The sequence below is a fragment of the Triticum dicoccoides genome, chromosome 5B, assembly GCF_002162155.2.
Source record: "Triticum dicoccoides isolate Atlit2015 ecotype Zavitan chromosome 5B, WEW_v2.0, whole genome shotgun sequence".
NCBI classification, from domain to species: domain Eukaryota; kingdom Viridiplantae; phylum Streptophyta; class Magnoliopsida; order Poales; family Poaceae; genus Triticum; species Triticum dicoccoides.
The window spans coordinates 450961786-451025738 of NC_041389.1; the positions used below are offsets into that span (position 1 = coordinate 450961786).

The 63953-nt window shown below is 48.6% G+C and overlaps 1 protein-coding gene across 1 annotated transcript; it reads left to right on the plus strand.

Annotated features, from left to right (window-relative positions):
* Nucleotides 1-52424: 52424 nt before the first annotated feature.
* LOC119309703 lies at nucleotides 52425-60402 on the plus strand. Its single transcript, XM_037585653.1, has 6 exons — nucleotides 52425-53732; nucleotides 53822-53944; nucleotides 54096-54188; nucleotides 54287-54337; nucleotides 54604-54683; nucleotides 59997-60402. The coding sequence occupies exons 1-6, from the start codon at nucleotides 52425-52427 to the stop codon at nucleotides 60400-60402; spliced, it is 2061 nt and encodes a 686-aa protein (XP_037441550.1).
* The last annotated feature ends 3551 nt before the right edge of the window (nucleotides 60403-63953 follow it).

Sequence of the window (63953 nt, forward strand, 5' to 3'; positions counted from 1 at the left end):
GTTCCAAGCGGCCCTCATGTCCTTGTAGAAGGCAGATGGAGAGAAATTCTTCTCGGTATGCACCCTCGCAAGGGCCAACCACCGGACACTTTCCTTGATCACCGGATCATCCTCATTGATTTCCACGTCATTGAACTCTTCCTCATTGAGATCTAGCTGATCGAAAAACTCTTCCAGATTAGGGTTAGCGGTTGCCGAGGCGTCACCGCTCGTGGACGAGATGGCATCATCTGGGGAGGCCATCGGAGACAAGCTGAGCCCGCTCGACGGAGCCGGCTGGAGCGCGGATGGTTGGAATACGGACTCGGGGCGATTAGATCGCCGCCGAGGAGAGAAACCCTAGTCGCAGGAGCCTAGGGGAAAAAACTCGCCCATTTACATGTGGATTTACATTTGTATGGAACATGCATATAATGTAGCTTGAACACTCTGTAATTTTTTTTCATAATCAGCGAGGATTACCATAACGATATTCGGGTAGCAATTCTTTTAGGTTCATGTATTGTAGAATATGTGTCATGCCCATCTACTTCTAGAGAAATTTACTTCCACCTTCTCTTCTCTTAATACTCAGTCCAAATCATCAGCTTAGCCTCCAACATTGCTGCGTACAGATGAATTGCTGCCATGCCTTGGATCTCCGGGACGTGTGGCGACGGCCTTTGTGTGTGCCGATGGACTTACGGGTTTTTTATTTGTTTGCATACAGCCGTGTTGTATGGGTGTGCCCTTCTCAGATTGGGCGTACGTATTCCTGCTGGGAATCAAGTCAATCGGAAATCAATCAGCCAAGCTGTACTGTTTTTTTTTTCTTCCTTTTGCAGGGAGCCGTATTGTACACCATTTAGGTCTCTCTTTTTTGGATGAGTTCTTGGGTTGGGTCTTCATGTACGTGTGTTATTGTTTCTTGCACGTTGATTCAAACATCTATCTATGTTTGTAAAGTATATGAAAAAAAACTTTTATGCTGGTAAATCTCCGTTGTATATTTTTCTTAACTTTAGAGTGATAAATCTTCACTGTTCGTTTTCTATCGTTTTAATAATATAATATATGGGGCCATTTTGATTTGTTTTTTTACTTATATATCTTTTTATATTTAGGTTTAATACATAAGTTCTTGCATTGTTTGTGCACTAAAATTTCATGGTGTGTAGTTTATTATTATTGTGTATTGAACACATCTGTATGTGTTCTCGAAAAGAAAAAGGAAACACTTATGTCCATGTTTTTTGTGATGTTATTAAATTTTCGAATATCTACATCTATTCTTTTCTTTTAAATATCTTCATCTCTTATTTTCAATTGCGTACCCACATTTTTTTTCTTAGCTCTCCTTCCACTACATGGTCCTAAACCATGATAGAAATACGAAATTATATGCCAAAATAGACCCCCATGCACGTAGCTAATGAGGAAAAAAAAACGTTGTTGTTTGTTGCCTTTTTGAATGTCAGCATGGCATCATCATGCGTAATTACCATGCATGGAGTGGATTTGCTGATGCGTACAAATTAGGAAATCCTAGATAAAAAAGGCAACGATTATTTTGTTTGGACTCTAACTCATCTTTTTTTTTTCTTAAGAAAATCTGACTCGTCTCTATGCATGTTTGCCTCCGTGGTCATGCAGTGTCATGCATGACTTTTATCCTGGTTTGACTCGTCCGAATCAACATGTCTTTCCTATTTAGTTTCTTTTACACCTTTCCTATTGTAATCCTTGTCTCGGTAGAGATCAATCCTGCCTTTGCGTTTGCGTATATTATGCATATATGCGTCCAACGTGACAACATAAAAGTCCAATATGGCTGGTATATATATTTTTACGTGTTATGTAAGGAACTTTAAATCTCAGCCGTTATTTTCCTAATCAAACGGCGTGTGGACGAACGTGATGGCTTGTTTGACTCTTGTTTTAAGTATATAATAGATTTGATTAGATGAACTTAATTATCATGAACTTAGTTTAAAATCTTTGCAAAAATATGTCTTGTAGATCAAATGGCCAACGCTCATGTCAACATGAACTTCAACGCGTTCCTAGAGAAAACCAAGCTGAAAGATGATGGCAGCAACTATTCGGACTGGGTCCGGAACCTGAGGATCATCCTCATAACTGCCAAGAAAGCGTATGTCCTAGAAGGACCGCTAGGTGAAGCACCCATCCCAGAGAACCAAGACGTTATGAACGCTTGGCAGTCACGTGCTGATGATTACTGTCGGATTTAGGGTTCCGGCAGACCCTTGGGGTTCGAACACTGGGGTGAGCGCGGAGGATTCGCCTTCTACCTACCTGTTCCTCGCCGAATCGCTAGGGTCTAAACTACCAAAGGATCAACACAAGAGTCACAAGATTTATACTGGTTCAGGCCACCATTGTGGTGTAATACCCTACTCCAGTGTGTGGTGTGGTGGATTGCCTCTTGGGCTGATGATGAACAATACAAGGAAGAACAGCCTCGCGAGGGTCTGTTCTTGTGGTCTCTCTCTTTGTGCCGTCCGAATGGATCGATCGATCTCTCTCCTTTCCTGTGGGTGGCTAGTCCTATTTATAGGCGGAGGCCCTGGGCCTCTTCCCAAATATTGAGCGGGAAGGGCGCCAACAATTGGCCAATTTGAAGGGGAACATCTAGTACACTTATCCTGACTAAAGTTGGTCCTCGCCTGTCAAAGGCTCTGGTGGTGACGCCGACTTGGGCTCCACGGTGACCTCCATCCTGCCGTTGGACCGGTCTTGGTCTTGCTGTACCGAAATGGATGCCTTTGCTTGATGCTCTCGCCTGCTCTTGCTCCCCTTGCACCAAAGAGGAAAGAAGGACACTGCGCGGGCTGGCGCCCTTGGTCGTCATGGCTTGCATCATGGGCACCTTGCGAGGTACCCCGCCTTGAACTCTCCGCCTCCTCGTGAGCCAGCCTGACGAGGCCGTGCCTGAGGAAGCTCCTTGTCGTTCGCCCCGCGAGGCTTGGCCCATCGCGAGGGTCTTGAGCTTGTGCTGATGAAGATGGGCCGCGCTGGCCCCCCTTGAGCCATGCCGCTGGCCGCAGGCAGGCAAGTCTGGGGACCCCCATTCCCAGAACGCCGACAGTAGCCCCCAGGCCCACGGCGCGCCCGGACTTGGCCGTGCAGAGAGGCGAAAGGGCAAGCCCGAAGCGTCGCAGGCCCTAACAGCCTGCGGCCTTGGGCGCCGCGTGGCGGTTGATTGGACGTGGGCGCCTCCACTTCCCCACGACGCCTCGGCAACCGCACGGATTCAACAAGTCCCTGCACGCGAAACGAGTCATAATTACCTGCGGTCGCGGAGGCCGACGGTTGGCCTCCTCCGTCTATAAGTACGGTTTGCCGCGCTGGGTGCTTCCCTGAAGATGACGGCCACAGCCGGGGACCCTGCCCCGGCGAGGATGGAGAGGGCAGCGAGCGCGCGGCTGGTGGCGCCCAGGATTCCTCAAGCTTCTCTGGTTCCTCTTCGGGTAGTGACACTTCCAGCGGCGGCCGCGGTCTGCCTCCACGCCGTCGTGCCTGCTTGGAGGGCGGTAGCGGGTCCGCCCACCATCGCACCCTGGTGAAGCGCGAGAGGGAGTCTGCCTGAGCTCCGGAGGCAGCTCGGGCCCGGCGCCTGGCGAGCTTTGCCTGATTTGTTCCCCCTTCTCCTTTCTTCCTGCGCAAAAAGACAGCTATGTGGGGGCCCCGTGGGGGCGTGTTTGCGTTACCGTTGTTAATCATCGTACTGTTTCCGTTATTTTGGTGTTGTTCCTCCCTTCCGTACGCCCGTGCATAGGTAATCCCCAGCCTTAGCCGTGGGGCGACCGACCCAGGCCTATATTCGTGTCGCGGTGCCCATGAGGCACGAACTGGAGGGGTGCTCCTGTAGCGGACCCGGGTTGCGAGGCCCTGACCGAAAGGACCGAAACACTCGCGAGGGCGCTCGGCCGCCCCCTTGCGAGACCTTATGCAAGAGAAATCGAGGCCGGAGGGCGAAAAGACGAAGAGCCATAAGTCAAAAGACGGCAACAGTTTCCATAAAACTTCAAATGAGAATGAACCAGCCAACTGCAGAAAGCAAATGAAAAAGTCGCGTCCGGCACCTAGTCTAGTCTTCGACGTCTTCTCACCAGCGCGGAGCTAAGTGCTGCCACTGAGCGTGGGAGGGAGCCCCAGGGCCTGAGGCCGGCGCTCCTGAGACTCCGGGGCGTGTACAGCCCCACTCATTATTACGTGAGAGTGTCACGGGCGGCGAGCTTCACAGGCGTTGGCCTTCTTCACAGGCTCCGGGCCTTTCTTCGGGGAAGCAAGCTTCACGGGCATTGGCCCTCTTCACAGGCTCTGGGCCTTCTCCAAAACGCGGCGGCTTCACAGGCATTCGCCTTCTTCATAGGCTCTGGGCCTTTTCCAAAAAGATGATCTTCACAGGCATTCGCCTTCTTCACAGGCTCTGGGCCTTTTCCAAAAAGATGATCTTCACAGGCATTCACCTTCTTCATAGGCTCTGGGCCTTTTCCAAAAAGATGGTCTTCACCGGCATTCGCCTTCTTCACAAGCTCTGGGCCTTTTCCAAAAATATGATCTTCACAGGCATTCGCCTTCTTCATAGGCTCTGGGCCTTTTCCAAAAAGATGATCTTAACAGGCATTCACCTTCTTCACAGGCTCTGGGCCCTTTCAGGGGTAAAACCACCGGAGGTGCTGGATGTTCCACGCATTCTGCACTGGCACCCCCTCCTGAGTCTCCAAGCGCGCGGAGCCGGGCCTGGAAACATGAATAACCTTGAACGGGCCCTCCCACATGGGAGAGAGCTTATGAAGTCCCTCCCTGGAGAGAACCCGTCTGAGCACGAGGTCCCCTACCTCAAGAGGCCTGGGGCGGATGTTTCGGCAGTGGTATCGCCGCAGTGCTTGCTGATATCTTGCCGCTCGTAGCGCGACTTCTCGGCGACGCTCCTCCCCCTGCACGAGGTCCATCGCCCGCATGGCGTCCTGCTACGCTTCGTCAAACGCCAGGACCCGCGCGGACCGACGTCTGACCTCGTGAGGGAGGACCGCTTCGGCTCCATAGACCAAGAAGAAAGGGGTCTCTCCGGTTGGCTTGGTCGCGGTCGTGCGGATGGACCACAGCACGGATTAAAGCTCGTCGTACCAGCCCCTGCTGCAAGCCTCCAGCTTCTTCTTGAACGTTCTAGTCTTGAGGCCCCTCAGGACCTCCGCGTTGGCCCGCTCGGCCTGGCCGTTGCTTTGGGGGTGCGCCACTGAAGCGTAGCATATCTGCGTTCCAAGGTTAGCACAGTATGTTTTGAAGAGGTTGCTGGTGAACTGCGAACCGTTGTCGGTGATAATGCGGTTCGGCACCCCGAACCGGCTCACGATGCCCTTGATGAACTTGATCGCTGAGCCCGCGGGGATGGTGCGGACGGCTTCCACTTCGACCAACTTGGTGAACTTGTCCACGGCGACGTAGAGGTAGCGATAGCCCCCTGGCGCCCGAGAAAACGGGCCCAGGATATCAAGCCCCCAGACTGCGAATGGCCACGTGAGGGGTATGGTCTGCAGACTTCCCGCCGGCTGATGGATCTGTTTTGCATGGAATTGACAGGCTTCGCAAGCCTTTTCCAGCTCGATGGCGTCACTGAGCGCAGTAGGCCAGTAGAAGCCGTTGCGGAATGCCTTTCCCACGAGGGTTCGTGAGGATGAATGGTGCCCACAATCTCCACCGTGTATGTCTGCCAGCAGCTCTTTCCCTTGTTCCCTGGAGATGCAACGTAGGGATACATCATTTGGTCACCTCCGGTAGAGTTCCCCATCCTTGATGCAGTATGATGTGGCCTGCCGCGCCACGCGCTCCGCTTCCTCCTCTTTCTCTGGCAAGATCCCTTGTGTCAGATAGCTCCGGAGCTCCGTGACCCAGCATTCCTCCTGAGGCTCCACTGTCAAGAGCAAACGCGCTCCCGAGGCTGGCCCGCAGATCGGGGCTCCCGAGGCTGGCGGCTTGGGGAGCTCCTCTCAAGGCTGCACCGCGCTTGACAGTGACGGCGCGGCCGAGGGCTTGAAGAGCCGCTCCTCGAAGACGCCAGGCTCCTGAGGCAGCCGCCTGGACGCTCGTTTGGCGATGTCGTCGGCCTCCTGATTGGTGCCACGCGGCACGTGCTGTAACTCCAGCCCCCAGAACTGCTTCTCCATCCTGCGGACCTCCGCAAGGTAGGCTTCCATGTGCTCATCCCTTGGCTCGTATACTTTGTTGGAGAAGTTGACGAGAAGTTGTGAATCACCTTTGATGGTAAGGCGCTTTACTCCGAGGGCGGCCGCGGCCTTCAGGCCCACTATCAGGCCTTCATATTCTGCTATATTGTTGGAGACCTTTTCTCCGTGTTGGAAACAGAGATGCACGGCGTAGTAGAGCTTGTCTTGGGTAGGAGACATAAGTACCGCACCAGCCCCCGCGCCGTGCCTGGAGAACGCCCCGTCGAAGTACATGACCCAGCCGTCCGGCACCTCACTTCCCGGGGAGAGGGACCGATCCTCACCAGCCTTTAAGCCCGGCGCCTTTGTCCATTCTGCCATGAAATCTGCCAAGGCGGCCCGCTTGATGACTCGGGTCGTGCTGAATTCGAGCTGAAATGCTTGCAGCTCAATGTTCCACTCGGCGACCCTTCCGGCTGAGTTAGGGCTCCGAAGCACTCTTTCCAAGGGGTATGCTGAGACAACCTTGATCGGGTGACCCTGGAAGTAGTGCCGCAGCTTGCGCGAGGCCACCAGCAGCGCGAGGAGGAGCTTCTGTGGCATGGGGTACCGTGCCCTCGCATCCCGCAACACCGTGCTGACGAAGTACACCGGGTGCTCGACGAGGCTTGGAGCGTCGGCGCTGGCGGCGCCCTCCGGAGGCCATGGCGCTTGTTGAGGTGGTGAGGCCTCCGGAAGCGGCTTGCTTGGGGGAAGGGCCTCTCCCGCTCCCAGTGTGTTCCCCTGCGGCAGCTGATTTTCCCCAGTCGTGGTAGTGATCTTTGCGAGTCGCTTTTGGTCCTGTTTTGCCTTGGCGTGGGCGGTTGCCACAGCTTTGGTCCGATGCTCCTCCCTAACCGCCACCAGGGCCGTGCTTGCTGAGTAGGGAGTGGCGGCGAGGTGGAGTACCAAGGACTCTTGTGGGCGTGGGGCCACCATCACCGGTGGGTTGGTCAGGTATCTCTTGAGGTCTTGGAATGCCTTGTCGGCCTCTTCAGTCCATTGAAAGGGCCCCTTTTTCTTCATCAGCTGGAAGAAAGGCAGCGCTCGCTCCCCTAACCTGGAGATGAAGCGCCCCAGCGCGGTCACGCGCCCCAGCGCGGTCACGCGCCCAGTGAGTTTCTGCATCTCTCTAAGCGTCTTTGGCGGGCTCATGTCCTCGACCGCCTTGACCTTTTCTGGGTTGGCCTCGATGCCTCGGTGGGATACGAGGAAACCCAAGAGCTTGCCCGAGGGGACTCCAAACACACACTTCTCCGGGTTGAGCCTCAGGCTCACTGCGTTGAGGCTTGCAAAGGTTTCCTCCAGGTCTTGTATCAGGGTCTTGGCCTCGCGAGACTTTACCACAATGCCGTCGACGTAGGCCTCCACGTACTTTCCGAGCTGCGGGCCCAAGGTGATGTGCATGAGCCGCTGAAAGGTTTCTCCCGCGTTGCGCGGTCCGAAGGGCATGCATGTATAGCAGTACACCCCACATGGGGTCAGGAAGGCCGTCTTCTCCACGTCTTCCACCGCCATCTTGATCTGGTGATACCCGGAGAAGGCCTCCAAGAAGCATAGCAGGTCACACTCAGCGGTGGAATCGACGATCTGATCGATGCGCGGGAGCGGGAACGTATCTTGCGGGAATGCTTTGTTGAGGTTGGTGAAGTCGACACACATGCGTTCCTTCCCTCCCTTCTTTGGCACAACCACAGGGTTGGCCAACCAATCTGGATATCGGACCTCACGAATGACCCCCGTGGCCTCTAGCTTGCGGATCTCCTGGACGAAGAAGGCCTGCTTTTCAGTGACTACCGCCTTGCTTTTTTGCTTCACGGGGCGCACGTTGGGTACACGTTGAGGTGGTGCTCGATCACGCCCCGTGGGATCCCTGCCAGCTGATCGGGCTCCCAAGCGAACACCTTCTTGTTTGCACGCAAGAACTTGACCAGGGCTTCCTCCTGCTCGGGCCCGAGGTGGGCGCCTATGGTGAAGGTGGCGCTGGTGGACCCATCCTCATCGATGGGTATATGCTTGGTCTCCGCCTTGTCTTGGGTGAACAATTGTTTCTTCTTGGCTAGCGCAGCCCCCTTGGGCTCTGGGGCCCCCGCATTAGCGGGCTGCGCTGACGCCGCCATCTTGAAGGCGAGCTGGAGCGCTCGCAGCGCGTCCCCGGTGTCCCCAGGCACGGTGAGGACTCCGCTGCTCCCAGGCATCTTCATGAGGTTGTATGCCGGGTGAGTCGCGGCCATGAATTGGGCCAGCGCTAGGTAGCCGAGGATGGCATTGTAGGGGAGGCCAATGAGGGCGATGCTGAAATCGACCAGCTCCGTGCGGAAGTTGTCGTAGGTGCCGAAAGTTACCGGGAGCCGGATTTGTACCAAGGAGTTGGAAGACCTGCCCCCGACGCCCACGAAGGGCCGGCTGGGCTGCAACCGCTCCCGGGGTATGCGGAGGAGGTTGAAGGTCTCGACTGAGAGCACGTTGAGGCCCGCGCCACCGTCGATGAGGGTCCTGGTGACAGCCACCTGGCAGATGGTGGGGGTGCACAGCATGGGGAGCGCACCCGAACAGGCCGAGTTGGCGGGGTGGTCCTCCGAGCTGAAGGCTAGCCGGGCCTGTGGCTCCAACGGGTCCCGGGGAGTCCCCTGCCACGCGGAGGCGGCGCCGACCCGGCGGATGAATGGCTTGACATGGTGACTGGAGGGGGCGCCTGCGAGCCGCCCAGGAGGGCCGCGACGACCGGGGGGGCTGGCGCGGCGCTATGGGCGAGGAAGAGGTCGCGTGGCTTTTCCCAAGAGGCCACGGAGGGATGCAGGGGCGATACCCGCTGCCCGTTCCTCGACGAGCCGGTGGTGGTGTTGACGGCAGGCGACGGGGAACGGCGAGGGCGTCCGCCAACGGGAGCCGTCTGGGCGACTCGAGCGGCGAGAGCAGCCCGACAAGCGTCATACATGGATGCGATGGTCGAGGAGAGCAGGGCGACGGGAGACGAATTCCGGCTCACCCCTACCTGGCGCGCCAAATGTTGTATTTAGGGTTCCGGCAGACCCTTGAGGTTCGAACACTGGGGTGAGCGAGGAGGATTCGCCTTCTACCTACCTGTTCCTCGCCGAATCGCTAGGGTCTAAACTACCAAAGGATCAACGCAAGAGTCACAAGATTTATACTGGTTCAGGACACCATTGTGGTGTAATACCCTACTCCAGTGTGTGGTGTGGTGGATTGCCTCTTGGGCTGATGATGAACAATACAAGGAAGAACAGCCTCGCGAGGGTCTGTTCTTGTGGTCTCTCTCTTTGTGCCGTCCGAATGGATTGATCGATCTCTCTCCTTTCCTGTGGGTGGCTAGTCCTATTTATAGGCGGAGGCCCTGGGCCTCTTCCCAAATATTGAGCGGGAAGGGCGCCAACAATTGGCCAATTTGAAGGGGAACATCTAGTACACTTATCCTGACTAAAGTTGATCCTCGCCTGTCAAAGGCTCTGGTGGTGACGCCAACTTGGGCTCCACGGTGACCTCCATCCTGCCGTTGGACTGGTCTTGGTCTTGCTGTACCGAAATGGATGCCTTTGCTTGATGCTCTCGCCTGCGCTTGCTCCCCTTGCACCAAAGAGGAAAGAAGGACACTGCATGGGCTGGCGCCCGGCTGGCGCCCTTCGTCGTCATGGCTTGCGTCATGGGCACCTCGCGAGGTACCCCGCCTTGAACTCTCCGCCTCCTCCTGAGCCAGCCTGACGAGGCCGTGCCTGAGGAAGCTCCTTGTCGTTTGCCCCGCGAGGCTTGGCCCCTCGCGAGGGTCTTGAGCTTGTGCTGATGAAGATGGGCCGCGCTGCCCCCCCCTTGAGCCACACCGCTGGCCACTGGCAGGCAAGTCTGGGGACCCCCATTCCCAGAACACCGACAATTACTCCCTCGTTCAGTGCGGCATGCTTTACAGCTTAGAACTGGGGCTCCAAAAGCGTTCTGAGCAACACGGAGCATATGAGATGTTCGAGGAGCTGAAAATGGTTTTCCAAGCTCATGCCCGGGTCGAGAGATATGAAGTCTCCGACAAGTTCTATAGTTGTAAGATGGAGGAAAATAGTTCTGTCAGTGAGCACATACTCAAAATGTCTGGGTTGCACAACCGCCTGTCCCAGCTGGACATTAACCTCCCGGACGAGGCGGTCATTGACAGAATCTTTTAGTCGCTCCCACCGAGCTACAAGAGCTTTGTGATGAACTACAATATGCAGGGGATGGTGAAAACTATTCCTGAAGTATTTTTAATGCTGAAGTCGGCAGAGGTAGAAATCAAGAAAGAACATCAAGTGTTGATGGTCAATAAAACAACCAAGTTCAAGAAGGGCAAGGGAAAGAAGAACTTCAAGAAGGACGGCAAAGATGTTGCCGCGCCCGGTAAGCCAATTGCCGGGAAGAAGTCAAGGAAAGGACCCAAGCCTGAGACTGAGTGCTTTTATTGCAAAGGGAAGGGTCACTGGAAGCGGAACTGCCCCAAATACTTAGCGGACAAGAAGGCCGGCAATACTAAAGGTATATTTGATATACATGTAATTGATGTGTACCTTACCAGTACTCGTAGTAACTCCGGGGTATTTGATACCGGTGCCGTTGCTCATATTTGTAACTCACAGCAGAAGCTACGGAATAAGCGGATACTGGCGAAGGACGAGGTGACAATGCGCGTCGGGAATGGTTCCAAGGTCGATGTGATCACCGTCGGCACACTACCTCTACATTTACCTACGGGATTAGTTTTAAACCTCAATAATTGTTATTTAGTGCCAAGTTTGAGCATGAACATTGTATCTGGATCTCGTTTAATGCGAGATGGCTACTCATTTAAATCCGAGAATAATGGTTGTTCTATTTATATGAGAGATATGTTTTATGGTCATGCCCCGATGGTCAATGGTTTATTCTTAATGAATCTCGAACGTAATGTTACACATATTCATAGTGTAAATACCAAAAGATGTAAAGTTGATAATGATAGTCCCACATACTTGTGGCACTGCCGCCTTGGTCGCATTGGTGTCAAGTGCATGAAGAAGCTCCATGCTGATGGACTTTTAGAGTCTCTCGATTATGAATCATTTGACACATGCGAACCATGCCTCATGGGCAAAATGACCAAGACTCCGTTCTCCGGAACAATGGAGTGAGCAACCAACTTATTGGAAATCATACATACCGATGTGTGCGGTCCAATGAGCGTTGAGGCTCGCGGAGGATATCGTTACGTTCTTACTCTCACTGATGACTTGAGTAGATATGGGTATGTCTACTCGATGAAACACAAGTTTGAGACCTTTGGAAAATTCAAGGAATTTTAGAGTGAAGTAGAGAATCAACGTGACGGAAAGATAAAATTCTTACGATCAGATCGTGGAGGAGAATATTTAAGTCACGAATTTGGTACGCACTTAAGAAAATGTGGAATCGTTTCACAGCTCACGTCGCCTAGAACAGCTCAGTGTAATGGTGTGTCCGAACGTCGTAATCGCACTCTATTGGATATGGTGCGATCTATGATGTCTCTTACCGATTTACCGCTATCATTTTGGGGATACGCTCTAGAGACAACTACATTCACTTTAAATAGGGCTCCGTCTAAATCCGTTGAGATGACACCGTATGAATTATGGTTTGGGAAGAAACCTAAGCTGTCGTTTCTAAAAGTTTGGGGATGCGATGCTTATGTCAAGAAACTTCAACCTGAAAAGCTTGAACCCAAGTCGGAAAAATGCGTCTTCATAGGATACCCTAAGGAAACCATTGGGTATACCTTCTTCCTTAGATCCGAAGGCAAGATCTTTGTTGCCAAGAACGAATCATTTTTGGAAAAAGAGTTTCTCTCGAAAGGAGTAAGAGGGAGGAAAGTAGAACTCGATGAAGTACTACCTCTCGAACCGGAAAGTAGTGCAGCTCAGGAAAATGTTCCTGTGGTGCCTACACCAACTGGAGAGGAAATTAATGATGATGATCAAGGTACTTCGGATCAAGTTGCTACTGAACTTCGTAGGTCCACAAGGACACGTTCCATACCAGAGTGGTATGGCAACCCTGTCCTGGAAATCATGTTGTTAGACAACGGTGAACCTTCGAACTATGAAGAAGCGATGGCGGGCCCAGATTCCAACAAATGGCTTGAAGCCATTCAATCCGAGATAGAATCCATGTATGAAAACAAAGTATGGACTTTGACAGACTTGCCCGATGATCGGCGAGCGATAGAAAACAAATGGATCTTTAAGAAGAAGACGGATGCGGATGGTAATGTTACCATCTATAAAGCTCGACTTGTCGCTAAGGGTTATCGACAAGTTCAAGGGGTTGACTACGATGAGACTTTCTCTCCCATAGCGAAGCTAAAGTCCGTCCGAATCATGTTAGCAATTACCGCATACTATGATTATGAGATATGGCATATGGACGTCAAAACGGCATTCCTTAACAGCTATCTTAAGGAAGAACTATATATGATGCAGCCGGAGGGTTTTGTCGATCCTAAGAATGCTAACAAGGTATGCAAGCTCTAGTGATCCATTTATGGGCTGGTGCAAGCATCTCGGAGTTGGAACATTCGCTTTGATGAGATGATCAAAGCATTTGGGTTTATGTAGACTTATGGAGAAGCCTGCGTTTACAAGAAAGTGAGTGGGAGCTCTGTAGCATTTCTCATATTATATGTAGATGACATACTTTTGATGGGAAATAATATAGAACTTTTGGACAACATTAAGGCCCACTTGAATAAGTGTTTTTAAATGAAGGACCTTGGAGAATCTGCTTACATATTAGGCATCAAGATCTATAGGGATAGATCAAGACGCCTCATAGGTCTTTCACAAAGCACATACCTTGATAAGATATTGAAGAAGTTCAAAATGGATCAGTCCAAGAAAGGGTTCTTGCCTATATTGCAAGGTGTGAGATTGAGCTCGGCTCAATGCCCGACCACGGCAAAAGATAAATAAGAGATGAGTGTCATCCCCTATGCCTCAGCCATAGGATCTATTATGTATGCCATGCTGTGTACCAGACCTGATGTAAACCTTGCCGTAAGTTTGGTAGGAAGGTACCAAAGTAATCCCGGCAAGGAACACTGGACAGCGGTCAAGAATATCCTGAAGTACCTGAAAAGGACAAAGGACATATTTCTCGTTTATGGAGGTGACGAAGAGCTCATCATAAAGGGTTACGTCGACGCTAGCTTCGACACAGATCTGGATGACTCTAAGTCACAAACCGGATACGTGTATATGTTGAATCATGGATCAGTAAGCTGGTGCAGTTGCAAGCAGAGCGTCGTGGCGGGATCTACATGTGAAGCGGAGTACATGGCAGCCTCAGAGGCAGCACATGAAGCAATATGGATGAAGGAGTTCATCACCGACCTCGGAGTCATACCCAATGCGTGGGGGCCAATCACTCTCTTCTGTGACAACACTGGAGCTATTGCCCTTGCCAAGGAGCCCAGGTTTCACAAGAAGACCAGGCACATCAAGCGTCGTTTCAACTCCATCCGTGAAAATGTTCAAGATGGAGACATAGATATTTGCAAAGTACATACGGATCAGAATGTCGCAGATCCATTGACTAAACCTCTTCCGCGAGCAAAACATGATCAACACCAGAACTCTATGGGTGTTTGATTCATCACAATGTAACTAGATTATTGACTCTAGTGCAAGTAGGAGACTGCTGGAAATATGCCCTAGAGGCAATAATAAAATGATTATTATTATATTTCCTTGTTCATGATAATTGTCTTTTGTTCATGCTATAATTGTATTATCCGGAAATCGTAATACACGTGTGAATACATAGACCACAATATGTCCCTAGTGAGCCTCTAGTTGACTAGCTCGTTGATCAACAGATAGTCATGGTTTCCTGACTATGGACATTGGATGTCATTGATAACGGGATCACATCATTAGGAGAATGATGTGATGGACAAGACCCAATCCTAAGCATAGCACAAGATCGTGTAGTTCGTTTTGCTAGAGCTTTTCCAATGTCAAGTATCTTTTCCTTAGACCATGAGATCGTGTAACTCCCGGATACCGTAGGAGTGCTTTGGGTGTACCAAATGTCACAACGTAACTAGGTGACTCTAAAGGTGCACTACAGGTATCCCCGAAAGTGTCTGTTGGGTTGACACGGATCGAGACTGGGATTTGTCACTCTATATAACAGAGAGGTATCTCTGGGCCCACTCGGTAATGCATCATCATAATGAGCTCAAAGTGACCAAGTGTCTGGTCACGGGATCATGCGTTACGATACGAGTAAAGTGAATTGTCGGTAATGAGATTGAACGAGGTATTGGGATACCGATGATTGAATCTCGGACAAGTAACATACCGATTGACAAAGGGAATTGTATACGGGGTTGCTTAAATCCTCGACATTGTGGTTCATCCGATGAGATCATCAAGGAGTATGTGGGAGACAACATGGGTATCCAGATCCCGCTATTGGTTATTGACCGGAGAGCCGTCTCGGTCATGTCTACATGTCTCCCGAACTCGTAGGGTCTACACACTTAAGGTTCGGTGGCGCTAGGGTTGTATGAATATGAGTATGTAGCAAACCGAAAGTTGTTTGGAGTCCCGGATGAGATCCCAGACGTCACGAGGAGTTCCGGAATGGTCCGGAGGTAAAGAATTATATATGGGAAGTCGAGTTTCGGCCATCGGGAAAGTACCGGGACCACCGGAAGGGTCCCGGGGGTCCACCGGGTGGGCCCACCTATCCCGGAGGGCCCCATGGGCTGAAGTGGGAGGGGAACCAGCCCCTGGTGGGCTGGTGCGCCCCCCATAGGCCCCCCTCTGCGCCTAGGGTTGGGAACCCTAGGGGAGGGGGCGCCTCCACTTGCCTTGGGGGGCACTCTACCCCCCTTGGCCGCCCCCCCTAAAGATCCCATCTCTAGGGCCGGCCCCCCCTGGGGGTCCCTATATAAAGAGGGGGGAGGGAGGGCAGCCGCACCTGAAGTCTTGGCGCCTCCCTCTCCCCTTGCTACACCTCCTCCTCCCGTAGTCGCTTGGCGAAGCCCTGCCGCAACCCTGCTGCATCCACCACCATGCCGTCGTGCTGCTGGATCTTCATCAACCTCTCCTTCCCCCTTGCTGGATCAAGAAGGAGGAGACGTCATACGCTCCGTACGTGAGTTGAACACGGAGGTGCTGTCCGTCCGGCACTTGGCCATTGGTGATTTGGATCTCGACGAGTACGACTCCCTCAACCCCGTTCTCTTGAACGCTTCCGCTTGCGATCTACAAAGGTATGTAGATGCACTACTATCACTCGTTGCTAGATAAACTCATAGATGGATCTTGGTGAAACCATAGGAAATTTTTTATTTTCTGCAACGTTCCCCAACAAAGCGCACGTAGGTGATGGAGGGGCTTTGGGTGGACCAGGCTGGTCAGGAGCGGGTGTGGCAGCTGTCCGCCTATCCCTACCGGACGCCCGGAAACGAGAGGATGCATCGACTCTCGTGACTAAAATCATACACTACACACCATCTCTCTGTAGGAGTAGATCGTTCTGTCGCTCTCTCTAACACACACATGCTATTAAACAGACACACACACACTCACACGCACACACAGGTTCATAGAATAGGAAAATCGTGCGAGTGCGAAGCCATAGGAAGTGAGATACAAATGGAGTACGTACAAGAAGAGAAGAGGTGACGAATATTCCACCTGGACTGAGGAGTAGTGCTCCCTCCATCTAGGTGTTAAGTCATCTTACAGAAATCAGATATTCCCAAAATGTTTAGGCGTCGTCCATTAACTTCGCATCTCAATCCCCTCCTGGCCTCATTGCTAGCGAGCATTGTTACTTAGGGAGCGTTTGGAAATCCTTATCAAGAACAGCTTATAGCATAGCCGGCAAGGTTAGGCATTTGGAACTGTTAAAATATGTTAGCTTTTGTGGGCCAGCTAGCCTGGGTGGGCTAGAAAAACCTTGCTAGCTCAGGAGAGCCAGATCGGCTCGCTTCCTACGGCAAACTTCGTGTAGTAGTAACATAGACATGTTACTAGTCCAAGTTACTCACCACTATGACCAGCCTAAGCAATGTAACCAATCGCTCCTTACTCTGCCTTGTTATCTCCCCCGGAAACTCAATGCATGGAGCGCAACTATGCGTTGATCAGTCAAGAAATCAAAGTCAGCTTGCAGGCGAGTTAATACATAGCCCTGCATGGTAGCTAAAACGGCATCTCTTAGTTATTTGGATTAATTGTTGTGTTTAGAGACAAAAACCAGGGCTTTGATTGGAGGAATGACCGGTCAAGTTTCTCCTGCTCCTCCAATCTACTTGCACCTTGGTCCTGTTGCACCTTCTAACATGACTTATTACACCTAGACGGAGGGACTAGTACGAGATACGGTGGCACACTGACTTAGGTCGAATACAAGTTCCCAAAATTGTGTGCATGTTATAATAAGGATTCACTTAAAATAGTACGTGAGCGAACAGAGGGATCAATTGGACAGTGTTCCCAAGAAGTAGCGAGATATGTGAGGTAAGATATACCACTGGCGCTTTTAATTTTTCTTATTAATTTGTTTGTTTCACCCTCTGACTGGTGGGACCCAACGTACTACGTGGAGAGAGGTAAGTGTTGGAAATATTGAAGGAAATATGCCCTAGAGGCAATAATAAAGTTATTATTTATTTCCTTATAATCATGATAAATGTTTATTATTCATGCTAGAATTGTATTTTCCGGAAACATAATACATGTGTGAATACATAGACAAACAGAGTGTCACTAGTATGCCTCTACTTGACTAGCTCGTTAATCAAAGATGGTTATGTTTCCTAACCATGAACAATGAGTTGTTATTTGATTAACGAGGTCACATCATTAGTAGAATGATCTGATTGACATGACCCATTCCATTAGCTTAGCACCTGATCGTTTAGTATGTTGCTATTGCTTTCTTCATGACTTATACATGTTCCTATGACTATGAGATTATGCAACTCCCGTTTACCGGAGGAACACTTTGGGTACTACCAAACGTCACAACGTAAATGGGTGATTATAAAGGAGTACTACAGGTGTCTCCAATGGTCGATGTTGGGTTGGCGTATTTCGAGATTAGGATTTGTCACTCCAATTGTCGGAGAGGTATCTCTGGGCCCTCTCGGTAATACACATCACATAAGCCTTGCAAGCATTACAACTAATATGTTAGTTGTGAGATGATGTATTACGGAACGAGTAAAGAGACTTGCCGGTAACGAGATTGAACTAGGTATTGGATACCGACGATCGAATCTCGGGCAAGTAACATACCGATGACAAAGGGAACAACGTATGTTGTTATGCGGTCTAACCGATAAAGATCTTCGTAGAATATGTAGGAGCCAATATGGGCATCCAGGTCCCGCTATTGGTTATTGACCAGAGACGTGTCTCGGTCATGTCTACATTGTTCTCGAACCCGTAGGGTCCGCACGCTTAAGGTTACGATGACAGTTATATTATGAGTTTATGCATTTTGATGTACCGAAGGTTGTTCGGAGTCCCGGATGTGATCACGGACATGACGAGGAGTCTCGAAATGGTCGAGACGTAAAGATTGATATATTGGAAGCCTATATTTGGATATCGGAAGTGTTCCGGGTGAAATCGGGATTTTACCGGAATACCGGGAGGGTTACCGGAACCCCCCGGGAGCTATTTGGGCCATAGTGGGCCTTAGTGGAAAAGAGAAGGGGCTGCCCTAGATGGGCTGCGCGCCCCCCCTTCCCCTAGTCCTATTAGGACTAGGAGAGGTGGCCGGTGAAGGAAATATGCCCTAGAGACAATAATAAAGTTATTATTTATTTCCTTATTTCATGATAAATGTTTATTATTCATGCTAGAATTGTATTAACCGGAAACATAATACATGTGTGAATACATAGACAAACAAAGTGTCACTAGTATGCCTCTACTTGACTAGCTCGTTAATCAAAGATGGTTATGTTTCCTAACCATGAACAATGAGTTGTTATTTGATTAACGAGGTCACATCATTAGTAGAATGATCTGATTGACATGACCCATTCCATTAGCTTAGCACCCGATCGTTTAGTATGTTGCTATTGCTTTCTTCATGACTTATACATGTTCCTATGACTATGAGATTATGCAACTCCCGTTTACCGGAGGAACACTTTGGGTACTACCAAGCGTCACAACGTAACTGGGTGATTATAAAGGAGTACTACAGGTGTCTCCAATGGTCGATGTTGGGTTGGCGTATTTCGAGATTAGGATTTGTCACTCCGATTGTCGGAGAGGTATCTCTGGGCCCTCTCGGTAATACACATCACATAAGCCTTGCAAGCATTACAACTAATATGTTAGTTGTGAGATGATGTATTACGGAACGAGTAAAGAGACTTACCGGTAACGAGATTGAACTAGGTATTGGATACCGACGATCGAATCTCGGGCAAGTAACATACCGATGACAAAGGGAACAACGTATGTTGTTATGCGGTCTGACCGATAAAGATCTTCGTAGAATATGTAGGAGCCAATATGGGCATCCAGGTCCCGCTATTGGTTATTGACCAGAGACATGTCTCGGTCATGTCTACATTGTTCTCGAACCCGTAGGGTCCGCACGCTTAAGGTTACGATGACAGTTATAGTATGAGTTTATGCATTTTGATGTACCTAAGGTTGTTCGGAGTCCCGGATGTGATCACGGACATGACGAGGAGTCTCGAAATGGTCGAGACATAAAGATTGATATATTGGAAGCCTTTGTTTGGACATCGGAAGTGTTCCGGGTGAAATCGGGATTTTACCGGGTTACCGGGAGGTTACCGGAACCCCCCGGGAACCACATGGGCCTTCATGGGCCTTAGTGGAAAGGAGAAAGGGGCAGCCCAAGGGGGCTGCGCGCCTCCCCCCTTCTCCTAGTCCTATTAGGACTAGGAGAGGTGGCCGGCCACCCCTCTCCCTCTTTCCCCCTTGGGAATCCTAGTTGGAATAGGATTGGAGGGGAGTCCTACTCCCGGTAGGAGTAGGACTCCTCCTGCGCCTCCTCCTCCTGGCCGGCGCACCCTCCCCCCTTGGCTCCTTTATATACTGAGGCAGGGGAACCTCTAAACAAACAAGTTGACACAAGTTGATCCACGTGATCGATTCCTTAGCCGTGTGCGGTGCCCCCTGCCACCATATTCCTCGATAATACTGTAGCGGAGTTTAGGCGAAGCCCTGCTGCTGTAATTCATCAAGATCGTCACCACGCCGTCGTGCTGACAAAACTCTTCCCCGACACTTTGCTGGATCGGAGTCCGGGGATCGTCATCGAGCTGAACGTGTGCTCGAACTCGGAGGTGCCATAGTTTCGGTGCTTGATCGGTTGGATCGTGAAGACGTACGACTACTTCCTCTACGTCGTGTCATCGCTTCCGCAGTCGGTCTGCATTGGGTACGTAGACAACACTCTCCTCTCGTTGCTATGCATCACATGATCCTGTGTGCGCGTAGGAAAATTTTTGAAATTACTACGAAACCCAACAGTGGCATCCGAGCCTAGGTTAATGATGTTGATGTTATATGCACGAGTAGAACACAAGTGAGTTGTGGACGATACAAGTCATACTGCCTACCAGCATGTCATATTTTGGTTCAGCGGTATTGTTGGACGAGACGACCCGGACCAACCTTACGCGTACGCTTACGCGAGACCGGTTCCCTCGACGTGCTTTGCACAGAGATGGCTTGCGGGCGACTGCCTCTCCAACTTTAGTTGAACCAAGTATGGCTACGCCCGGTCCTTGCGAAGGTTAAAACGGAGTCTATTTGACAAACTATCGTTGTGGTTTTGATGCGTAGGTGAGATTGGTTCTTACTTAAGCCCGTAGCAGCCACGTAAAACATGCAACAACAAAGTAGAGGACGTCTAACTTGTTTTTGCAGGGCATGTTGTGATGTGCTATGGTCAAGGCATGATGCTGAATTTTATTGTATGAGATGATCATGTTTTGTAACCAAGTTATCGGCAACTGGCAGGAGCCATATGGTTGTCGCTTTATTGTATGCAATGCAATCGCGATGTAATGCTTTACTAAACGGTAGTGATAGTCGTGGAAGCATAAGATTGGCGAGACGACAACGATGCTACGATGGAGATCAAGGTGTCGCGCCGGTGACGATGGTGATCATGACGGTGCTTTGGAGATGGAGATCACAAGCACAAGATAATGATGGCCATATCATATCACTTATATTGATTGCATGTGATGTTTATCTTTTTATGCATCTTATCTTGCTTTGATTGACGGTAGCATTATAAGATGATCTCTCACTAAATTATCAAGAAGTGTTCTCCCTGAGTATGCACCGTTGCAAAAGTTCTTCGTGCTGAGACACCACGTGATGATCGGGTGTGATAGGCTCTACGTTCAAATACAACGGGTGCAAAACAGTTGCGCACGCAGAATACTCAGGTTAAACTTGACGAGCCTAGCATATGCAGATATGGCCTCGGAACACGGAGACCGAAAGGTCGAGCGTGAATCATATAGTAGATATGATCAACATAATGATGTTCACCGATGAAACTACTCCATCTCACGTGATGATCGGACATGGTTTAGTTGATTTGGATCACGTGATCACTTAGAGGATTAGAGGGATGTCTATCTAAGTGGGAGTTCTTTAATAATATGATTAATTGAACTTAAAATTTATCATGAACTTAGTCCCTGATAGTATCTTGCTTGTTTATGTTGATTGTAGATAGATTGCTCGTGCTGTTGTTCCGTTAAATTTTAATGCGTTCCTTGAGAAAGCAAAGTTGAAAGATGATGGTAGCAATTACACGGACTGGGTCCGTAACTTGAGGATTATCCTCATTGCTGCACAGAAGAATTACGTCCTGGAAGCACCGGGTGCCAGGCCTGCTGCTGGAGCAACGCCAGATGTTATGAACGTCTGGCAGAGCAAAGCTGATGACTACTCGATAGTTCAGTGTGCCATGCTTTACGGCTTAGAATCGGGACTTCAACGACGTTTTGAACGTCATGGAGCATATGAGATGTTCCAGGAGTTGAAGTTAATATTTCAAGCAAATGCCCGGATTGAGAGATATGAAGTCTCCAATAAGTTCTATAGCTGCAAGATGGAAGAGAACAGTTCTGTCAGTGAGCATATACTCAAAATGTCTGGGTATAATAATCACTTGATTCAATTGGGAGTTAATCTTCCGGATGATTGCGTCATTGACAGAATTCTCCAATCACTGCCACCGAGCTACAAGAGCTTCGTGATGAACTATAATATGCAAGGGATGAACAAGACTATTCCCGAGCTCTTCGCAATGCTGAAAGCTGCGGAGGTAGAAATCAAGAAGGAGCATCAAGTGTTGATGGTTAACAAGACCACTAGTTTCAAGAAAAAGGGCAAAGGGAAGAAAAAGGGGAACTTCAAAAAGAACGGCAAGCAAGTTGCTGCTCAAGAGAAGAAACCCAAGTCTAAACCTAAGCCTGAAACTGAGTGCTTCTACTGCAAGCAGACTGGTCACTGGAAGCGGAACTGCCCCAAGTATTTGGCGGATAAGAAGGATGGCAAGGTGAACAAAGGTATATGTGATATACATGTTATTGATGTGTACCTTACCAATGCTCGCAGTAGCACCTGGGTATTTGATACTGGTTCTGTTGCTAATATTTGTAACTCGAAACAGGGACTACAGAATAAGCGGGCACTGGCAAAGGATGAGGTGACGATGCGCGTGGGAAACGGTTCCAAAGTCGATGTGATCGCGGTCGGCACGCTACCTCTACATCTACCTTCGGGATTAGTATTAGACCTAAATAATTGTTATTTGGTGCCAGCGTTGAGCATGAACATTATATCTGGATCTTGTTTAATGCGAGACGGTTATTCATTTAAATCAGAGAATAATGGTTGTTCTATTTATATGAGTAATATCTTTTATGGTTATGCACCCTTGAAGAGTGGTCTATTCTTACTAAATCTCGATAGTAGTAATACACATATTCATAATGTTGAAACCAAAAGATGCAGAGTTGATAATGAAAGTGCAACTTATTTGTGGCACTGTCGTTTAGGTCATATCGGTGTAAAACGCATGAAGAAACTCCATACTAATGGACTGTTGGAACCACTTGATTATGAATCACTTGGTACTTGCGAACCGTGCCTCATGGGCAAGATGACTAAAACACCGTTCTACGGTACTATGGAGAGAGCAACAGATTTGTTGGAAATCATACATACCGATGTATGTGGCCCGATGAATATTGAGGCTCGTGGCGGATATCGTTATTTTCTCACCTTCACAGATAATTTGAGCAGATATGGATATATCTACTTAATGAAGCATAAGTCTGAAACATTTGAAAAGTTCAAAGAATTTCAGAGTGAAGTTGAAAATCATCGTAACAAGAAAATAAAGTTTCTACGATCTGATCGTGGAGGAGAATATTTGAGTTACGAGTTTGGTGTACATTTGAAAAATTGTGGAATAGTTTCGCAACTCACGCCACCCGGAACACCACAGCGTAATGGTGTGTCCGAACGTCGTAATCGTACTTTACTAGATATGGTGCGATCTATGATGTCTCTTACTGATTTACCGCTATCATTTTGGGGATATGCTTTAGAGACGGCCGCATTCACGTTAAATAGGGCACCATCAAAATCCGTTGAGACGACGCCTTATGAACTGTGGTTTGGCAAGAAACCAAAGTTGTCGTTTCTTAAAGTTTGGGGCTGCGATGCTTATGTGAAAAAGCTTCAACCTGATAAGCTCGAACCCAAATCGGAGAAATGTGTCTTCATAGGATACCCAAAGGAAACTGTTGGGTACACCTTCTATCACAGATCCGAAGGCAAAACATTCGTTGCTAAGAATGGATCATTTCTAGAGGAGTTTCTCTCGAAAGAAGTGAGTGGGAGGAAAGTAGAACTTGACGAGGTAACTGTACCTGCTCCCTTACTGGAAAGTAGTTCATCACAGAAAACTGTTTCAGTGACACCTACACCAGTTAGTGAGGAAGCCAATGATAATGATCATGAAACTTCAGATCAAGATACTACTGAACCGCGTAGATCAACCAGAGTAAGATCCGCACCAGAGTGGTACGGTAATCCTGTTCTGGAGGTCATGCTACTAGATCATGATGAACCTACGAACTATGAAGAAGCGATGGTGAGCCCAGATTCCGTAAAGTGGCTTGAAGCCATGAAATCTGAGATGGGATCCATGTATGAGAACAAAGTATGGACTTTGGTTGACTTGCCCGATGATCGGCAAGCAATTGAGAATAAATGGATTTTTAAGAAGAAGACTGACGCTGATGGTAATGTTACTGTCTACAAAGCTCGACTTGTTGCAAAAGGTTTTCGGCAAGTTCAAGGAATTGACTACGATGAGACCTTCTCACCCGTAGCGATGCTTAAGTCCGTCCGAATCATGTTAGCAATTGCCGCATTTTATGATTATGAAATTTGGCAAATGGATGTCAAAACTGCATTCCTGAATGGATTTCTGGAAGAAGAGTTGTATATGATGCAACCAGAAGGTTTTGTCGATCCAAAGGGAGCTAACAAAGTGTGCAAGCTCCAGCGATCCATTTATGGACTGGTGCAAGCCTCTCGGAGTTGGAATAAACGTTTTGATAGTGTGATCAAAGCATTTGGTTTTATACAGACTTTTGGAGAAGCCTGTATTTACAAGAAAGTGAGTGGGAGCTCTGTAGCATTTTTGATATTATATGTGGATGACATATTACTGATTGGAAATGATATAGAATTTCTGGATAGCATAAAGGGATACTTGAATAAAAGTTTTTCAATGAAAGACCTCGGTGAAGCTGCTTACATATTAGGCATTAAGATCTATAGAGACAGATCAAGACGCTTAATTGGACTTTCACAAAGCACATACCTTGACAAAATTTTGAAGAAATTCAAAATGGATCAAGCAAAGAAAGGGTTCTTGCCTGTGTTACAAGGTGTGAAATTGAGTAAGACTCAATGCCCGACCACTGCAGAAGATAGAGAGAATATGAAAGATGTTCCCTATGCATCAGCCATAGGCTCTATCATGTATGCAATGCTGTGTACCAGACCTGATGTGTGCCTTGCTATAAGTTTAGCAGGGAGGTACCAAAGTAATCCAGGAATGGATCACTGGACAGCGGTCAAGAACATCCTGAAATACCTGAAAAGGACTAAGGATATGTTTCTCGTATATGGAAGTGACAAAGAGCTCATCGTAAAAGGTTACGTTGATGCAAGCTTTGACACTGATCCAGACGATTCAAAATCGCAAACCGGATACGTGTTTACATTAAACGGTGGAGCTGTCAGTTGGTGCAGTTCTAAACAAAGCGTCGTAGCGGGATCTACATGTGAAGCGGAATACATAGCTGCTTCGGAAGCAGCAAATGAAGGAGTCTGGATGAAGGAGTTCATATCCGATCTAGGTGTCATACCTAGTGCATCGGGTCCAATGAAAATCTTTTGTGACAATACTGGTGCAATTGCCTTGGCAAAGGAATCCAGATTTCACAAAAGGACCAAACACATCAAGAGACGCTTCAACTCCATCCGGGATCTAGTCCAGGTGGGAGACATAGAGATTTGCAAGATACATACGGATCTGAATGTTGCAGACCCGTTGACTAAGCCTCTTCCACGAGCAAAACATGATCAGCACCAAAGCTCCATGGGTGTTAGATTCATTACAGTGTAATCTAGATTATTGACTCTAGTGCAAGTGGGAGATTGAAGGAAATATGCCCTAGAGGCAATAATAAAGTTATTATTTATTTCCTTATAATCATGATAAATGTTTATTATTCATGCTAGAATTGTATTTACCGGAAACATAATACATGTGTGAATACATAGACAAACAGAGTGTCACTAGTATGCCTCTACTTGACTAGCTCGTTAATCAAAGATGGTTATGTTTCCTAACCATGAACAAATGAGTTGTTATTTGATTAACGAGGTCACATCATTAGTAGAATGATCTGATTGACATGACCCATTCCATTAGCTTAGCACCCGATCGTTTAGTATGTTGCTATTGCTTTCTTCATGACTTATACATGTTCCTATGACTATGAGATTATGCAACTCCCGTTTACCGGAGGAACACTTTGGGTACTACCAAACGTAACAACGTAACTGGGTGATTATAAAGGAGTACTACAGGTGTCTCCAATGGTCGATGTTGGGTTGGCGTATTTCGAGATTAGGATTTGTCACTCCGATTGTCGGAGAGGTATCTCTGGGCCCTCTCGGTAATACACATCACATAAGCCTTGCAAGCATTACAACTAATATGTTAGTTGTGAGATGATGTATTACGGAACGAGTAAAGAGACTTGCCGTTAACGAGATTGAACTAGGTATTGGATACCGACGATCGAATCTCGGGCAAGTAACATACCGATGACAAAGGGAACAACGTATGTTGTTATGCGGTCTGACCGATAAAGATCTTCGTAGAATATGTAGGAGCCAATATGGGCATCCAGGTCCCGCTATTGGTTATTGACCAAAGACATGTCTCGGTCATGTCTACATTGTTCTCGAACCCGTAGGGTCCGCACGCTTAAGGTTACGATGACAGTTATATTATGAGTTTATGCATTTTGATGTACCGAAGGTTGTTCGGAGTCCCGGATGTGATCACGGACATGACGAGGAGTCTCGAAATGGTCGAGACATAAAGATTGATATATTGGAAGCCTATGTTTGGACATCGGAAGTGTTCCGGGTGAAATCGGGATTTTACCGGGTTACCGGGAGGTTACCGGAACCCCCCGGGAACCACATGGGCCTTCATGGGCCTTAGTGGAAAGGAGAAAGGGGCAGCCCAAGGGGGCTGCGCGCCTCCCCCCTTCTCCTAGTCCTATTAGGACTAGGAGAGGTGGCCGGCCACCCCTCTCCCTCTTTCCCCCTTGGGAATCCTAGTTGGAATAGGATTGGAGGGGAGTCCTACTCCCGGTAGGAGTAGGACTCCTCCTGCGCCTCCTCCTCCTGGCCGGCGCACCCTCCCCCCTTGGCTCCTTTATATACTGAGGCAGGGGCACCTCTAAACAAACAAGTTGACACAAGTTGATCCACGTGATCGATTCCTTAGCCGTGTGCGGTGCCCCCTGCCACCATATTCCTCGATAATACTGTAGCGGAGTTTAGGCGAAGCCCTGCTGCTGTAATTCATCAAGATCGTCACCACGCCGTCGTGCTGACAAAACTCTTCCCCGACACTTTGCTGGATCGGAGTCCGGGGATCGTCATCGAGCTGAACGTGTGCTCGAACTCGGAGGTGCCGTAGTTTCGGTGCTTGATCGGTTGGATCGTGAAGACGTACGACTACTTCCTCTACGTCGTGTCATCGCTTCCGCAGTCGGTCTGCGTTGGGTACGTAGACAACACTCTCCTCTCGTTGCTATGCATCACATGATCCTGTGTGCGCGTAGGAAATTTTTTGAAATTACTACGAAACCCAACAAATATGCCCTAGAGGCAATAATAAGTTAGTTATTATTATTATATTTCCTTGTTCATGATAATCGTTTATTATCCATGCTAGAATTGTATTGATAGGAAACTCAGATACATGTGTGGATACATAGACAAACACCATGTCCCTAGTAAGCCTCTAGTTGACTAGCTCGTTGATCAACAGATGGTGACGGTTTCCTAACCATGGACATTGGATGTCATTGATAACGGGATCACATCATTAGGAGAATGATGTGATGGACAAGACCCAATCCTAAGCCTAGCACAAGATCGTGTAGTTCATATGCTAAAGCTTTTCTAAATATCAAGTATTTTTTCCTTAGACCATGGGATTGTGCAACTCCCGGATACCGTAGGAATGCTTTGGGTGTACCAAATGTCACAACGTAACTGGGTGGCTATAAAGGTGTACTACGGGTATCTCCAAAAGTGTCTGTTGGGTTGGCATGAATCGAGACTGGGATTTGTCACTCCGTGTAACGGAGAGGTATCTCTGGGCCCACTTGGTAGGACATCATCATAATGTGCACAATGTGACCAAGGAGTTGATCACGGGATGATGTGTTACGGAACGAGTAAAGAGACTTGCCGGTAACAAGATTGAACAAGGTATCGGTATACCGACGATCGAATCTCGGGCAAGTACTATACCGACAGACAAAGGGAATTGTATACGGGGTTGATTGAATCCTTGACATCGTGGTTCATCCGATGAGATCATCATGGAACATGTGGGATCCAACATGGGTATCCAGATCCCGTTCTTGGTTATTGGCCGGAGAGTTGTCTCGGTCATGTCTGCATGGTTCCCGAACCCATAGGGTCTACACACTTAAGGTTCGATGACGCTAGGGTTATAGGGAATAGATATACGTGGTTAGCGAATGTTGTTCGGAGTCCTGAATGATATCCCGGACGTCACGAGGAGTTCTGGAATGGTCCAGAGGTAAAGATTTATATATGGGAAGTCTTGTTTTGGTCATCGGAAAAGTTTCGGGTGCTATCGGTAACGTACCGGGACCACCGGGAGGGTCCCGGGGGTCCACCAGGTGGGGCCACCGGCCCCAGAGGGCTGCGTGGGCCAAGTGTGGGAGGGGACCAGCCCCAGGTGGGCTGGTGCGCCCCCCCACCAGGGCCCAAGGCGAAGAGAGAAGGGGAAAAGGGGAAACCCTAGGCTCAGATGGGCCTAAGGCCCACCTAGTGGTGCGCCCCCCTCTCTCCCCCTTGGCCGCCCCCTAGATGAGATCTAGGGCTGGCCGCCACCCCTAGGGGTGGAAACCTAGGTGGGGGCACAGCCCATCCCTTCCCCCTATATATAGTGGGGGTTTGGGGCTGCCATACACATGAGAACATCTCCCTCTTGGCGCAGCCCTACCCCTCTCCCTCCTCGTCTCTTGCGGTGCTTGGCGAAGCCCTGCTGGAGTGCCATGCTCCTCCACCACCACCATGCCATCGTGTTGCTGCTGGACGGAGTCTTCCCCAACCTCTCCCTCTCCCCTTGCTGGATCAAGGCACGGGAGACGTCATCGGGCTGCACATGTGTTGAACGCGGAGGCACCATTGTTCGGCGCTTAGATCGGAATCGACCGCGATCTGAATCGCCACGAGTACGACTACCTCATCCGCGTTCTTGCAACTCTTCCGCTTAGCAATCTACAAGGGCATGTAGATGCACTCCCCTTCCCCTTGTTGCTAGATTACTCCATAGATTGATCTTGGTGATGCGTAAAAAAATTTAAATTTTTGCTACGATCCCCAACAGTAAGGTGACTAAGGCTACATTATTTCTGCACCACTATGGATAGTCTTACCACCAAAGCCACATGACACGATTATGATTTAAATCCCAATGACTCCACACAAAAAAATATGTAGAGTTAATAATGATAGTACCACTTTCTTGTGGCACTGCCGTTTAGGTCATTTTGGCATAAAATGCATGAAGAAACTCCATGCTGATGGATGTTTGGAGTCACTTGATTTTGAATCGCTTGACACATGCGAGCCATGCCTCATGGGCAGGATGACTAAGATCCCAATTTCAGGTACAATGAAACGGGCAAGTGACTTGTTGGAAATCATACATGCTGATGTGTGTGATCCAATGAGAATTAAGGCGTGTGGTGGATATCGTTATTTTCTCATCTTCACTGATGATTTGAGTAGATATGGGTATATTTACTTAATGAAGCAAAAGTCTGAAACGTTTGAAAAGTTTCAAGCAATTTCAAAGTGAAGTTAAGAATCATCATAACAAGAAGATCATGTTCCTATGATCTAATCAAGGGGAGATTTTCTGAGTTATGAGTTTGGCAATCACTTAAGACATTGTGGAATTGTTTCGCAGTTGAAGCCACCTAGGATACCACAGCGTAATGGTGTGTCCGAACGTCGTAATCGAACCTTATGAGATATGGTGCGATCTATGATGTCTCTTACCGATATACTGCTATTATTTTGAGGTTATGCATTAGAGATAGCTACATTCACTTTAGATAGGGCACCATCTAAGTCTGTTGAGACGATGTCGTATGAACATTGGTTTGGCAAGAAACCAAAGTTGTCGTTTCTTAATATTTGGTGCCGCGATGCTTAAGGCTTCAGCCGGAAAAGCTCGAACTCAAAGCGGACAAATACATCTTCATAGGATACCCAAAGGTAATAGTTGGGTATACCTTCTATCTCAGATCCGAGGGCAAAGTGTTTGTTGCTAAGAACGGGCCCTTTCTCAAGAAGCAGTTTCTCTCGAAAAAAATTGAGTGGGAGGAAGATAGAACTTGATGAGGTTGTCGAACCCTCACTTCAACCAGAGAGTAGTGCAACACAGAAAGATGTTTCTGTGGAGCCTACGACTGTTGAAGAGGAAACTAATGATAGTGATCATGAAGCTTCGGATCAAGTTGCTATCGAACCTCGTAGGTCGACAAGGATATGTACTACTCCCGAGTGGTATGGTGATCCTATCTTAGAGGTCATGTTGTTGGACAACAATGAACCTACGAACTATGGAGAAGCGATGGTGGGCCCGTATTCCGACAAATGGTTAGAAGCCGAGAAATGCGAGATAGGATCCATGTATCAAAACAAAGTATGGACTTTGGTGGACTTGCCCGATGATCGGCAAGCCATTGAGATAAATGGATCTTTAATAAGAAGATGGACGTGGATGGTAATGTCACCGTCTATGAAGCTCGACTTGTGGCGAAGAGTTTTTCACAAGTTCAAGGAGTTGACTGTGATGAGATTTTCTCATCCATAGCGATGCTTAAGTCCGTCAGAATCATGTTAGCATTAGCTGCATTTATGAAATCTGGCAGATGGATGTCAAAACAAGTTTCCTTACCAGTTTTCGTAAGGAAAGGTTGTATGTGATACAATCAGAAAGGTTTTGTCGATCCTAAGGATGCTACAAGGTATGCTAGCTCTAGCGATCCTTCTATGGACTAGAGCAAGCATCTCGGAGTCGGAATATATGCTTTGATGGAGTGATCAAAGCTTTTAGGTTTGTACAATGTTTGCTAGAAACTTGTATTTTCAAGAAAGTGAGTGTGAGCGCTACAACATTTCTGATAAGTATATGTGGATGACATATTGTTGATCCAAAATAATGTAGAATTTCTGGAAAGCATAAACGGTTTTTTGAAGAATTATTTTCAAAGGAAGACCTGGATAGGATGCTTACATACTGGGCATCAAGATCTATAGAGATAGATCAAGACGCCCGATGATACTTTCAAAGAACGCACACCTTGACATGATTTTGAAGGAGTTCAAAATAGATCAGTCAAAGAAGGGATTCTTACCTGAGTTGTAAGGTGTGAAGTTGACTCAAAGCTTGACCGCGGTAGAAGAAAGAGGAAGGACGAAGGTCGTCCCCTATGCTTTTGTCATAGGCTCTATACGGTATGCCATGATGAGTATCGCACCTGATGTGTACCTTGCCACATGTCTGGCAAGAGGGTACAAAGGTGATCCAGGAGTGGATCACCAGATAGAGGTCAAAATTATCCTTAGAGAAATAAGGAAATGTTTCTCGGTTATGGAGGTGATAAAGAGTTTGACGTAAAGAGTTACGTCGTTGCAAGCTTTAACACCTATCCGGATGACTATGAGTAGAAAAATCGGATGTGTATAATGGAGCAACCATTTGGAATAGCTCCAAGTGGAACGTGGTAGCAGCATCTACGATATGACATAAAGTTTTGCGAAGTACATGCGGATCTGATTGTTGCAGACCCGTTGACTATAACATCTCTCACAAGCATAACATGATCAAACCTAGTAAACTCTTTGGGTGTTAGTCACATGGCGATGTGACCTTGAGTGTTAATCACATAGCGATGTGAACTAGATTATTGACTCTAGTGCAAGTGGGAGACTGTTGGAAATATGCCCTAGAGGCAATAATAAGTTAGTTATTATTATTATATTTCCTTGTTCATGATAGTCTTTATTATGCATGCTAGAATTGTACTGATAGGAAACTCAGATACATGTGTGGATACATAGACAAACACCATGTCCCTAGTAAGCCTCTAGTTGACTAGCTCGTTGATCAACAGATGGTCACAGTTTCCTGACCATGGACATTGGATGTCATTGATAACGGGATCACATCATTAGGAGAATGATGTGATGGACAAGACCCAACCCTAAGCCTAGCACAAGATCGTGTAGTTCGTATGCTAAAGCTTTTCTAAATGTCAAGTATTTTTTCCTTAGACCATGAGATTGTCCAACTCCCAGATACCGTAGGAATGCTTTGGGTGTACCAAACGTCACAACGTAATTGGGTGGCTATAAAGGTGTACTACGGGTATCTCCGAAAGTGTCTGTTGGGTTGGCACGAATCGAGACTGGGATTTGTTACTCCGTGTAACGGAGAGGTATCTTTGGGCCCACTCGGTAGGACATCTTCATAATGTGCACAATGTGACCAAGGAGTTGATCATGGGATGATGTGTTACGGAACGAGTAAAGAGACTTGCCGGTAACGAGATTGAACAAGGTATCGGTATACCGACGATCAAATCTCGGGCAAGTACTATACCGGTAGACAATTGGAATTGTATACGGGGTTGATTGAATCCTTGACATCGTGGTTCATCTGATGAGATCATCATGGAACATGTGGGAGCCAACATGGGTATCCAGATCCTGCTATTGGTTATTGGCCGGAGAGTTGTCTCGGTCATGTCTGCATGGTTCCTGAACCCGTAGGGTCTACACACTTAAGGTTCGATGACGCTAGGGTTATAGGGAATAGATATACATGGTTACCGAATGTTGTTCGGAGTCCCGGATGAGATCTCGGACGTCACGAGGAGTTCCAGAATGGTCCGGAGGTACAGATTTATATATGGGAAGTCCTGTTTTGGTCACCGGAAAAGTATCGGGTGCTATCGGTAACGTACCGGGACCACCGGGAGGGTCCTGGGGGTCTACCAGGTGGGGCCACCGGCCCCAGAGGGCTGCGTGGGCCAAGTGTGGGAGGGGACCAGCCCCAGGTGGGCTGGTGCGCCCCCCACCAGGGCCCAAGGCGAAGAGAGAAGGGGAAAAGGGGAAACCCTAGGCTCAGATGGGCCTAAGGCCCACCTAGTGGTGCGCCCCCCTCTCTCCCCCTTTGCCGCCCCCTAGATGAGATCTAGGGCTGGCCGCCACCCCTAGGGTGGAAACCTAGGTGGGGGCACAACCCCTCCCTTCCCCCTATATATAGTGGGGGTTTGGGGTTGCCATACACATGAGAACATCTCCCTCTGGGCGCAGCCCTACCCCTCTCCCTCCTTGTCTCTTGCGGTGCTTGGCGAAGCCCTGCTGGAGTGCCATGCTTCTTCACCACCACCACGCTGTCGTGCTGCTGTTGGACGGAGTCTTCCCCAACCTCTCCCTCTCCCCTTGCTGGATCAAGGCATGGGAGACGTCATCGGGCTGCACGTGTGTTGAACGCGAAGGCGCCATTGTTCGGCGCTTAGATCGGAACCGACCGCGATCTGAATCGCCACGAGTACGACTACCTCATCCGCGTTCTTGCAACGCTTCCGCTTAGCGATCTACAAGGGTATGTAGATGCACTCCCCTTCCCCTCGTTGCCAGATTACTCCATAGATTGATCTTGGTGATGCGTAGAAAATTTTAAATTTCTGCTATGATCCCCAACAGTAAGGTGACTAAGGCTGCATTATTTCTGCACCACTGTGGATAGTCTTACCACCAAAGCCACATGACACGATTATGATTTAAATCCCAATGACTCCCACACAAAAAAAACACGGCATGCTTGTCACACGAATGCAGGAATGTATAAAAGGTTATTTTCCTCTCGTTGAACATAATGGGAGGGTTGTGTAGCTGGTTAGCCTGTTCGGTCATCAAACTTGAGGTCTCGGGTTCGATAACTACACTTGAGTATAATTTGTGCCAGGAGGATTCTTTGACTGGTCAAAATGGATTGATATGGAGCTATACGATCTCGCTCTCTCTCCAGTATATATATATATATACACGCTGGAGCCTCAGCGCTTGTAGTTGCTCTATTCACACACTCTCACCCTCTCCAGATCTAAACAAGACTTTGTTGGCCTCTCTCTCCCCCTCACTGCTGGTCAAAGAGCCGGCAGGATCCGTTCGTCGGGAAGGGAACGAGACTTAACATTGTTGCCATTGGCGAGGGAGGGAATCCACTACCGGCGCAGCTGTTCACTTTCACCCAACGGCGGCGCGGGAGGGCCTCCAACCCCTTCTTCTTTGCTGCCGTACATAGTGTGGGCCAAACGGCCTCCAGTCGCCCACCGAACCACACCCCAAGAACCTTAAGGTATAATTTACTTATTCCACATGCATTGCTCTAGCTGCATGTGGGCTTTTTCCGCTTCTGCACTCGAATCTAGGTGTTGGATCAAATAGGAAAGTAGTGGGGAAAGTTGTATACCATAAATCTAGGACGTGGTTCAAAGAGGAAAGGAATGGGGGAAAGTAGTGGGAAAAGTTGTATAGCAAGAATCTAGGATGTGGTTCAAAAAGGATAGGAAGGGGGAAAGTAGTGGGGAAAGTTGTATCACATGAATCTAAGACGTGGTTCAAAGAGGAAAGGAATGGGGGAAAGTAGCGGGGAAAGTTGTATAGCATAAATCTAGGACGTGGTTGAAAGAGGAAAGGAAGGGGGATACTACGTTGGTCGAAAAGGGAAAACATGACAAACACAGTACACACATCTGTAACAAACTGATCTTTTGTTTTGGGGGACAAGGCTGTAGAGTTTGAGCAGGACTAGATTTGCTGCGCTCACATAGGGAAAGGTGTCTAAAGATAATAAAACTGGGATCGACACAAATATGCTCCTTGGTTGTTTGTTCTTTCTTGCAGCAGATGGTGCATCACCCCAATACATCTGTAGATGCACATGGTGCTGGTGCGTCCACTGTCCTGTGCAACTCTTTAGCTGTTGTTAATCTAAGGCCTTGTTTGGTTAAAAACTCCCTAGTCCCTACCTCCTTGGTTCCAGGGACTAAACATGGACTAGAGGTTATTAAATGACATGCTAAAAGACCATGTTACCCCTAGTAATGAACTAATGGAGACAAGGTACGATTCGTGGCAGGGGCAACTATTCTAAAAAGTCCCAAAAAGACTCTCCCTCTGTGTCTTCTTTCTTTAGTCCCAAATGCCCACTTTTAGTCCCTAAAAGTCCATCCTGTTTGGTTTAGATGGGACTGACACGGAGTTTTTTTAGTCCCTACACCAAAATGTCCCTGTAAACAAACACCCTCTAATAATGCCGCTGGAATATTGATGCAATGCCACAGTTAAAAGCAAATTACATGTTTAACAAATTTTATTGTTAATATAATCTCTCTGTTAATATTAATCAATGCCACCATTTGAGAAATGCTACTATCTTGCTTTCTTTCCCATTTAGATAAGGTAGATGCTTCTTTTTGTTGGCTTCTGTGTCATCCACCGTTATTGACCACTAGTTGTTTCCTTTGCACCTCTGTGTAAACAGGGTTATCTACTTCACCTCGTTGCCATTGTGAACTTTTGTTGTAGTGCACAAAACACTTTTGTTTTAAGAGTGTTTTGTGCAGTTCAACCAAAATGTCACACCGACAACGTTGCTTGATTGCTTGATCTTAGTGGAACTCCACAAGAGGAGATCTTACTTCCTATCCGTGTTGGAAAATTTGGTTCAGATCTTCTTCTTGTGAGTTGTTTGAATTCCGCATCATGAGAGGTCAATACTAGCCTTCTTTCACATGATTCTGCAGTGTGCTTTCATATGTTGTGCTACTTGTACGGTAATGTTGCTTGATTTTAGTGAACTGCACAAATGAAGACAAGACTTCCCATCTGTATGTGCACCGTAATATCCCATTGAGGTAAGATAAGGATATTTCACAAATGTTGGCCTGTATTTTGCCACTTTCATCAGAAAATTAATGTCATTGTTTAGTGCTATACTTGTGCTCCCTAATTGACATGCCAAATCTTACATTGAAGGCGAAGCTTGTCTATTATTGAACCAAGTGATGAAGGGGAAGAACAAGCAGAAGAAAAAAAATCAACTCTCGGTGCTGTAATGAAGCACTGGAACTATGATGACACAAGTAATGATACAGTTTTGCATCTTAATTTATTGCTATGGCTGGAACGAGCAATTGTTTTGCCACTGATTTGATGCCACTCTTAATGTAATACGTAATTATCTCTACTTGTGCAAACAGGGATCTTCTTTGAAGATACCATATATTTTAGTGGAACTGCACAAGAAGATGTTGGAAACATTAAACTAATCAAGGAGTATATAGTAAGCATGGCCACCACAGTAGATAGCAACAGATGGTTCCGGAGAAGTGCTTCATCTGTATGCTCAACACAATAAGCCTCCTTACAAAGGTTGGTACTCGCCCAATGATTTCATCCATATGATTGAGCTTTGTCATCTCTATTGGTGTTGTGCTACTGTTTAGATACTGTCATGGAAAAGTGGTATTGTCATTGAGAAGTGCTTTGTCTATGTTGTTTTAAATATTTCTTTTCCTTTTTTTCGAGCAAACAGGGATGCTAGCATTTAGTTGCCCTCTTGTCTTTGCACAACAGGATCATCCTCCTTTGAAGAAGAATATTGAGTACGTGAAGTGACTAGTTCTGATTATGCCAGGATGAAGAAGCCCTGTCTATCTTCTCATCAGAAGGAGCAGTTGAAGGATGGTACATTACTCCCCACAAGACCAAACTAACTTCAGCTCAGAAGGACTGACAAATCTCCATTTTCTTGCTGTGATGCGCGAGTACAATGTTGTTCTAGGATTCTTTCCGGTGAATTCCATTTTCTAAAGTGTGCTCTACATGGACCATGTAGGTGCCTGTTTGAACTGTCAATTCATAGTACATTTTGCTTTATACTAATCACTTTTTTTGTATTTGTGCAAATAGGGGTGCTCAGCTTGATTTCAATGGGAACTGCATAAAATGTTCATGAATACATCAAATCATTCATTTCCACCACAAGAAAGGAGGTGCCCATAATTTCAAGGCGTTGCAACATATAATGGCGAAATCATACAAGCTACGCGCGAATTTGGTTGATTTTGGTGGAACTGCACAAAAAGAACAGCTAGTTTATTTAGTACGAGGTGCCATGTCAATGTCCGAACTGATGGCAAACCCTTCCCATTCCATAATCGTAGGCATTTGATATTTTGGAATGGGAGAACCTTGTCAAATTTTGCTCATTAATTTTAGCAAGAAGACATGCGTTTGATATTTTCGAATGGGACGCCCTTTGCTGTCAGCAGCGTCGATCAATTTTTTTCTTTATTCTTTAGTTATGAAGTAAATATTGGCTCTGACATGTGAATCGCTAAGATGCATAATCATCGATTGTTTTGAATGTTCTCTATGAATTGCTAGGCATGTGTGTTTGATTGCAATGTACAGGAACGCTAAAAAGCTGCTCAAACTCTTTGTACTCCTTTTGTTCCTTTTTACTTCGCACATTGTGAAAGTGCATACTTTTTTCTATAAGATTAGTCAAAGTAGAGATACTTTGACTGCAGACAAAACTTGTATGCAGACTAGAAAGGACCAGAGGGACTACATGTGAAACTGCTGCAAACCAGGTGATCACCCTGGGAATAATGCTAGTACGTATTGTTTTGCATGTTCATCCAATGCCATTGATACAAGAATTCGAACTAATCGAAATAAATCATTCATACACGGTAGGATTTCATATAAACATGCCGGATTTCATTACATTTCATACATTCCTCAACTAAAAAGGGGTGCGCTGGAGGTATAATTAATTAACCGAAGCTACCCACCTGTGTCCGGCTGAGCCGAACAGAAGCTTCAATGACTTAACTGCAGGTGCAGTTGCGTAACTGACATGTGGTCCAGATGCCTGTTGGGCCCACGTGTCAGTCCGCCAACTACACCAGCAGTTAAGTACAAGCGGTGTCCTTCTCCAACATAGCTCTCCGACTCCACGGCGCCGCCAAGAAGCTAATCAGTCGTCAATTGTCAACCCGCCTAGCTTGGCTTCAATCAGAGGGTAGCAGGCTAGTAGCGGTGGCCTTACTTGGACCCGAGCGGCGACGACCTATCGTGTTCTACTCTTCCTTGTTTTTTGTGTGGCGCGACCTTGTTGGCAGCGGGGCGGGGCCTCGACGGAGTAGGGCCTCTGCCTCGGTGCCGGCGGGGCCTCGACGGAGCCGGCGATGTCCTCTGTCTTGTTGCCGGCGGGCGGCGCCTCGGCGGAGCGGGGGAAATCCTCCCCCTTATTGCCGGCAGGGTATGGCCTCGGCTGAGCCGGCGATGTCCTCTGCCTCGTTGTTGGCGGGGCGGGGCCTCGGCGGAGCCGGTGGTGTCCTCCGCCTCGTTGTTGGCATCGTGGGGCCTCGGCGGAGAAGGGCCTCGTCGACGCCAGCGGAGTGGGGACTCGTCGGAGCCAGCATTGTCCTCTGCCTCATCCTCGGTCTCGCCAAACAATGCCTCGCCCGCTTCATCGCCTCTTTGTAGGCGGCCGCACCCTCCGCCACCTTCATGCGGTATCGCTAGCGCTCGAGGCGGCCCTCACAGGCGAAGTGGTACGAGTTGAGCAGCGCCTCCTACTCCGCCCGCTCCATGACGATCTGCTCCTCCGCCTGCAGGTGCTCCTAGAGGAGATGGTGGTTGTAGGTGGCATCGGCCTGCGCCTCCCGGAACTACTCCTCACGCTTCTGCCTTACCATGTCCATATATTGGCCACAGGCCTCACCGATGGTCATGGTGCAATGCACCCGACAAGGATGGCGCGGAGGAGGGGGTTGGCGCCGGATCATCGACTACCATGTTCTCCATTGGAACGTCGTCGTCTTCCGGCTACCTGCCGGCCAGCCAGTCGGCAACAATGGCTGCCATCTCCTTATGGTCCGTCGTCCGCCCATCCTGAAGAGTGCTAGAGCATGAGGAAGCCATGGTGGGAAGTAGTGGCGTGGACAGGAGAAAGGGAACGGATGCGGATGACTGCGGCTATGGCCGGCGCAACAGCTCATATAGCAATGGTGGGCGGCGGAGGGATGGACGTGTGGCGCTGGAGTAGCCACCTCGGCAACCGCATATCATTAATGTGGACGGCAGACGGATGGACGGACGGCACTTGTGTCGTTTGAAGGCGGAGCAATCGCCTGCACCGGGAAGCGGGGCGGGCGGCGCTGACTGTTTCGGGCGCAAAGCGCGCGCGGGCGAGGGAGGCGGTCTGGGTCCAGCAGTCAGACATGCTGGCTCGCTAGCAAGCTCGCCGAGCTGAGCAACGACAATCATATGATGGATGTAGCTTCCAACCAGGAGTTGGCACCACTGTCCAAGCCAGTTCATGTCGTGTTCACCATAGAGCAGGTGCAAGCGCACTTCGACGCCCTAATGGTGGAAGAGCTACCAGCACATGAGGACCTGTGCTGCAACCTCCGTCTCCTCAACGAGCACCGGTGAACAAGCGAACAACAATGCCATCGTGGACATGTGGCCCTGTGATCCTGGCTTCCCGAATGAGAAGCGGGCACTGTATCTGACCATCTGTAGGGCCCGCGAGGCCCTCTCTGTTGTCCTTCGAGTTGTTGTGCTCGTTGTGGTGCCGCCGTCTCGCATTGTCAACATGGTCAATGGACATGAGGATGAGGAGATGACTTTACTTGGAGAGGATGACAGTGGGGACCCACCAGGGCCGTAGCCGCACGTACGCAAGTGCCTCCTTATTATATAAAACTATAAATTTTTTGCTTCCTCCTGGTTTCCTGACATCACGGTCCCACACCATTGTCAACCTATATAGTCAATAAACGAGAGAATTGCAAAAGGAGCGGCCGACAGCTGGGACCAAGCAGCTCGAGCAGTATTTGTGTTTTTGAGGTGTGAGCACTACAGAGTTTTTCTTGAGCGATGTTTAGCCCAGATATTAATTTTTCTCCTCGGAACAACAACGAAAACATCGCTGCAGCTATTAACTGGGCGGGTCGTGGCCCGTATAGCCCAGGCCAGATATCCAGCCCAAATATTAATTTTTTTCAAGCTGAAAATGGCTAGCCCAGCTATATTTTTTTTAGGAATATCCAGGCAAGGTCAAGTTGTTATTCTCCGCCCCGCTGGGCTGCAAATCTTTCCTAAGAGGGATGCATTAGGCTTAACAAAAAATGGGCGGTTTCTAAAAAAACAAGAAAATGGGTTTTAAGAAATAATAAACGGGATGTAATTATAAAAACTGTGCAGTAACTATAAAAAATGCACCAAACACGTAATTACTTTATAAAATATTATTTTTGGATATTAAAATTTTTAATTTCATTAATTGTTGCACGCGCAACGTTTTGTTGGATTTTTATGCAATATAAATTTCTATTGAAATTGTATTTAATCTGACTAAAAATTTCGGGATAAAATTTTTTTGGATCCCAACAAAATGTGGGAAATTTTATTGAATTCTGTTTTGAACAGTTGGTTGAAATGGGTTGTACTTTTAACAAACTGTAAATGGGCTATAGTAAATTCCATTAGATTTCAAAAAATGGGTTGCACATTCTTACAAATCTCAAATGGGCTATAAGTTCTCTGCCACACACTTGTGGCCTTACTAAGTTGACACGTCCCCTCAAAAAAAAGAGTTGACGCGTATGCAAGGCTTTGTTAACTTATAGTCAACACACGGTTCTAGCAACAGTGGTCGTTGGATGTCCATCCAACAGATGTCGTGCTTCTTCTTCAATCTCAGATATTCTAGCTTCACCCGACCAAAAAATGATTCCTCCCCCTGACATCTAGGGCGCATCATTTCGGAAGCTGACCTGTGGGCCTATAAGTTGCCGCGTACCAAGGGCTTTGTCCACTTAGTCAATATAAACTATTACTGAATTGACCGTACGATATCCATCCAACAGCCGCTGTGCTTTTTCAACCTCTAGTCTTCTTGCTCTAGCCGCCCAAAGCAGTGCCGGTCGTGCCGCCTGCTCCTGCCTCCCATGGCCGGCTGTGCTGCCGCAAAGGCCTCACCGCCCCCTACTACTCCCACCGCTGGGCAGGCCATCCCTCCACTCACCCACACCCCCTGTTATTCTGTGGCGACGACAGCCTCACATTGCAGCCAAACCAGTGAACCCTCGTACTCCTCTCCGCATGGGCATCCACTGCCGCGTCTTCCCCGGCTCCACGTCGTCCCCTTCCTAGGTCTCGCCGTCGTCCACCGCCCTAGTGCTCTCGGCACGGCGTGGTCAACATGGTCAAGGAACGACTTCCATCAAAAGAGTATTATACGTTGATAGGCTGACGGCTAGGTCTAGGGCAGCCGCAAGGAATTGGCCCTTTATTACGGGAAAAATAATTATTCCTCCACCTGACAGCAGGGACCCATTGGACGGGCCACTGTATTTTGCGAAAAAACGTTTCCCCCCTGACTGCTGGGACCCACTAGCTACATCTTCGCACGCAAGGAAGTGCGTCCGGGCAAAAAAAACGATTCGCCTCCCTGATTGCTGGGACCCACCAGCTACATCTTTGCATGCAAGGAAGTGCCTGACAGTCGGGACCCACCTGGTCAAAGCGTACGTAGCATTGTCATTCTGGTCATGAACGTGTACGTACATACTGGTCAATGTAGAGGCGTGCACGTGTCGTAGTAGAGGCGCGCACATAGCATGTACATGTACGTACAGCGGCCAGTGTGCAAGAAAGAAAATACGGCCACGTACGTACATATGGGAGGGGTCTCGAACACCTACTCACGCATACGAACGGTGAGGGCTTGCGTACATGGCTGGGTCGAAAGGGAGAAACTGTGTCATCATCGTGTTCATGGGGAGGCAACAGAATGCGTCGTGTTCATCGGGAGGCAATGGAACACGTGGGAGCCAACCAGCTTGGATGGAACAGCCAATGGAAACGAGGCATGCTGTACCGCAGAACGGAGGAAACAGCCTTGTGTTCGACCGGCCACATTCGAAACGGGATCTTGTTCATCGGGAGGGGTATGGCGTACCGCAAAACGGAGGAAACGGACTTGTGTTGGATCTCCTACGGTCAAAACGGGGTCCTGTTGATCGGGAGGGGTGTGGCGTACTGCAAAATGGAGGAAACGGACTTGTGTTGGAGCGCTACGGTCGAAACGGGGGTCTTGTTCATCGGGAGGGGTGTGGCGTACCGCAAAACGGGACTCCACGAGATATTGTTCATCTCCACCGCTGACCTCCTCCAGCTTCCACGGGCTACTGTTCATCCAACGTCGATCTCCTCCAGCCCCCACCTATGACTGTTCATCCATGGGCTCCTGTTCATCTAGCCTCCACCACGCGCTACTCCACCGACTACTGTTCAGCCAGCCCTCTCCATGGGCTCCTGTTCAACCACCCCTCCACGGGCTACTGTTCATCCAACCCTCCACTGTCTACTGTTCATCCAGCCCTCCATGGGGTCGTCCTGTTCATCCAGCCCTCCACGGGGTCCTGTTCATCTAGCCCCAACCGGCTCGATCGATCGGGGTCCTGTTCATCGAGAGGCAACCACGGGGTCCTGTTCATCCACCCCGCCCGGGAACTGTTCATCCAAACCCCCCAGCAACACTCACTGTTCATCCAACCCCTCCCCTCCACCACAACACTCACTGTTCATCCATAGGCAGCATCGATTGGCTTTAGTTAGTAACAGCAGCGAAGGAATCACCCGGGTTCAGTAACGTAGCTAATGCAATCGCTCGGGTTCAGTTAGAGCCCAACGCCTTGCTCGGGTTCAGTTAGAGCACAACGCCTCGCACACACACGCGTACGTGTACGAGAGAAACGCGCATCGCTCGGCCCCCGACCACCCATCGTAACCGGGAACTCCCCGAAATTTTCCTCGCCCTCGCTTCGACCATGGTTTTTTCCGTCATGGATGGCCCAAAGAATGTCATGCAGCTGCGTTTCCGGCCCGCCCAGGACGAAAAATCCATTTTTTTGTCATGATTTTTTGTCATAGAAGTAGGAGCCCATCACATCTATGATGATACCGGGTTTTGTCACAATTATCGTCATAGAAGTGTCATAAGTGTGACATAATTTTTTTTCGTTCGGCCCAAAATGTCACGGATGTGTCTTTTTTTTGTAGTGCATGTAGGTCTGCTATATTATTACTCCGGTGTAACTTGCCAATACATTCAAGGTATTGACCTATATGGCTGCAACGTCTCATGTTGCAGGATTTTCAGACGAAGAGTAAGGTACCGTTAGGATCGCGAGTCTGCACTCAGCATCGCCAGTGGGCAATGATGGGACTCATCATTATTTTTTGCTACATTTCCGCTGTTTGATTGAATAAAGCTAGCCAAGTGCTATGCAGATTGTTGTATTTTATATACTCTGGATCATACATTGTAATAAATGATGCACTTGCTATTCTGGTATTCATCTATACTGTGAGTGCTAGCGAGTTCGATCCAGGGACTAGCGCGGTAAGCACAGAGACTCAAATCCATCGAGGTTTGGTCGTTACACATACCTCACTATAATCATATCAAGTGCATCCTTACGTATCTAAAAGGTACTCTCAATCATGGTCTCCACATAAAAATTCTTCCCCTACCTCTCTCACCGCGTATTCTGATGCAGACTGGGCTGGTTGTTCCGACACTCGACGATCTACATTCAGTTTCTGTGCTTTTTTTGGTGACAATTTGATTTCTTGGTCCTCGAAAAGGCAAGTAACCTTCGCCCACTTGTCCGCTGAAGCTGAATATCGTGCGGTTGCACATGTTGTGGCTGATACGGTCTAGCTTCGTCAGTTGCTCTCGGAGTTGCATCGACCGCTTGCACATGCTACCATTGTTTATTGTGATAACATCTCAACTGTTTACATGTCCGGGAATCCTGTTCAACGTCACCGGACTAAACATATTGAGATTGATATCCATTTTGTTCGCGAGAAGGTGGCTCTTGGACAAGTTCGGGTGTTGCATGTTTCTTCTACGGCGCAATTTGCTGATATATTTACCAAGGGACTGCCATCAACATCATTTTGTAATATTCGATCCAGTCTCAACGTTGTCGAGCCTCCCGTTGATACTGCTGGGGGATGTTAGACTATTACTTGGCTCTCAAGTTATCTAGTCCTAATCATATTGTAATAGGTCTAGTTGGCTTGTAATCTCTTATATATACCGTTGTATGCGGCTAGCAATAATCATCAACAATAGTTCTATTCAATCTAACATGGATGATCCAGTAACAATAGAACTGAAAAAAGTGCCACTCCTAAAGCTCCATAACATTTAGGTGGCGATCATAGGATAGGATCAGGCTCCCGGCCTTGCCATCTGGCGCGGCCATAACTCTGTTCCACATTTCCTTGCAAAATTTCTAGACAAGCAACATTTTCAAGGCTTCTTCTTCTCAGACATTTTGCTTTGCAAAGTAAAAGAAAATTCTCCCATAAATGCCTAGCCTGAAAAGAAGGTTCAGATCACCAACACTGATGCCAACTTGAACCATTTTTTTGCGAGGGTAAAAGGAGTGTATTACTCGAGAGCTGGAAAATTCATCCTACACAAAGCTAGGAATGTTTGCTAGACCAGAGCCAAGCCATACAACTGTACGGTCCTCTGTCCTCCCAAAATTAGCTAAAACATGACTAACATTATTCTGCTCTCGGGAAATATGAGAAAATCTACACTCCTGCACACCCGCAAGCCTCTTCACCCCCGAGATAACCATGGCGTATTGGGACTGATCATGGACCCTAGCATTAACCAGCTGGACGGTTTGCAAGCTATCACACTCCACGAGTATTGGTAAGTCGGTTCACTGCTATGCTAGGGCCAAACCTTCCATGCAACCTGCAAGTTCCGCATGTAAAACGTCCGGGCATAACCAAAGGGACCTACAAGCAGAGAAGATAATCGCCCCATCGTGGCCTCGCAGCACCGTCCCCGTGCCCCCCATCCCATCCTCGCTCAAAAATGAACCATCAACATAAAGTTTCGTCCAGTTCGCCGGCGGTGGACTCCTCTTACACGTTTGTTTTCTGCTGGTCACCACATGCACTATGGGCTGCTCAGCCCCATCTTGTTGAATGACCATCTTGCCTTTGTCCCAATCACCTGCTGGATATTGCCGGATGCCCAAGAGAGATGTAACATAGCTCTATAAGAACCTACGGGAGACCTCCATGGGCGGCACCGGCTTGTTGTGTTGGATTTCGTTGCGTAAGAACCAGCATCTCCACAACAACATGAGAAGTCTCAGCCGGCCCCCTTCATCAAATCTGCAAATAAGATCCAGAACCCACTCCGGACCCGTATTGCGAACAGTCTCAATGTTAGATATCCACCAAACTTGTGCCATAGCACGCCATAGGTCCACCGCCCTCGGACACCTGCAAGACACATGGAATGTGTCTACCTGTAGTCAGGTAGAAGCAGTAGACGTGCAACAACTGCTCATGCCGGCCAGGGCATGACACACTAAATGGCAATGCATGCACAAGAAATAAAGGAAAACACCAACTTGCATATTACAAAAGTGGACATAACAATGAGCCAGAAAAGAAGGGAATACAACTATAAACATATTGGTCAGCAAACCTCTATAGTTTGTAGATGTGCCAATGGAAGGTACCCCCTCCATCCAAACATATAAGTCCACTTCGAGTTTTTTAGCCTAATTCTGCCCAAAAAGTTGGCTAACAAAACATTAGTTTAAGATGACTACAAAGCTATAACTCGGGCGATTGATAGTGTTGGCGACATGATAATAAGTGCTAGATAGATGATGGTAGATGTCTACATATGATGTAATATTATTTAAATGCCCTTTCAACTTTAGTTTGCTAGTTTTGGTTACCTGAATTTATGCTAGTTTCCTCTGCCATATTTAAATAAGCAAATCAACTTATCTTGAAATGCAAACATAATAGTATGTCCATTCCTATAGACGAATGACTTCCACCTATGTTACAATTATTCCCTCCCTACAAACTTTATTATTACTATTATTGATCTGTACATATCTTTACAAGAAAATCAACTTCAGACCTTTCCCCCAAAAAAGGAGCTTCTGAATATTGAACCTGAAAAGCTTTCCAAACTATGACTTTCAAATTCCATAAAAAATAAACAAAAAATGATGTAATTCTTCCTCTTCCCCACAGACGGATCCTTTCCGGGCCTAACCAGTGGAGTGTCCTCTTTCCTGAAGGAAACAGCCTCCCAGGGTCCTTTACTCCCTTGCCCGTCCCACTCAAGCCGCCATGCGCTTTCCCTTTGCCGAGTGGCCGCCTGAGCCCGCCCGCGCGACAATTGAGGATCGATCGATAGCACGAACCGTGAACCCTCAAAATTCCCAATCTCCATTTCCCAGCTCTAACCCTAGACACGGGTGATCTGGGTCCGTCCCGTAGGGTGACGGTTCGCGTATCGCTTCGACGATCACGGGGGCGATTAGGGTTTTGTGCCGCATGGTTCCCGATCCCATCTGTGAACGTGCCTCGCCCGAGATCCTGTTGAGCTCTCCTGATCTGGTTCGAGATTTCGTCCCTGATCCATCCACCTCACAACCATCTGTGCGTTTCCTAGGGCGCGCAGTCGTAATACACCGTGAACCCTAGGCGGCGGTTGGGGTGGTCCGGAGGAAGGGCGATGGAAGGAGTAGGGAAGTTGATGAGTAGGCTCAAGCTTTTGGAAGAGGAGAAGAAGGTAGTTAAGATCCGCGGGTTGGAAAAGGAGAAGGGGAAGAACACAGATCCGCGGGCAATTGACAAGCTCTTATCCCAGAAACCAGCACATCCAGATGCGATCTCTCTATCCCTGGGGCACGTCTGGTGTCCAATCAAGGGGATCGACTGTACGGAGGTAGGAGATAACGTTTTCATGTTCACCTTTAAGCAAGAGTCGGGGAAGAGAAAGGCACTGGAAGATGGGCCGTGGATGTTCGATAAGGAGTTGATGGTGGTGTAGAATTATGATCCTGGCAAGCGTATTGAGGACTATGAGTTTAATGATATACCCATCTGGGTGCGCATTTTCAGTCTTCCTTTGGGCATGATGAACGAGGAAGCGACAGAAGATATAGGGAATACCATTGGTAAGTTTGGAGAGGCGGATGCAGGGGTGGATGGGAAGGCCATTGGAAAATTTGTGCGAGTCAAGGTGAGAATGAATATTGAGAAGCCCATCATGAGGGGATTCACGCTGGAGGAGGAGGAGAATGATCAACACAAACAGAAACAGAAGAAGAAAATGGCCATCGACAATACGGAAGAAGAAGTAGAGGAGGGGCAATGGTGTCGGTTCGAGTACGAGTTCATGCCAGACTTCTGCTATACTTGTGGATTGATTGGCCATGGTGAGAAGGATTGCACTATTAAGCCAAAAAAAGGGGAAAGACCACAATTTGGAAGTTGGCTCAAGGCGGATGTAGGAAGGAGGAGGGATAACAATGATGACCATTGGGGTTGGAAGGGGAAGAACAGGAGTGGAGATAACCAGTGAAGCTATGGTTTTAGTCGGTCGGGTGGGAGATCGGGGAGTGGGAGTGATAGTATGTCATGGAAGAAAGAGGGGGACGGAAGGAAAGGAGGAAAGGAAGATAGCTCGGAGAAGGGAGAGGAAGTCACTAGCCCGCCGAAAAGAATCACTGGGCAACATAGGTCAGGGACTCCCAAAAAGCTTGATATGGGGGTCGAGGAGGGAGCAGTGGCCACTAAGGAAGCGGGGGGCAAGGGAGAGTTGGTCCGGGGGGGAGTAGATGGAGAGGAAGCGAAGAACGGAACATTAGCCAAGGCTGACACTCGCCAAGGCATGGCTGTGCCAGAGCGGGAGGGAGTAGGAGGCCAACCGTTGCCAATAAACAAGAAGGGAGGTCTAGGGAAGGGAGGTGCACAAAAGGGCCATGAGCTTAAAAGATACAAAAAGGTCCATAGGGAGGAAAAGGGTGGGGAGGCGGATCACCAGCACCGAGAGACATTTTTGGGGCAGAAGAGGAGTCAGGAGGAAGACAATGATCTTATGTCCGAGGCAAAGAAGGGCAGAACGGAAGTGGGAGGAGAGACAGAGGCAGAGGAGGCAGGGATGAACATCACTAAAATCGTGAACAACACTAGCGCATTGGTCGGGCTGCAGGAACAGCCCTGCCGGGCGCAATGAAAATCATCGGATGGAACTGCCGGGGGCTCGGGAATGGCCCGACAGTTTGTAGTCTCCTTGAACTGGGGAGAATGGAGGAGCTCAACGTACTTTTCTTGGCGGAGACGAAACTAACAGAAAAAGAAATGGAGCGGTATCGGTGGATGATGGGCTTGACACACATGGTTGCGTGGAACCCAGAAGGGAGGAGCCATGGGATTGCTTTGTTTTTGCGAAGGGGAGTGGAAGTATCGTTGCGATCGTATGGACGAAGACATATATATGTGGACGTAATAGAGGATGATGGGAGGGTTTGGCGGTTGACGGGTCTGTATGGGGAGTCTGAAACGGGGCGCAAGAAGGAAACATGGAGGACTTTGAGAATACTAGGACAACAGCATCAGAATGGACGACCTTGGCTCTGTCTCAGTGATTTTAATGAGATCCTATCAAGTGATGAGAAGATTGGAGGAGGGGACCAGCCACAACAGCTCATGAACAATTTTAGAGAAGCTCTGGAGGCCTGTGATCTATGTGACATTGGCTTCAGGGGGGATAAATTTACTTGGAGGAACCATAGCAAGGATCTATCAAACTACATTTACGAACGTTGGATCGGGCCACGGCTAACGCTGTGTGGTGTGAGGCATTCCCGGCTTTCACTGTCACTAATGGTGACCCTCGCCACTCAGATCACTGTCTAGTAATCGTCAACACACAAGGAGAGAGAGTTAAGAGGGCTGGAGGTGATAGAGGATTCCGGTTTGAGGCTTGGTGGTTACAAGAGGAGGGTTGTAGCACCGAAATACAAGGAGCCTGGGAGGAAAGTTGGCGGGATGGAGAGGCCAATGTGGGCGGAGCACTTAAAGAGGTAGCAGGGAGAATGCAAACCTGGGCGAAGGAGGTTGCGGGAGAGCTCGATGGCAGGCTAAAAAAGGCAAAGCAAGAGCTGGAGATATGTATGAGGGCCCCGGTTTCAGAGGGAAAAAATCAAAGAGGAGGGCCGACTATGGTCTGCGGTTGAGGATCTCAAGCAGAAGAAAAATACCAAGGCCAAACAACGATCGCATGTGGAATGGCTCAGGGATGGCAATAGAAACACCCGTTATTTCATGGCCTATGCTTCTGCCAGGAGGAAGGCAAATCGTGTAAAGGAGTTGAAGAAGGAGGACGGGTCGGTAGTGAAGGATGGAGAGGATCTTAATAACTACATTTGCTCTTTTTTAAGGACCTGTTCACATCCAGTGCTGGCGATAGAGTGAATGAGCTTATTGAGAAAGTAGAGCCCAGAGTTACGGATCAGATGCACACCATGCTTGATATGGAATTCACAAGAGAGAAGGTCAAAGCGGCGCTGGATCATATTGGCGACCTCAAGGCGCCGGGGCCTGATGGCATGCCCTCGGTGGTCTTTAAGCGCCACTGGCACTTCATGGGCGATCAAGTGGTAGAGGAGGTGCTGGCTGTTTTAAATGGGGGTGAAATGCCGCCGGGCTGGAACGATACTACTATCGTACTCATTCCCAAAGTAAAGAACCCGAATAGGATCAAGGACCTCTGACCGATAAGCCTATGCTATGCCGTCTACAAGCTGGTATCCAAAGTGATTGCTAACAGGTTAAAATTGATCCTTCCAATGCTTATTTCGGAGAATCAGAGTGCCTTGTACTGGGGCGGTTGATCACTGATAATGTTTTGGTGGCTTATGAGATTTCACACTACCTGATGAACAAGAAGAAAGGAAAGGAGGGAGTGGCAGCAGTCAAAGCAGATATGAGTAAAGCTTATGATAGAGTGGAATGGGAGTTCCTTTGAGCAATGTTGCATAAACTGGGGTTCCAAGCAAGGTGAGTGGATCTGATAATGAATTGTGTTACCATTGTCCGGTACCAGATTAAGCTTAATGGAGAATTGTCACACCAGTTTTGCCCCACTCGTGGTTTACACCAAGGGGACCCGATGTCCCCATATCTGTTTGTGATCTGTGCGGAGGGCCTGTCTGCACTCCTTCATACGCTGAGTGGGCGGGAAGAATTTCGGGAGTGAAAGTCTGCCCGAGTGCACCTCCCATATCCCACCTCTTGTTTGCCGACGACTCTGTTCTGTTGATGAAGGCAAACCAGATGGAGGGGACGGCTCTCATAGAGGTGTTGGACCTGTATGAAAACTGTTCGGGACAGTGTACAAATCTGGAAAAATCTGCGATCATGTTTAGCCCTAACACAAAGAAGGAGGAGAAGGCATCGGTCAAATCAGCCTTGCAAATTCATAGTGAGTCCTAGAATGAGAAATATCTAGGGCTTCCAGTGCATGTGGGAAAGTCAAAAAGGAAAGCTTTTGCTTACGTGAAGGGTGGCATTGCGGGACGGGTCTACGGATGGAAGGAGAAGCTTATCGCCAAGTCAGGCAAAGACACCTTAGTAAAAGGGGTGGCCCAAGCAATTCCCACCTTTGCCATGTCATATTTCGATATCACAATTTTTTTTAAGGAAATAAGCTCTCTGATCGGGAACTTTTGGTGGAGCCAGCAGGAGAAGGAGAACACCACACACTGGATCAGTTGGAAAAAACTTACCTTGAGCAAGGCTCAGGGAGGTCTAGGTTTTCGGGACATGCACAGTTTTAATATAGCAATGCTTTCCAAGCAAGTTTGGAGGCTGATACAAAGCCCGGACACAATGTGTGCAAGAACTCTCCAGGCCCATTATTACCCTAATGGAAACATCCTTGATGCCATCCCTAAGAATGGAATTTCATATGCGTGGCGTAGCCTGTTGGCCGGGCGGGACCTAATCCGGGAAGGTTACCTATGGAGAATTGGGGACAGCTCAACGGTGAGGATCTGGGCTGATCCATGGATCCCGAGACCGTGGTCACGCCGCGTTATAACACCAAGAGGAAGCAACATCCTACAATGGTTAAGCGCTCTGATTGACCCAGCTACTGGGACTTGGGATGAGCGGTTGGTCCGCGAAACTTTCTGGATTGATGATGCAAGACATATCCTTCAAATTCCCTTGCGGGAGGGAGTCCAAGATTTCATAGCTTGGCAGTATGATAGCAAGGGGAGGCACTCAGTTAAGAGTGCGTACAAACTACATGTCCAAATGGAACGACAAAAACAGGACGGAGGGACCGGCCGGAGCTTGGATATAGCTGGCAATCTGGACAACTACCCGAACGACTCGTGGAAGAGGCTATGAAAAGTTCCCATGCCAAAAAACATCCAGATGTTTGCGTGGAGACTGAAACACGAATCTCTGCCTCTCCGAACAAACATTGAAAAGCGAGGAATCCCGATTGAGGACACTAAGTGCCTTTCCTGTGGCCGTGTAGTGGAGGACGGCGCCCACTTGTTCATCAAATGCAAGTCAGTTAAGGTGGTGTGGAGAGATCTGGCGTTGGAGAAGGAGAGAATGGAACTGGAAGGAATTTCGTCTGTGCATGCAATGCTAGACTACTTGTGGGGGCTAGACGAGAAAAAGCGCATGCACATACTCACCTTTTGGTGGCTCTGGTGGTCAAATCGCAATAAGTTAAGGGAGGGGGAGCTGCCGAAGTCGGGCGAGGAGATTGCTAGGAGGACCATAAGCAACGTCCTGGAATACATCGAGATTCTTGGCCCTCAACCGGAGAAGAAAGTGGTGGACAAATGGACCACCCCCTGCGGATGATATGGTCAAAATCAATATTGATGGTTCTTTTCTCCCATGGACAAACCAAGCAGGCTGGGGCGTGGTGGCGAGAACATCGGAAGGCACAATCATTCGTGCCCGTGCCGGCTGCCAGGAGAATGTCAACGACCTGTTTGCAGTAGAAGCATATGGAATGTCTCAGGCTGTATCTCTAGTTGCCGACCTTGGTCTTATACGGGTGGAATTCCAGACGGATTCGCAACTACTACTCGAAGCACTTGACATGCAGAAGGCGGACTCGTCAGCATATGCAGCTGTGATAGAGGACACTAAATATCAGTTGAAATTGTGGTTTTCCTATCATGTAATCTCCGTCTGTAGGCGCTCTGCCAATACTGTAGCCCATGAGTTAGCCGCAGTCGGTCGTTTGTATGACCCGAACCTTTACATGGAGTGGGAGGATGATGTACCGGTCCGTGTGGCTGAATGTGCGCTGGGCGATTTGCCCAAGCACCGTTAAGTTATAAAGCTTTTGCTTTGCCTTCAAAAAAAAAAGCTCTAACCCTAGACACAGACACCCATGCGCTGCCGCGGCGGCGGAATAGGAGCCTCTGCCGGCGAAGCGAGCCTCGCGACTCGCGAGCTCCAGGGAGGCGACGCGAGGCGGTCTTCGGTGGCGTGCAGGTCGACGCGGTGGCGGTAAGCTTCGCCCCCCTCTTTTACAGCCCCCACATTGCTCAGCATAGGATGAGACTAGAGAGCGTGCGCTTGCCAGATTTACGCCCAGAAAACATGTTTCGGGAATCAACCGATTCATGGCATCATTATGTTACTGTCTGCTCTGCTCTGCGTATTACCTGAAACTTACAAATGGTGCAGAAATTGATGTCCCCCGTAGCCACTGAAACTTATAGATGCTGCAGAAATTGCTGTCCACGGCCGGTCCTCTTTGTCGCTGATGCAGTTTTTGTTGGTTGATCCGGACTCCTGCGCCTTTTCCAATGCCAAATGCACCATTTGGATTTGGTTGTTCAGTGTAAACTATTTCTATGTTGTATGATTGTTGCGCTGATGCACACATTCTGTTGTGCAAAGAGTCGGTCAGGGCATGTTGTGGTGGTGTACTTGACCATGCCTTTAGTTTTAAACTAGCTTTATCTTTCAACATTTTAGGAACATATGTATATTGATGTGCTTATAATTATTATTCAATGGCCATACAAGGCTCCATATTTGCTACAGATCCGCCACTTATTTCTTTCTTTACCCGTACTCAGTAGGTAAACTTTACATAAACTTCATGTCACTTGCCAGCAAATTACTGTTAATCTCAATCATAATCTTCACGCAATTTGCCCTATTGTTTTTTGTATGTGTATTTGCAGAAGGATTCGGTACCTAGGTCTCCCTGGGAGTCTAGATTTTGCCTACTATGGTTTCTGAGGAAACCAAAGCAAAGAAGCAAAGAAAGGAGGAATGCATTATAAACAGTCTCCCAGGAGACCTCATTGAGCGGATATTTTTGAGGCTTCCAGTCAGCACTTTGTTGAGGTGCGTCGGTGTCTGCAAGCACTGGCACAACTTCATCTGGGATCCACAGTTTGCCGCATCACACCTCCAGTGTGCGCCTCGAGATGCCCTTCTGTTCTTCCCGCAAAAGTCGGCCTCAGGCAAGCCCTACCCTAGTGATGCTGTCCTGATTGACGAAGCCTGGTCGCCATCGACATATGCAGTGCCAGTGATTGGGCCTGATGACTTCCTTTTTGGTTCATGCAATGGACTCCTGGGCTTATACACAAAGACATCAACTATCAAGATAGCTAACCTTGCAACTGGTGAATGTCTCCACCTTGAGAAACCTGCGAAGAATGTTAAGGGTGATCACTTCTCTTTCTACAGCTTTGGATTTCATCCCGTGACAAAAGAATACAAGATTACACACTTCCTTGGTGATTGTGTCGAGGGTCGCCCCCATAATAAAGACAGGTTCAGTGTCATTCAGGTCTACACACTTAGTGATGAGAAATGGAAAGATATCCGAACCCCAGAAGCTCTTAGCTTGATCACTGTGAGAAACTCTGGAGTTGTCAATGTTGATGGCAAAATGTATTGGTTAACTGAAGACATGTTAGCTAGCTGGCAGCATGCAGTTATTTCCTTTGATCTCAGGGAAGAAAGTTTTGCAACGATACAACTGCCGGCAGCATGTGAAGATCATGATCGTTATGGTCCTCGGAAGTTCTGGATCAGAGATATGGATGGGAAAATATGTATAGTAACTGCTCAAACAAGTCGTTATGATCCCGGAGCTCTTCTTGGTGAGCTGCAGATATGGACACTAGACAACACGGTAGAGCAACAAAGGTGGAGCCAGAAGTACAATATTAAGCACACACCAAAGTATATTCCAGGGCCACATTTTGTCCACAGGGATAGGATCCTCACACAACTTTGCAGCAATAATGTATATTCGTGTGAGTTGTTCGGTGAGAACTTTGATGTTAACCAGAGTAAGTGGGTACACCTGTTAGATTTCAGTCCCCGCAAGCCGTACAACATGCAATCCTACATTTGTGTGAAGTCACTTGTACGTTTAGATGTCTACAAGAAGGCAGGCATTGTACGTAGACCAAAACAGCGGGAAGGCTGGGAATTGAAGAAGTGGGAGACATGGAAGTGTATGCTTGACAAGGATGCGGATATGCGGAGCCAGATCCACAAATTTGAGCATGACTTACTTGTATGTGTGCCAGACTGTTATTATTAATCACTGATGAATATTTATTACTATTTTAAGATTTGACAAACTGCTAATTTACTATTTTGTAGGAACTCGTGGAAACATCGAGTAAAATGTGCAAGTTTTTGCAGAATAAGCAATATAACATTGCAGAACATGTACGCACGGAACTCAATCAGGTGTTGCAGCGTAAACCAGATAATCCAGATCAGGTAATTCTCTGCTCAAATGATAGAATGCATGTTATCACACCTTTTCCGTGTTAGTTCAAAACATTAATAATTATCTGAGGCTAAATGCATAATAATATTTTAAGTGCATTGTAACTATGGCGTTAACAAGTTTCTTGCAATTATCTAATAGCCATTGTCCATCCGGAGGCTTAATTGGGTGGAGCAGAATCGGGAGCAGCTGAAGTTAATGGCTCGTTTAAGTAAGATAAAACACATGATTAAGGTACAGTGTGACAGTGTGCTTGCATTTGTTGATGTACTAACATTATTTACTATTGTTGGTGAAATATGCCATATTTGACAAAGTTGTCTTCCTTATAGGTCGTGAAGCAGGCAATGGATAACATCTCTAGTATTAGAATATTGGATCAGGTGAACTTTTGCATGGGTTCTAACTTCTAAATTATCCATGTTTTCAGAAACAACTTTTATAATTCTTGTTTCTTGTTTCTGTTGTGGCCTATCTTCAGAACTAAGCAACATAGCCTACTGTCTGTCCATTTTCTTGCATGCATTTTCAGTTTCATGTTTGGTGGAATATTTTGTACATGCTGAGCTATGAACATAGTTGTGCTAATTGAGCATGGGATTATTTTACTTTGATTGTGCATAAGTAACTATTCAGTGGTTTTTGTTAGGTTTCATCTGTAGCCTACCCTAACTTGCTTGGGACAAAAGGTTTTGTTGTTGTTGTTGTTGTTATTGTTGTTGTGCATAAGTAACTATAAGAGAGAGAGAGAGAGATGATAAATTGATCTATTCCATATACCTATGAACAGCAGATTAAATTACAAGCATGAAGTTCTAAAACAAAGAATTCTGTGAGTAGCCTAGGTCACAAATTTTCATTTTCATCTGTGTTATTCTGGTCTTGATTCCTCGTCTTGAAATTTAGCAACATTGTGTCCATTATTTCCTGTTAGAGAAGAACAACGAGTTTATCTTATATGGCTCCTTATTTTTCATCAGAAATCTGCATGCTGCCTGTTAGCACATGGGACGAAACTTGCGAGCGCTTCTTGTATTTGGTATTCTGATCCATATTCACTTTCGGCAGGGTACAACAGTTGCTGACGTTTCTTCCAGCGACGGTTATGACAAGAAGGAAGAGAGCCTCTAGCATTAAACTTAGCTTTCGGGGGCATTTCTTATTGCGTATGTTTCGTCTCAGAGTGATTCTGCTACTTCTACAATGAGACTCTTCCTCCCTTGGATTGGATGGCCTCTTTTGCTCCATCAGTTGCTTGTCACTACATTGCACTTTCAGGTTTATAGTTTCTACAAGATGTCCAGCGCACAATGCTGCTTGGCCCAAGAAATCCGACAGCAACATGGCCCTTGCCTTAGAGCAACTCCAACGGAGAGACCTAAACGGACGCGGATTTTATGAACAGATTTTAAGCAGTCTGCCATGTTTTAAATACTTCAAATGCACTGCCAGACTTTGGCTTTATGTGCTGCTGTTGTCTGATTTTAAGCACCCTAATATCCAGAAATTGCTATTGGACGGCGCCCAACTTTTTAGAAATAAAAGAAAGGCACAATCCTATACAGGGATATAATCTACACATGAGTGAAGTTTCATGATGAAATACGTTTAAGATGTGAATTACACCAAAAATAAATCTTGATTTTTTTAGCACATGCACTTCACTATAAAGTGCATGATTATTTACTCAGTGGCTCCTTGCATTCACCCCCTTCCACCTTTGCTCTCCTGCTCGACATGTCATCCTCATGTTGCATCTGGGGGCCAGGGCATGGTGGTACGCCGCACATTGCGACATGCAACACGGAGGTGCGTGACATGGAATGCAAGAATAGGTACGGTGGAAAATGCGGGACGGATGGGGTAACTGAGTGCGGCGACCCATCTAGGTCGATGACACTCGAAGTGGATGTGCTCGGAGCCGGCTGTGGCGGGGCCAGGTTGCATGGTGCAACGTGGGTGGCAACATTGGGAAGGGGAGTGAGGGGGCGGCGTTCTGCAGTGGGAGATTGTGTGGGGCTGCGACATGGCGCACAAGCGTGCCTACTCCACGTTGACCAGGACACCTCCAACCGACATAGTGTTGGGAAAATATCGACAGGAAGGCCAACAAAATTCTTTGTGAGCATGCAAATGTATTTGTGAGGGGTTCTAAAAGCTAATTAATTGTGACATCCGAGAAACAACTTGGTAATAGAACACTAAGGCATGTTTGATAACTTTGTTTTCTCTATGCATTGAGAGAATATTCTAGCTTTTAGAACTATGGCAATGTTGTTTGGTTACCACTAAAAACTATAGTGTTAATACTAAGTACAATATTTTCAAAATATTGCTGTCCCCTCTACCGAAAAAAAGAATCCCCAACCCCCTTTTCAAAGACTAAGGGGCCAGTGTTAAAAATGGTGCGCACACTTGTTGCCTGCAACTCCGCAACTGGCCATGCCAACAACCAGTGCCCAGAATAGTAAGCTCGTCATATTGACTTCTTTACACACGTGTCGTGGTAAAGAAAACATGCATGTTCCCATTCTGGTAGGCCTATGAACTACACATGATAGGCGTAGACTGGTACAGACTGCACTTGCATGTTGTATTTCTATAATATTCACGGCTTACCGAATCGCTCGGGAAAGAAAATGACTCGCAACTCCATGGCAACACGTGCGGTGAGATGGTCCAGATCTGACGTCGCCGTATCTAGATCTCAACTCTCATTAGAAGCAGGGGCGGAGCCAGAAATTTTAGCCAATAGGTTCACTTACTAACTAGTTGCGAAAATTTTGTATGAAATAAGTCCTATTTTGCTCTATATCACAAAAAAAAATATAGCACTCAAAAAAGCGCAATGAATATCAATATGATATCACTTATGACCCATACTGGTTACTGTAAAATTGAAGAGTGCATGACATACCGAGCGGACAACATTATAAATCACTTGTTGACATAGTATAAATAGAAGAGTAGTACCAAAAGACATCATAGTTCAAGTGCAACTTCCCCTCTTCCTGAAAAAATTAAAGGAAATAACAAGTTAGTTTGACAAATTTAAAATAAAAGTTCCATCATGCCAAAGAATCATGTAAAGTCACCCACATTTTACTGCGTCCCTTTTTGATTTCTTCATCGCCTTAAAAAGATCAAACACAACATCATTACTATTGAGAGAAAACATTTTTTGTAAGATCAGTTTGCCTATTGAGCGCAACCTAAATTGATAGATCTTAATTCATCAAAGCATCACATTGTTTTACTGCTACATTATGAAAGATATTAACATTATCCTTACCCTCATGGGTATCCAACCTACTTTTCTTGTTCCAACCGTTCCAGCTGTTAATTCCAGATGCATCACTCCCAGCTTGTCCCTCGTTATAATATCTGAAAAGATAGCAACACAAACAAAATGACGTATGCACCTTGTCACTATACTCAAGCCAACCACCATAATATTTAAACCAGTCTGGACTAAATCTTCGCGGAGTATCTCCAATGTCCCTGTACGAATACTCAAAATTAGACCGCGGCATCTAAGGTCCCTTCGTTAAATATCCCCGCCTAATCTCATCTTGCTTCTTAGGATTTCTTGTGTAATATGAAATTCTCTTCCGGTCAGCCGGATCATAAGGCAACTCATCGAAATTAATTTCTCTCCGAATAGAAGACTTCATGAGACTACTTGCAGCGTCATTTGATGCACTTTGCTTAGTATAATGGGTTGACCTCGATATGTCTGCATTATCTGGATTTGGTGATCGGCTTCTTTTTGTTGACGTATAATGTGCTGCCTAGTCTCGTCCATCATATCGGTCTTTTGGCTGCATTGGCTAGAGCATGCACTTCTAAATGGTATTAGAGCCAAGAGGTCTTGAGTTCAAGACCCGGCTGGCGCAATTAAATTGCAGTCCACTTTCAGTCCACCGTTAGGCCTGAGGGAATAGAAAATTAGGGCAAAATGTTTCCCGTACTAGGTAGAGCATGCACGAGAGGGAAGAGATGCGGAGGACTGGAGGAGTGAAGGTAATCTTACTGCAAATTAAACTGTAGTTCAGCACTTGTCGTTGTTGATCTGTAATTCTTTGTTTGGCCACTTGCCGTCGATGTCCGGGGAGGCGAGATCGAAGCGACGACCGACAGGTGAGACGAGAGAGAGAAAGGTGAGTTGGGGAAGCGAGGAAGAGGCGTTCAGATGCCGTCCGTGTATAGGCTATTAACGAACTGGCGACAATGGGCACGAGAGGTACTAATTTGTTCATGGGCTTTTAGGACCTTTTTTATTGTTCTATGCATGTGAGTTGGCAGCTGATGGGGTCAGACTCAAATTTTTAATGGGTGTAGGCCTGATAAGTAGTACATACATGTACGTACCAAGCAGGTTTCATTGGGTTCATCTGAACCCAATGACACTGTCGGATTACGGGTTCCGCAAACCCTTGAAAGGTTCGAACTCTGGCGTGCGTGCGGAGATCTCAACCTACCCAGCCTGCCTACTCGCAATCCTCCTAAGCCTAGCGCGTCGGGCTCAAAGAGACAAAGAGACACAACAGTTTATCCGGGTTCGGGCCACCTTGCGGTATAATACCCTACTCCAGTATTTTTGGTGGATTGCCTCGAAGGGCTGGGGATGAACTAGTACAGTGGATGAACTGGCCTCGGGAGGTGAGGTGTTCTTGAGCTGGTGAGGTGTCGGGTGAGAATGGATCCGATCGGCCTTCGATCGCCCTCTATGGTGGTGGCTAAGTCCTATTTATAGTGGCCTTGGTCCTCTTCCCAAATGTTGATGGGAAGGGATCCCACAACGGACAGATTTGAAAAGAGTCAAGTAGTACATCCTATCCTGACTAAAGCGGTCTTCGCCTACGAAAAGCCTCTGGTCGTGACACTGCGGTGGGCTCAGTGATGACCTCCGTCCTGCCTTCCTAGCGGTCTTAGTCTTGTTGCACCAGAATGGAAACCTTTGACTGATTCCTCTGGACTCCGCACCTGCAGCTTGGCCCCCCTTGCACCGAAGAGGAAACTGGCGCTCTGCGCCCGCCTGGCGCCCGCTTGGCCTTGGTTGTCATGGCTCACGTCAGCTGAGCCTCGTGAGGTGCACCTTGCATAGAACTCTCCACCCCTCGGGAGCCAGCCTAAGGAGGCCGATCCCCTCGGGGGTCTTGGTGTTGTCTGCCTCGCGAGGCTTGGCCCCTCGTGAGGGTCTTGAGTCGTTGATTCTGAAGCCGGGCCGTACCAGACTGTCGATGGAGCCACGCGGTGGGCCGCAGGCAGGCAAGTCTGGATACCCCCATATCCAGAACACCGACAGTAGCACCCGGGCCCAAGGCGCGCTCGGACTTGGCTTCCAAGCGAAGCCAAAGGGCAAGTGCGGAGCACCGCGGGCCCTAACCGCCTGCGGCCTTGATGACGCGTGGCAATTGATGGGACGTGGGCGTCTCTGCTTTCCCATGTCGCCTCGGCAACTATTTGACTTGACGGGATGATGCGGCATGCAAAAGATTATCATGGCGTGAGGTCGCGGAGGCCGGCGGTTGGTCTTCCTCAACTATAAATGAGGGGAGGGGCAGAGCCCCCTCACTCATCTTCTCATTCGTCTTCTCGCTGCCCATTTCTTCTCCTTCTCCGTCTTGCTCCCGTGGCGTCGATTAGGAGGTTCTCGGCGGCCGAAAAGGGTAAGGCCCCTAGGGAGGGGCCTGATCCTCTCCGACCGAAGAAGCGGCTCCGCCCTCCTCATGACGTCAGCGTGGGATGAGAGGTGACTAGGCCTTGGCAATCGAGGCCTCCGCCCGGCTTCCCCCTTCTCTTGTACGCCCGCGCCCAGGATGAGGACGTGTGCCATCATGCAATCCCCAACGATGAAGGACGGGCTGCCATTGCCTTGCCGACCGTGCCATGGACTCACACTGAGGGCAGCTCACGCGAGTTCGTGGTGTGGGCAGCGATGCCGCCCAACTCATGGATCCGGCTCCTGAGGTTTTTTGCCGACGAGAAGCCCCCGAGGGGGCCGCTTGAGCTATGGTTGTAGCACCCCGGATGCTGCAGCCTGGCCACCGAAGCTGAGGTCGAGGTGGTGCCCCCTGGAGATGTCTTCATGACCCGCAGATGGGGTGAGGTCGCCCGAGCCTGCCGCGCCTGCCGCGCCGAGGGAACCCTCGCGATCCACTTTGAATATGATGGCGCATCCACCTTATTCTTCAAGGTCTTCGATGAGGAGGGCCGACGGCTGGAGTGCTTCCCTGGAGGAAGCAACCTGCAGGGTGCAGCCGTGGGCACTGGACCTACTTCCGTCCCCTTCGGCGCCTCTTCCAGCAGCAGCGACGACTCCTGGGAATCCAGCAACTCTCCTGAGCCCAGCGAGTCCCCGGAGTCTAGCGATGATAGCTATGTGCCGCCAAGCTCCTGCCATGGTTGGAGCATGGCGGCGGCTGTCGCTCGGCGTTGTCGGTGAAGCTCGATGGCCCGATTGTAGCCTTCCTTCTTTTGCTTCCCTGCGCGGAATAAGAACTAGCCCCCGTGTGGTATGTAAGGACCGAAGTGTGTTTAATACCAGCGTTGCTTTCTTGATTCTTTGATGAAGTCGCGTATCCCAGTTCAGCACGATTCCCCCTTTTCTTTCCCTTAGACAATGTGACGCTCTATGCCGACGTGACCCAGTCTCCAGGCAGGCTTCAGCCGTCGCTAGTATGCCAGGTCGCGATGCCGTGGTCAAGGCTAGGAGGTGAGCGGCCCGAGGTCCGGTGAGAGCTCATGAGGCGCGATGCTCACGAGGTCCCCCTTGGTGTGCAAGCAGCCTCCCAAAGAATGAAAAAGGGGAGTGAAGCCGCCGGAATGGGACTGCGGGATTGGGGCGAGCGGGATGCGAGACTGGTATCCTAGTGCATGCGACTTATCTTTCAGTAGTCCTGTAGCGATCCACTGGGGGGTGCCCGCTCTTGGATTCGTGGTGGTGTCATTAGGCGTGGCTCACGTTGACCATCCTCTCGCCTCGCTCGCCTAGGTGCTCTACGTCCTCGGGTCCCGGCCCTCAAGCAAGCTCAGCCACCACTGGTATTCCAGGTCGTGATGCCATGGTCAAGGCCAGGGGATGAGGGCTGGAGAGCCAATTGGAGATCCTGAGGCACGATGCTCGGGACCCCCCCCCTTAATGTGCAAGCGATTCGTGAGGCAAAGTGGCGGTCGCCCGAACCGGCCCGTGAACCATCATCAGGCAAACCTGCCTATTAGACGACAAGAGAGGTCGCGAACCCCTACGGAGCGGACTGTCCGCCCCAGGGCCCTTGGCGAAAGACGAAGGCACCGAGGACCTGGTGAGGTGGTGTGCGCGAGGCGGGTTGCGAGCCAGAGCTTGGTCCTTGGGTTTGTCAGCGTTGCAGGGGCAGACCCAAGCACAAGCGCCGTGCCGACGTGAGTAGCCATGCAGCAAGGCGAGCGAGGGACAAGCCAGCAAATGTAGGGAGACCGCGAGGCGGTTAAGGCTCGAGGCCACGAAGTGATGATAAGCTCATGAAAGATGGTTTGATAATTCTGGTGAATGCAAAATAATACACGCCACGGGGACGGACCCGCACAGCTAGGGGATGATGTAGCCCGAGGGGCGCCCCCAACTGAACGAACTTAGAGAGATGTCACCTAGTACCGTTGCTTAAGAGATGTCGGGGTAGTAGAAGACGCGCGCTGCTGGAGTTGTTCCTCACGAGCCGCCTTGGCCCCGAGCCTCGGGAGGCCCAGGGGCCCAAGAGGCTCCAGAAGATGCGCCTCCATCTCTGCCAGGGTCGCCTGGTGCCTGTCCTCGCAAGACGCCAGGGCGCCCCGCATGTAGCGCTGGAACGCCACATCCGCGCTCGGCAGGCCGAAGGGCATGCAAACGTAGCTGTGAGGCAGACCCTCGCATCGGCCGACACGAGACGGCTAGAAGAGCTGATGAGATGCGGTCCGGTTGAGCCCTGGGATGTCAATGCAGACGCGGAACTCCTTACCCTCTCTAGGGCAATGAGCCGCGCCTCGCGGTAGGCGGCGATCACCTTGTAGAACCCTCGCCTCTTGAATCTCCTCAATTGCCTCGCTGATGAACTCCTGAACGCCTGCCGCCTTCCGCCCGACGCCTTCTCCTGGGAAGCGTGTGCTGAAGCACGCCTCCGCATGGTGCCCGGCACCTCCCTCGTGACGCTGGCTAGGTCTGAGGCCTTCCAGAGGAAAGCCCCCGAGCCCAGCCTGAGAGGGGCACCGGGCGCGCCTTCCTATGCGATAGGTGAAGGCCCCCCATCCGGGGACGCAAGCACTACAAAAAAAGACACATCCGTGACATTTTGGGCCGAACGAATTTTTTTCCGTCATACATATGACACTTCTATGACGATAATTGTGACAAAACCCGGTATCATCATAGATGTGGTGGGCTCCTACTTCTATGACAAAAAATCATGACAGAAAATGGGCTTTTCGTCCTGGGCAGGACGGAGACGCAGCTACATGACATTCTTTGGGCCGTCCATGACGGAAAAACCATGGTAGAAGCGAGGGGGAGGAAAATTTCGGGGAGTTGCCGGTTACGGTGGGAGGTCGGGGGCCGAGCGATGCGCGTTTCTCTCGTACACGTGCGAGGCGTTGGCTCTAACTGAACCCGAGCGAGGCGTTGGGCTCTAACGGAACCCGAGCGATTGCACTGCAGGCTACGCGTTACTGAACCCGAGCGATCGATCGATGGCTGTTAACTGAACCCGATGGAGCGATTCCTTCGCTACTGCTGCTAACTGAAGCCGATCGATTGGATGAACAGTGAGTGTTGCGGGGGGTGGATGAACAGTGAGCGGTGGCGTTGCCTTTGGATGAATAGGAACCCGTGGTGTGGAGGGCTGGATGAACAGTAGACGGTGGAGGGGTGGTTGAACAGGACCCCGTGGTGTGGAGGGCTGGATGAACAGTAGATGGTGGAGGGCTGGATGAACAGTAGACGGTTGAGGGGTGGTTGAACAGTACCAGTGGAGTAGCGCACGGTGGAGGCTGGATGAACAGGAGCCCATGGAGACTGGAGGAGGTCGACGGTAGCCCGTGGAGGCTAGAGGAGGTCGACGGTGGAGATGAACAGTATTCCGTGGAGCCCCATTTTGCGGTATGCCACACTCCTTCCGATGAACAGGACCCCCATTTCAACCATAGGAGGTCTGTTTCCTCCGTTTTGCGGTATGCCACACCCCTCCCGATGAACATGACACCCGTTTCGACCGTAAGAGGTCTGTTTCCTCCGTTTTGCGGTACACCACACCCCTCCCGATCAACAGGACCCCCGTTTCGACCGTAGGAGGTCCGTTTCCTCCGTTTTGCGGTACGTCACACCCCTCCCGATCAACAAGACCCTGTTTCGAACGTAGTAGGTCCGTTTCCTCCGTTCTGCGGTACGCCAGGCCTCGTTTCCATCGCGTGTTCCGTCCAAGCCGGTTGGCTCCCACGCGTTCCATTGCCTCCCGATGAACACTACGCATTCCGTTGCCTCCCCATGAACACGACGCATTCCGTTGCCTCCCCATGAACACGAGCCCTCGCCGTACGTATGCGCGACTAGGCGTTCGAGACCCCGCCCGTATGTACACATACATGGCCGTATTTTCTTTCTTGCACCCTGACCGATGTACGTACATGTACATGCTACGTGTGCGCCTCTACTATGACACGTGCGCGCCTCTACTACGACACGTGCGCGCCTCTACATCGACCAGTATGTACATACACGTTCGCGACCAGGATGACAACGCTACATACGCTTCGACCATGTGGGTCCCGACTCTCAAGCACTTCCTTGCCTGCGAAGATGTAGCTGGTGGGTCCCAGCAGTCAAGGAGGCGAATCGTTTTTTTTTTCCGGACGCACTTCCTTGCATGCTAGGGTGTAGCTGTTGGGTCCCAGCAGTCAGGGGGGCGAATCATTTTTTTTGCCCGGACGCACTTCCTTGCGTGCGAAGGTGTAGCTGCTGGGTCCCAGCAGTCAGGGGGGCGAATATTTTTT

Bases quoted from the DNA above. Each gene is read 5' to 3' on its own strand.
- LOC119309703 (XM_037585653.1), top strand. From the start codon at position 52,425: ATGGTTTCTGAGGAAACCAAAGCAAAGAAGCAAAGAAAGGAGGAATGC. The intron at 54,338-54,603 runs GTGAACTTTTGC...GGTTTTTGTTAG, and splicing joins GTATTAGAATATTGGATCAG to GTTTCATCTGTAGCCTACCC. The intron at 54,684-59,996 runs GTAACTATAAGA...CGGATGCTGCAG, and splicing joins GTTATTGTTGTTGTGCATAA to CCTGGCCACCGAAGCTGAGG.